The sequence below is a fragment of the Lynx rufus genome, unplaced genomic scaffold (genome assembly GCF_022079265.1).
Source record: "Lynx rufus isolate CCGP_SWC_20201006 ecotype Redwood Valley unplaced genomic scaffold, mLynRuf1.p SCAF_6, whole genome shotgun sequence".
Lineage (NCBI taxonomy): Eukaryota > Metazoa > Chordata > Mammalia > Carnivora > Felidae > Lynx > Lynx rufus.
In genome coordinates, this window is record NW_025814878.1 from 146,299,974 (window position 1) to 146,367,587 (window position 67,614).

Sequence of the window (67,614 nt, forward strand, 5' to 3'; positions counted from 1 at the left end):
CTGGACCTGAGGGTCTTGGAAGCTGTGCAAATGGCCAGTGAGCAGGGAGCAGGGAGGGGAGGAGACCCTGGTTCAGTGACCTACGGTGTGCCTGGCCCCTGAAAGGCAGCAAATCCATTTCCTCCCCCTCACGATTGCTCCCTTTAGGCCCGCAGACACCTGGAGTCCCTCATCCGCACACAAAGCCTTTAATCCAGAATTCAAGATCCAAAGTCAACAACAGTAACATCTGAGTTAACACGCTGGTATGATCTAGATGAAGTACAAGGGTAAATATTGAGCTGGTGGGGCTACAGTGCGGGAAGTGTGCCCACAGCCTGAGAGGGGGGAGAACACAGGGGCTGGGGGCCCAGGCCGGCGTCCCCTTTGTCATTCATTCTTTCAACACGATCCCTCTACTGCGAAGCCTGCACTTGCACCTGGAAGGGAGCAGGGCAAACAAGAGAAACCCCGCCCTCCCGGCCCAACTTCCCGGGCACAGGCCCTGCACAGCGGTGCTGTTGTGGTCCTAACGGCGCCAGACACAGGCCAAGCACCTCACGGCCCTGTGTCATTTACTCCTCACAGCAGGCCATGAGGTGGGCCGGATAATCCCCAGTCCCGGATAAAGACACTGAGGCTGGACTTTGCACCTGACCGCTCAGATGCGAGCTTCCGCCCATCTTCCTCTAGGTGAAGACGCTGGAAGGGGACCCCCTGGGCCAGAGCCCCACCCCCCACCCCCGAATGCCGACTGCCCTTCCATCCAGGTTCCTCTGCTGGGAAAGCCTGTGATGGCCAGGCAGCGAGGTGACGGGCAGAACGACAGGTGCCCCGTTCCAGACGCCCAGCAGCGCGTTTGCCCAGCGTCGGGGAGGCACGTGGGGACCAGCGGGCCCTGGGCATCTGGGTGCGGCCGGGCCGGTGCACTACCTGCCGGCCCGACCGCAACGGGGAGACCAGCGCGCCGCTGCACCTGCGCCGGGCCCCGCCTCCTCTGCCCCGCCCCCAGAGACCCGGCAACCAATTGTTGGCGGCGGCTTCGTGACGTCCCTGTTGCCCTGCAAACCGGGGGGCGCGTCCGGGCCTTCCCCTGCGGATCCTGCAGGGATGCGGGAGAAAAGGGAGGGGCCGGGGGAGCTGAAAGAAGCCAAGGCCGGGGGGGGGGGGGGCCGAGATCGGTACAAACGGTGCGTATATTCTTGCAGGACCACAGGTTACCTGGGCTTGGCCGTCCGGCGGCGGGAAGGACGGGAGCTGGCCCCAGCGCCCCGGGGCAGAGAAGATTCCTCGTGGTCCTGAGCCGCAGTCCGCCTTCGAGGCCTTGCACCGGCTGTGCTGCCCCGCGAGGACGCACGACACGGCTCCGTGCCGCCTGCACGGACCGCGCACGACCGTTTGGTCAAACCCGAGCTGCATGCGTGCCCGCCGCACCCAAGTGCCTCCCCCGGTTGGTAACGAGCTGGACGCCTTTCTGCACGAAAGAGGGGAATATCGCTGCGTTCCAGAGTGGTAGCGGGGAAGACACAGACGTGGAGAAACGACGTGGATGGTTACAACGTAACCCCCCGGCAGAAGACTGCTGTCCGCGTCTTCCTCCGCCTTTTCAGCACTCAGGTGAACACACCTGGCCGCACCACAGCGCGCGTGCGCACAGGCTCCCGGCGCGCGCTCCCGGATGAGCTGCGCCGGGGCCAGTGCTTTCCTGCCCCCAGCCTGCCTGTGACACACCTGGTTTCATGGGCCCAAGTGAGACCTGGGTCTGTCAGTCACCGAGTCTCCGGGGACTGTGCAGACCAACTTCAACACAAATACCATGGAAGCTGGGCCACAAGGGTGGAAAAGAAAATGTCAAATTCCTCTTGGTATTTACAGCACTAGAGGGTCGCAGAAGGAAGGTCGCCGCAGGGTGAACACAGCGCCGTTCACAGGGAGGTGCACGTAACTCCCAGCGCTCCTGGGTGGACGTGGTCATGCCCCCACTGACAACGGAGAAGCTGAGACACAGTGGGTACCCTGGGACAACAGACGCATTGCGTGCAATTTCCCAGTGTTTATTAAAATGGCAAACGCACAGGCTCCACTCTGAGGAAGGCACTGAAGTCCGTGGGCACATGGCCGGGACGCTCACACCGCCCCGTGCTTAGCAGGGACCCCTCCGGCTCCTCGTGCTCTGTGTCATCACCTTGAAGTTCCTAACGGTCTTATCTCTCAATCTGTGTTTTGTAAGTGAAGTCCGAGGAGACTGCGCTGGGGGCCCGGAGCCCAGGCTCCAGGTTGTTCTTGCCCTTCAGTTGTCCCCGCATCCGCAGGACAGCCTCCCAGGCCCCCAGGAGACACCCTCTGTGCTGCGCTTTCCCAGGAGGGGCCGGGCAAAGAGGAAAGGAAGGGTCAGGCAGGCACACCCGTCAGGGCAAGTCTGAGGTGGGGCCTCAGGACGTGTGAAGGGCTGCCCTCAGCCCCTAAGTATCTGTTCCCTGAAAGAATGTGACGTTAAATAACAAAAACAGAAACATGCCACCAAGACGCATCAGGGGTGAACCCACACAACAAAGGGAGTCCTTCCCTGGTGTTTGGACAAGGTGCCTCAGAGTTCCACTTTGTATGGGGACTCTCACATTACGTCGCTGGCCCTGGCAGACCAATATCCAAATTATACGTCAGAGCACAATGAAAACGGAGTCGCGATACTCACTGACTTGTGCTCCCTGGTGACATATGACCAGAATATAGCCTCAGGGTGATTGGAACGTGACACACATGAAAGCAAGAGCCTTGTCTGTCTTGCTGAAACTTGTGTTATGAGACCCTAATATGAAGCGTGACACAGAGGGTTTTTCCTATGAAATATTTGTTCGTTTATATTAGCTGAATACATAGACACTTAAAAAGCGGAAATAACCTGAATGTTCTGGGAAAGGTAAGTTTGATACATCCATGCAATTGAATACTGTGTAGCTGTAGGGCATGAGTTTGTTCTTCAGGCACTTGTATGGAAAGATCTCTGAGATAAATTGTTACCATTCATGGAGCACCTGGCTGCCTAGTTGGTAGAGCATGGGGCTCTTGATCTTGGGGTAGTGAGTTCAAGCCCCATGTTGGGCATGTGGCGAAGGGGAACAAGGTGGTTCTGGATGGCTGGGGGCGGGGGGAGGTTTTCAAGGTATGTTATTTTGTACCTTTGGATTTTGACACAAACGCTGTGAATAACCAAATAAGCAAGAATTAATACTTGGAAGACCCGAGAGAGCTCGGGTATTCATTAATGTGGGATTACACGTTGCTCAGCAAACACAAGACGCAGAGCAGTGCCTCTAGGGTCCTTCGTGTAGGATACATGTTTACATACTTCGCACGTGGTCCGGAGGGCTTTACAGCGCACGGCGTTCCTAGACATCCACGTAGCGAGTGCTGCGTGTTTCGCCTGCAGACAGCAGCTTGCCTGACACACACAGATGCTGTGTTTAGGGTGTGTTTCTGCACACGTGACCCTGGACCTGGCCTGTTAGCAAACATGGGGAGAGGTGTAGACTGAATGGAAGTACTGCAGAGAGATGCATACAAAAACAACCCGAGGATGCCTGTGAGGTCACATAATGTGTGCTGCGCAAACTCAGGGAAGGTGACAGTTAAGTGCTGAGAGGAATGCCCGGCTCTGACCAACACAGGGCGGCTTCACCTCACGGGCCTGATGCCCCCACACCCACACTTCTGCAAATGGCGATACTACTGGCCTCCTTTCCGCCGGTGGCCCCTCCCCTTGTTGAGGTCACCTCCGCCCCAAGACCCCATCGTCCACGGGATAGCTGCCCAGCTCCAGGACCTCAGGTAGTCGAGGGCTCGCAGGTGAGTGAGGTGACGTGACTGGCTTTGGGAGAGAACACCCGGCTCGACGCCAGCCCGAGGTGCGTGACCCTGAGCGCCTCACTTAACTTGGGTGCTTCCATTTCCTCATCTGTGAAGACGAGTGATAATAATCTAACATTGTGTTACTGTTGTAAGGGTCGGATGCATTAACACATAGAAACCACTTAGGGCATCACCACGTGGAGGCATTCGGTAAGGGTCTTGTGGTGTTTGCTGTTAGTTCTCCAAAGTGGCTTCGATGGCCTGGCTTCTCTGCTCTCCAGAACCTGCAGCCCACCTGATCTCCCACCCAGCTTTGACAGCGGGTGATTTCAGGCACCCCATGACCCCAAGCTCCGCCCTGGGAATGAGCTTGGGCTCAGCTCTCCCTCCCGGATGTGCAGGAGGAAGAGCATTGTTGCAGGATACTTTGGTTTCAGAAAGGGAGAACCCCACTGAGGAGGCAGTGGGGCAAGCACAGAGGCTCCTCTTCCCATCTGACTCACCCCTGCAACCCTGGACTCTCACGCCCCCCCCCCAGCCCCAGAGCAGCCCAATCCAGCCGCCTTGCAGTGGGAAGGGACCCAGCCTCCCCCACCCCCTACCAGTCTGTTCTCCCAGCTCCTGGGGCTCACCTCCCACAAAACCAGAAAGCGGTGCTGCCCAATATAACTTTTTTTTTAATTTTTTTAACGTTTATTTATTTTTGAGACAGAGAGAGACAAAGCATGAACAAGGGAGGGGCAGAGAGAGAGGGAGACACAGAATCGGAAGCAGGCTCCAGGCTCTGAGCCGTCAGCCCAGAGCCCGACGCGGGGCTCGAACTCACGGGCCGCGGGATCGTGACCTGAGCTGAAGTCGGACGCCCAACTGACTGAGCCACCCAGGCGCCCCCAATATAACTTTTTGTGATGATGGAAATAGTCCCTATTTGTGCTGTCCGATGTGTTAGCCACTAGCTGCATGTTTGAAACAAAGCTAGTGAATCAGGGAATTGAATTTTAAATTTTATTTCATTTTAATTCGAATGACCACTTGTGGCTAGTGATTACTGTATTGGACAACATGGCTTTGAACTGTCCCTCCTGACCTTGTTTTCTTATTGGTGAGCCAGCCTTGCTTCAAGATTGGCAAATATGTTTTTCAAATTTGGTGACTGATGTGGAAATGTTGGGGTGAGGAGTGAACAGTCCAGAAAGAAAAAAAGAAGATGGTTTCATGAAAGCACGAGGACAGGACCCGTGGGCGGTTGGGGGGTTGTTAGGAGTGACAGGTTACATACCCTCAGGTTGGGAGGGGGTCAGGGACAGCGTAAGTCTGTAAGGAATTTGGGAGCAAGGTTCCCAGGGCCTTGAGGGGCTAGCTGCTGTTAGGTCACTGACTACAGTGGAGCGAAACCTGGGTCCTGAGACCCTCCCGCTGTGTATCAGCGGCCATAAGCCTGGAGGATGATTGCAGGCATGTACCTTGGGGGGGGGGTGGAGGTAAAGGAGGTTCGCAGAGGGATTTTATACGGCAAAGTGGATGTTGGCTGATGTCCAGCTAAGGTTGCCTTTTGCCTCCAGCAAAGTAGGAACCTGGGGGCCGCTGAGCTTCCAGAGGAAGGTGGCTGTTCCAAGTACTTGCCGATGGGCTGCAATTGTGAGGAAGTTTAATTTTTTTCCTCTTGTTTTTGTTCTCCAATCAGTGATGATACTAGTTTCACTCTTCAGTGAGCAGCTGCTTCTGAGGGTAAGGAGAAAGGTGTATTTCCATTCAACGTCTCCCCTGTCCCCAGTGGCACAGAGGCCATCAGAGCATGATGCCAAGCCTGGGGGACGGGTCCTGGGCGGCTACGCTGACTGCCGGCCACCGACCTCCGCGAACTTCCTTCTTCCACGTCGGCCTCTCTGAGCTCAGGCCACCTTCATGGCGCTCGTTCATGACCTTCTAAAACATATTCTCTGGGAATGGGTCGGGCACACACCTGAGAGTGAGGCAGGAGCTTGGGTTTGTGTCGGAGAGAGGAGCTGAGAGGGCAGGGAGAGAGGCCTGGCCATGACCTCATGAGGCAGCAGAAATGTCCTTCCTTTTCCAAAAGCCAATGATAACCCTCTGCCCCTGCTGGCCAGGAAGAGGAGGCTTGCAGGAGCCTCACCGGCCTGCGGACAAGCCTTTGTGGCGGGAGGGGCGGGCAGAGGCCCAGTACCAGGCAGCCTCTGCTCCGCGGCTCGGAGGGGGTGGGGAAGGCTGACCCTGGCGTCCCCTGGTCAGTAGCCCTTTTGTGTAAGTGCCTGGCAGGGGCGACTCCGGGGCTGCTCCGGGCCGCCCGGGTCCTCCCCTCGGGCTCTGTCAGAGGAAGGGGACACCTCTCTGCAGGGGCTCTCTGTCCCCAGTCACAGTGCAGATGGCAAGCGCATGGAGCTCCCCTCCACCCAGCCTTCCCTCCCTCCTCCTCCTCCTCCTCCAGCTGTCCTTCAGCTATGCAGGTAAGAGTTCTCTTTATTTCTGGGGAGGCCCAGGGAGACCAACAGCAGAACATCTGCTTTCCCGGGGCTCACCTCCTTCAGTCGTCCTCACGTTGTCCAGCGCGGCCGTGCTGACCCGGCCCCCTCCCTGGAAAGCCTCGCTGGCCGGCTGCAGCTTCAGAAGAGACCCCAGAGCCCAGAGCGCGGCCTTCACTCGGGCCTTCCTTGACCTCCTTCTGACCCAACTTTCCAGCTGGGGTCTCTTGCCAACCGAATGGGCAGACACTGGTAACAGCTCCTGGGTTGCTGTCCAGGCACGATGAGGTATATCACACAGTAGTTCCCGTCCCCTGAGAAATCTTTGCCGGTGTCCAGAGGCATGCCGTTGTGCTCGAGAACCCTCCTGCACACATCTGAGCGCTGGCCGGGGTTAACAGCGGAGCCTGGCCGTCCTGTGCTGACAGAAATAGAGAGACAGAAGACAGACGCGTGACCTCAGGGAGCCGCCAACGGGGAGGCCCAGTCCTGCTCTCCCTGGCCAAGTCCTTGCGTGTGTCGTGGAGGAAGCAGCAGCTGGGAGGCTGGCTGACACCTTCCAAGGGGAGAGGTTTGGGAGCGTGGGCTGAGGCACAGACCGGAGGGAGGCCGTGGAAGCAGCTCTGGGCACAGGGTGTGGACAAGGACGCAGGACCGAGAGGCAGTGGGTGGGGGGGAGGCAAACCCTCCAGGGGAGAGTGGGGACAGCTTGGTTTGGTTCAAACAGGGGGCTCCCCACCCCCCTCCTGGGAGGGAAACCGCCAGGTGCTGGGCCACTGCCCGCGACGGGACCCACAGGCCAGGCTGGAGGGTGACCACACGCCAGAACGTCCCTCCCGCCCGGGGCCCCTCTGGCTCCTCTGTAGGCCGCGGCTCCCTGCTTCCAGGATCCCACGTAAAAGCCGGCGTCTCCCCTCAGTGCTGCAGAGGGGCCCCCCGAGACTGGCCCGTGCATCACGGTTCCCTCTGACACCCACTCTCTTCTCTTGGGTGTCTTGGACAGGACAGTTCAGGGTCATAGGACCCGGCCACCCCATCCGGGCTCTGGTGGGGGACGAAGCAGAGCTGCCGTGCCGCATGCACCCGGGGAAGAACGCCACGGGCATGGAGGTGGGGTGGTACCGGCCCCCCTTCTCCAGGGTGGTCCATCTCTACCGCAACGGCCGGGATCAGGACGCGGAGCAGGCCCCCGAGTACCGGGGGCGGACGGAGCTGCTGAAGGACAACATGGGCGAGGGCAAGGTGACCCTCAGGATCCGGAAGGTCAGGTTCTCAGATGAAGGAGGCTTCACCTGCTTCTTCCGGGACCATTCCTACCAGGAGGAGGCCGCGATGGAGCTCAAAGTGGAGGGTGAGTGGTGTCCCAACCGCCGGGGCGGGGACTCCAGTCCTCCTCGCAGCTGACGTGAGATCCCCCAACCAAGCACCTCAGTCCCGGGAGAGGCATCACGTGCCTGGGAGGCTCAGTCGGATACGCGTCAGACTCTTGACTTGGGCTCAGGTCACGATCTCACGGTTTGTGAGTTCAAGCCCCAAGTCGGGCTCTCCGCTGACAGCACGGAGCCTGCTTGGGACTCTGTCTCTCTCTTTCTGTTCCTCCCCCTCTCACTCTATCTCTGTGTCTCTCAAAATAATAACTGAATAAACCTAAAAGAAAGGAAAAGAAAATACTGTTTCAGGACCACGCTGCTGGCTTTGAGGCCATTACGCACTGCTGAATGATACAAGCAAGCTACGAAATGTAGGAAACAAACGCAGGACCTCATGGTTTGAGTGTAGATGTAGATACAGATGTTTTGCAGTAAGATATGAGAGAAAACCCATAAGAAAGTTCAGGGAATGTGGTTCACTTTGGGGGATGAGGGGAGAGGAGGGAGAACACAGTGAGATCCAAGCAAAGGGGAGACCATAATTTTCCACGTGATCATATTTATGCACCCGTATAAAAGAGCTTCTAGTATGTGGGTATGTAGAGAGAAAATTTAAGAAGTTTTTTTTAAGTTTATTTATTTATTTTGGGAGAGACAGAGACAGCACAAGCTGGCGAGGGGCAGAGAGAGAGAGAGAGAGAGAGAGAGAGAGAGAGAATCCCAAGCAGGCTCCACGCTGTCAGCACAGAGCCCAACCTGGGGTTTCATCCCGCAAACTGTGAGTTCACGACCTGAGCCAAAATCATGAGTTGGATGCTTAACCAACCAAACCACTCAGGCACCCCTAAAGAAAAGTTTTTTAAAGGCCCTTTTGAAAACTTTTTTTAATGTTTATTTTTGAGAGGGACAGAGACAGAGTGTGAGCAGGGGAGGGGCAGAGAGAGAGGGAGACACAGAGTCTGAAGCAGGCTCCAGGCTCCCAGCTGTCAGCACAGAGCCCGACGCAGAGCTTGAACTCACAAACCATGAGATCATGACCTGAGCCGAAGTCAGACGTTTAAGCAACTGAGCCACCCAGGCGCCCCTAAAGAAAAGTTTTTTAGATAAAGAAAACCCAAAATAAAAAAACCTGAGAAATAGAGGCAGCAAAATCCAAAATAATTCATTTCTGATTATTTCGTGCCACCAAATGGGATTGTGAATAATCTGGAAGTTGGTCCGAGTGTTTGGAATGTTTTCCTGCATTTGTTATAAACAAAGGTGTCATTCCTAACGAGTCAAAATGACCAAACCCCACTATAATGAAGCCCTCAGTGGATGTGTTTGTGGTGTTTCCTCAGACAAGAAACATCACTGAAAACCCCAGGCTTGGCAAACGTGGTCCAGGTGGATAAGCAAACGAAGTGAGTGCGACTCCAGGAAGTGACAGGCGTGCCTTGAGCGCGACCCCTCATAGCCTCCTCTCCCGTTTGTATGACGGGTGACTCGGCATTTGTTCTCTGGCATTATCACAGGCTGGTGAAGACGTGGACAGGGTGAGGCAGAGAGAGAGGGGGCTTTCCTGTTGAAGAACAAAAATGTTTCAAGGGCCCGCGCTTCAGGCCCTTCCCCTCCTCCCCACCAGCTCTTCAGACAATCGTTTACTTTTGTGTGCTGTGCCGGGACCAGGAGGTGGCATTGTATGCACGATAACAAAGCACTGTTTCTGGAGGAGAGGCAGGGATGTGAAGATGGCTTTGTGAGCCACAGATTGTTGTGCACACAGCTGGTCTACTGGGGGGTTGTACCTGCAGGGAAGGGGAGTCTGCTGCCTTCCATCCTTCCCCCTCCTGTCTGCCTCCCCCACAGGAAAGGAAGGATGAAAACAAGAGAGAGAATGGGGGTGAGAAAGGAAAGGAGGAAGGGAGGGAGGGAGAAAGAAACAAAGACAGAAGAAAAGAAAGAGAGAGAGAGATGGGGGGTGAGAAAGGAAGGGAGGGAGGGAGGAAGAAAGAAGAGAAAGAAAGGGAAAAAAGAGAAAGAAGAAAGAAGGGAAAGAAAGGGAAGGAAGAGAAAGAAAGAGAGAAAGACAGAAAAGAAAGAAAGAAAGAAAGAAAGAAAGAAAGAAAGAAAGAAAGAAAGAAAAAAGAAAGAAAAAAGAAGGGAAAGGAGAGAAACCAAAACCGCCTCGGGGGAGAAAGTTTTCCTTTGATCCTCTCATTCCAGCCCCCTCTCCCAGCCCAGAGTCCGCAGGCCTCAGAGTCTAAAAAAAGACTGATTTACAAGTAAATGCGGGCCGCCTGCCTCGCCTGGGGAGCCAGGAACCTGAGAACCTAGGACTGAAAGGAAACCCCCTCCTTCTCCAGCCTTTTATCTCTCTTTCCAGCTTTATTTTTTTCTTGTCATTTTTGGTGGTTTAACTACTTGTCTCTGACCCTGTCTTTGAACTCTCCAGTGTTGAAAGTCGGGGGCACACGAAGCAGACAAATACTGCAGTGACCGCACCACCTTTCGGCAAGAATCAGCCGGCTTCACACGACCCCACTCAGCCCCCCTCCCCAGGCGGATCCTAGGCGGTTCCTAGGCGGCATTCTCCTCCCGTGGCTAAAGGCTTGGGAATGTAGGAGAATGGAGTAGGGGAGCAGCACGTGACGTGACTCGGGTCATGAGCCCCACGTGCAGGTGGAGTTCACCTGGGGAAAACTATCACTCGAATGAGAGATAAATCAACACTCGTATCATATCTTCTAAAATTAACAAAAATTCCTTAACATCATCAATACCCACTCTGTGTTCGGATTCCCCCGACTGCCTCACAAACATATCTTCATGTTGCTTAGTTTGAGTCCGACCCCAACCGACCCACCGCTCGCCTGTGTCCTGTGGGGTCTCCCACACCGTTCATCACGTGGTCTGCCTGCACTTTTCTTGTGAACCAGGGGAGTTCACTCCGATTCCGGTTTAATTTTTCAGGCATTCATAGAGTCCTTACTGCTTCACTTCAGAAAGGCTGGTATCACTCCCTTTCTTGTCTGTGGTTCTAACCCTGTGGGAAGGGACAGAGGTGGGCAAAGCACGAGCTGTGCAAGTGGCTGCTGGTGAGAACTTTGAGAGAGGGACTGGCACTTCCTTCTGGTCAGCGTAGCAATTCGCGCAGCCTAACCTGCAGCTCCAAGGGTTTTCTTCCTAAGAAGCCTCCTGGACCAGCTGCCTGCAGTGACTTAGCCCCCACCTTTGACAGCGGGGTCTTTATCTGGCCCCCCAGAGGGGGTAGCAAGAAGAAAAGGGCTGGACCCCAGCCGGGCACGCTGAGATCAGCCCGGCCCAAAGGGTCCCAGGGAACAAGATCCCAGGAAGGAAATGGTAGGTGGGAGCCAGAGGCCGGCCCTCCTACGGTCCTACCACATCCCTACTCATAAACCCTGTGGGTGCTACTTTCTCAAACCCTCCACAAGACGGGTTCTTAACCTTTCTCTATGTCACCCCCGCGGCCTCGAGGCCCAGCCCCCGAGTCTTAGCTGGTTCTCAGAACTCTGCGACTGGCCTAGGGAATAGCCCTGCCAATAACCAGCCCTTCCTGGAAGCAAACCTGCCTTTCCTTTGAGGCCAAGCTCAGCTCTTCCATCTTCTTTGACCCCGGGAGACGCTTGTTCCTGGCCCGCTGGACGCACGCAGGCGCTGTGCTGGTGTTGGGCGTGCAGCCTGGTTCTGCCTTTCAGATCCCTTCTACTGGATCAACCCCGGGGTGCTGGTCCTGATGGCTGTCCTCCCCGTGCTCCTCCTGCAGATCTCGCTGGGCCTCGTCTACCTCTGCCTGCAGCACAGACTGAGAGGTACAGGCTGCACGGTGGGCTGTTGGGACCCTTCCCTGAACCCAGCTGGCCTCTAGAGCTTGGTTGGCTGCTGTGTGGTTTTGAGTGAGTTCTGGGTTCAAAACTCCACGATGACAAGTTTTACGTCTTGCCCGGTGCTTTCGTTTGTGTAACAGGACCTTGCATTTCCTTCTGAGGTAGGCCCGATGTAGGACGGCCCATTTTACAGAGGACGCACTGAATAAATACCGGACAGCTTCGGTATTTACTGAGGCTGACCGCCTTGTAGGGGGCAGAGCTAGTCTCACCCGAACCACACCGGGAGACTGAGCTGCAGGGTTGGACGGGTCTGTGTCTGGAGGAGGGTTAGTAAGGACCCGCCACGTACTAGGTGCTCAAAACACTTCCTCCTTCTTCTCCGTCCAACACTGTCCGAGAAGTCCCTTTGTGCCCCGAGTGTCCGTGCAGAGCCTTCTCTTCCAGGTGTCCTCAAAGCCAACACACAGGACCCTGTCCCCCATCCCACCCCTGGGGAGGGCACGCTGGCAGGAGCAATGAAGGGGTCCTCTGTCCCCTTGAATTCACCTGGGTACCCGGTGACCTCCATTCACGTGGCGGAGCAGGAACAGCCTGGGGTGGAAGCCGCCCGTCCGCCCCAGGGGATATTGTGATGCAAAGCGTCCAGTTGGGACCCCGCCTCTAAGTACCAGTCCTCCTGAAGGTTTCCTTCCTCCCGTCCCCATTCAGACAGGAAGAGGCTTTAGATTTACAAAGTGACAGCCCTGAGGGGCCAAGGGGCCTCGGAACGGAGAACCTTCCGGGGGAGGGTCGACAGTAAAGCCAGGGCCCCCCGGCTGCCAGGGGCCAAAGGGGCCCCGTCCAATGCCAGCGCCGGCACTAAAAATGCTGCCTTTCTCTGTTTTAGGAAAACTTCGGGCAGAGATAGGTGAGTTTCAGTCTCGCTCCATCTGCCACCCCTCCCTTTGGTTTTGGCCATTTTCTCTGATACCCTCCCGGTGCCCCCTTCCCACGGAAAGGCTGTGGCATTTAAATTGCGCCAACTTGGCTTCCCCAACCTGCTGTCAGCCGGGGTGGAGGCAGTCCCTCCCTGTATCACTAGAAACAGTTTTCAGTAACACAGGCTCATGTGTTCCCTTTCAGAGAATCTCCACCGGACTTTCGGTAAGTGCTGGGGCCCCGGTTCCCCGGGTCACCCGGGTGGTAAGAGGCCTGGCTCCTGGCTGGCCTCCTGTCCGCCCTCTGCCTCTCCTTCTCTCTCTGCGTAAGTCACATCTGTCTGCATGTAGGATTGGTGCTGACAGCAAATTCTTCTGTTACATTTCTGTCCCAAACGTGCTAATAGCCTTCCGTGCTAACCCGTTCTGTAGGAATCGCAGGGACTTTCTGCACATCACTTCCCTTTTCAGACATTACAGAGGGGAGGTAAGCCGATCTTTTGTACATACACTTGACGTCTAGTCGGGGAGGCGACAGAATTGACTGGAGAACAAAGTACTTATGTGTCACCGCCTGAGCTCACATGGTGGAAACGAGCTTTCCAGAGCACAGAACAAGCAACCGTACCTGCCGGCTTCGGGAGACAGAAGCCACCAAGGCCTGACAGAACGCTGGCCCCTCAAGAACAGTCTCTGTCCTTTCTGTCCACTGCAGGCTGCCCAGGGCCTCAGGAGAGCGCCTGCAACACAAGGGCCCAAACAGTAGTTGCGTGGACGTTGCAGAAATCGGCAGATGCCATAAGCAAAGCACGGGGCCCTGCTCTGAGCAGCCTTCCCGGCCGCGAGCGGGCGATCCGAGCGTCCAGGGCATCGCATGAGCGTGCAGGCCACACGCACACGTGCACACACAGACACGTCTTTGCAACCCAGACAGGGAGGACCAAGATCTTTGTTTTGTAGGATTCATGCAGATTCTTTGTCCCGTGAATCTCCTCGGCATTCTGGCAAAGTCTAACGGACCCTTTTCCAGAAAAATGTTTTTAAACGTACACATAAACCATAACACAGAGGACTGCAAAGAGAACCACTGAATTGAAATACAGGTATCAAAATATAAACACATTTGCATTTAGTAACATGTGATCTGTAATATAGTAATGAATGTTTCTTTAAATTACAAAAATGCTTTAAATAAGAATGTAGCAGCAGGTCTAATAAGTTACAATTTCAAAACATTGACAAACATTTTGAGAATTCAGCAACAACCCCAATGGGAATGAAAGTCATCTATGGTTTCCACCGGCGATAAAGGCACAGGCACTGCTGATGACATACTGCTTTTCTCCCCCAAGTTCACCAACGCCCTGAGCTCTCTGCAGACCCCTGTGGGTTCCTGGAGCCCAGGTTGAGAATGCCGACAATGAAAGGAGTGCGGGTGGGTGGGGCTCAAAGGACACACAGTCGTTAATCCCGTTTGTTCTGTGACCCACCCAGACCCGCACTTCCTGAGGGTGCCCTGCTGGAAGATCACCCTGTTCACGCTGGTGCCGGTGCTCGGACCCCTGCTTGCCCTGGTCATCTGCTACAACTGGCTGCATCGGAGACTGGCAGGTGCACAGGGCCACAGGGTGACCAGAGCAATGGGGCACCAGGTCATCCCCGAACAGGGAAAGAGTGGGACCAGGGCTTAAGATGCAGGGAACCGGATTTTGTCGCCCCTGTGTCCCCAAGGCCAACCCCAGACTCCTCAGGGACTATGTGGGGAGGGGGCCCGTCATCTTCCACCGGTCACCCATTTCTCTCTCTCTTTTTTCAGGGCAATTTCTTGAAGAGCTAAGTAAGTTTTCTTCCTTTCTTCCTTTTGTAAGCTGAGAACCAAAGGCCAGGAAGGCAGAAAAAGGAAGTGGGGGCAGCTGGGCGACCCCAAGGGGGAGGCAGGGGCCTCTCCCACGCGCTGCCCAATTCCCACACTGTCCAGCAGCCACCTGGCACCTCAAATCCAAGACCAACCATGGAGGAGAGAGGCTTCGCCAGGGCTTTCCCTGTCCTCGGGTTTAATGGGTTGGTGATTGTAACCACTGACAGATTTTCAAGTCACTGTCTCCTCTTTCCAGGAAACCCCTTCTGAGCTGGACTGGCCCATGGACCGGCCCTCAGGATGCGGATCCCCCATGTTGAACACTCATTGGCCTCCTCGCTGCAGGGACTTTCCAATCTGCGTTTCCAGGAATGCTCGGAGTTGCCAATGGGATTGCGTTTCCTTCTGTCGTGGCCTTTCTGTCCCCTCGTCTCTCCTGTCCTGTCTTCCGTCTGGAAGCCCCCTCTGGCCACAGCCAGGCGGGCGCTCCTCTCCCCGATGAGGTCACCTGAGCTGGACAGCGACACAGGCAGCAGGCTCTCAGCCTCGGACTGTGACCAGGACCCCCCCCTGTTGCACATTCCAGTGCTCTAACCTCGAAAATGGTGGTTGTTTCTTCCAAGATGCCAGTCCTGAGGGGCAGGGCAGAGAGGTGGAGGGCTGCGGGAAGGGGCAGGAAGGGTCCAAACCATGAGAGCTGAGTGAGCGAGCTGCTGGAGACCCTGGGGAGCCCGGACGTGGCCCGCAGCCCCCTTCCCTCCTGTCCATCAGAGCCTCCACTGTTTTCTGCAACAATTACTACTTGATGGTCTGTCAGACACAAAGAAACAAGCAGGTGCTAAGTAATGATAATACAGGTTTCCGTGAACCACTGCTCACCCCTGTTCCTTTCTGCATTTCCCTCATGACCCCTCACCCCTTCCTGTGCCTGGAGGTCAGGACTAGGAAACGCAGGCGCACAGAAGGGCTGCTTCTTCATGTCCCGAGACCCTCACGGCCTCACTTGCTTTCTCGGCTCTGCACCCCCTCTCCCCTCCTCCCTGCCCTCTCCTGGGGGCCCAGGGCCCAGATCCCGGGGCACAATCGGCTCCTTTCCTGCCAAAGGGGAGGTGTCTCGGAAGAAGCCAAGCCACTGGGCCAGGATCGCCCGGCACGCGTGGGGGCTGCCCAGACACGGGTCCTTGCCTTTGGAAGCCCCCCAGTGGCCCACGAGGCCCTCCTTGTCCCCGAAGCAGACGTCACAGGCGGGGCAGCGGTACACCTGCTGCCTCCAGTGCGTGTGCTGGTGTCTGGCCAGCCCCGACAGGGACCCGAAGGCCTTGCCACAGCGGAAGCAGCAGCGTGGCTCGGTGACGTGGGCCTTGTGGTGGCTGGACGGACAGGCTCTCCCGCTCAGTGTCGGGGCGCAGCGAGGGCCAGAGGAGACCTGGAGTCCTGAAGGCTTCGCTGGGGGACTGGTGTCCAGGCAGGGGGCTCTGGTGTCAGGCTCCTGGGTCCCGGTCTCACGCCCCGGGGTTGCCGTGGCCGGTGCCCGAGGCTTCACAGCGATCGCCTGCTTCCTGTCTGCAGGTGGCTGGGTCTGAGCTACAGGACCCTTGGTTCCAAATACAGGTTTTCGGGTCCCGGCCGCGGGCTCCCGGCTGCTCGCCTGGCTCCTGTCCAGGGGCTCCCAAGACACAGCGCTGGAGCCTGGAGGGCTCACAACATGCTTCCAGTCCCTGGCCACCGGCTTCCGGTTTTGGTGGGTCTTCTGGTGGCGTTTGAGCTCAGACTGGTCCCGGAAGCCCTTTCCACAGAGGGCGCAGGAGTGGGGCCGGTAGCCCAGGTGCGCACGGCGGTGACGGCTCAGCCCTGAGGCGTCGCAGTAGGTCTTGTCACAGAGCGGGCAGCAGAAGGGCCTCTCCCCCAGGTGCATGCGCCTGTGGTAGCTGAGGTCCCTGGGGTTCCGGAACGACCTCCCACACTGGCCGCAGCTGTTAGTCTTGTGGGGATTGTGCACAAACTGGTGGCTGTGCAGGTTGGAGCGCTTCCTGAAAGTCCTGCCACACACGTGGCAGGTGAACGGTGGCCCGGCCTGGGGGGCTGAACACTCAGCGGCCCTGGGCCCGGAACCCACGGGGGCACAGGGTCGTCCTGAGCCTTTGCAAGCAAGGGGGACCTCCTCATCTCTGCCCCTGCTGCTTGGACTCCCTTCTGGAAGCTCCTGCTTCCTGCTTCCTGCAGTGGGCGGGGGGGGGGGGGGGGGGCAGGTTAACAAGACCCACTCACCAGAGGGCCCCTGGCCCGCCCTCCCTCCCTCTCCTACTCCGGGCCTCACAGGCCAGAGCCAGAGCAGACGTCTGGGTTTCCAAATTCAAAGCAAATAAAAATTTTAAAGTGTAATCTTCCAGTAAGATCAGAGATCAGAACTTTGGGCTACACCTACATTTCTGGAAATCCACTTTCCAGAAGCTCCCACTGAATCCTATAGGTGACCTCATGTGTCATATAAACGGGGACACCAAAGTGAAGGGTGGTGCCCTCACTACTCAAGCTGGGATGAGAGGCGCGAGCCGGAGCATGCGGTCAGCACAAGTGTCCCCTGCGTGAGCTCAGCACTGAGCTCATGTCCCTTCGTGTCTGCTCTCTCGGAAGGAGCGTAAGCAGTCTATGTATGGCCCAATCCTAGAGACTCCAGATGCTCGCTTGTCCCAGTTTAGGTATTCCTCTGGAGCCACGGGCGTGAGCGAATGGCCCCAGCTCTCCTGGAAGGATGCGGGCTGGGGGAGGGTGCCTGAGCCCTGGCGCCCTGGGTCAGCTTCCCAGCCACCCAGGGCATGTCCTGGCCCCTACCTTCCTCCCGCCTTCACCTTCGCCACACTTACCTGAAGGGAGGCCTTCTCCATTTGGGGGTTGGAGCTGGAGCTCGGTCCTCCACTGTTCTTCTTCTTCAAGCTTTGTGACCAGATCTGGGTTAGACAGAAAGATGCCGACTCGGGGGTGGGAAGGAGAGAAGGTTGAGGCCCCAGGCCTGGCCCTTTCCTATCCAATGGGAACAACAGGCTACCTCCTTCCATATCCTTGGTTTAAGGACCACAATGTGGGACACTTAGGTGAGGAGGAGACCCCTAGCAAAGTCCCCGGCACACGATAGGAGCAACTCAGTCAACACTGCTCAGATAAATGGGTACATTTTCCAACTGTCATCAAGTTACAAGTATTATCTTTGCCTTCATAAAGGCTTTTATTTCTTCTTTTACCCCAAGCTTAGTGACCTACACCTTTCACACCTGTAAGGTAAGGAAGATACGGGGTCAGTAAAGCCAACTGGGAGCTGCCTGCTGAGGGAAACCAGATGTCCCAAGAGCCCTGTGAGCCCCAGGCTCTCACCTACAGACATCAGGTTTCTGACGGTCTCTGACATAACGTCCTGGTACAGGGCCCTCTGACTGGCATCTAGATACATCCACTCCTCCTGGGTGAAGTTCACTGCCACGTCCTCAAAGGTGACTGGCTTCTGGAAGAGCAGGAGAGACTCAGGGAGTCTGTAATGAGACAGGCATCCAAGGACGAGGCTTAAAAACTGAGGGAAGGGGAGTGCCCGCTGGCTCAGTCAGGAGAGTGGGTGACGCTTGATTTTGGGGTTCTGGGTTTGCACCACACACTGGGTGCAGAGATATCTTAAAAAAAAAAAAAAAGAAAGAAAGAAAACCATGGAAGGGGGGCAGAAATAGGAAAAGACCAATGCAAAGCCAGCAACATTGATCTAACAGAAAGGAAGGCGGGGCCCCTGGGTGGCTCAGTGGGTTGTGTGTCTGACTCTTGATTTTGGCCCAGGTCATGATCTTATAGTTGGTGAGATCAGTCCCCACATCAGGCTCTGCACTGACAGTGAGGAGCCTGCTTGGGATTCTCTCTCTCCTCTCTTTCTGCCCCTCCTCTGCTCAGGTGCACATGCTCTCTTATGCTCTCTCTCAAATTAAATATATATATATATAGACAGAGAGAGAGAGAGAGAGAGAGAGAGAGAGGGAGAGAATAGAGAGGAGGGAAGAAAAGATGTGTGTGTGGGGGGGGTAGGGGGCACATACGCTGAATATACAAAAATAGCGAACGTAGACAAAAAGGGCCGTCACTCCCCGAATTCTAGGAAGGGCTCCTGGGTGGGGTGGAGGCTCAGACAGTCCTGGCAGCCCCGTGTCCTGGAGTTGTTGAGCTTGGGACAGTCGGAAACTCCGCTGGACCACAGATGGGGACCACAGATGGAGACCACAGACTGGGGACAGACAGAAGTGCTCCAGGGTCCAGGACAGCCCCGCCCTCCCCAGCTGGGGGTCCTCACCTGCACCCACGCCCTCCACCTGCACTCTCTCCGTGCGGCTTCCTGCTGGGCATCTTCCTCCACCCGAGGGAGCAGTTTCTGCACACGCTGGACGGGCTTCTCCATGGTGTCTGTTTCCGGCTCTCTCCCCTCCTGGCCCGGCCCCCCAGGCTGGCCGCACTCCTTCCCGGGGCTTTTGGTCTCCGGGAAACGCAGCAGATGGAGGGGCTCTGCAGACGCCTCAGGCTTCGGCATGGCTTCTCCAAGGCCAAGGTCTCTGCCCCGAGGGGCTGTCGTCCGGTGTGAAGTCCCCTCTTTCACAACGCAGCGCACCTTTGGTTCAGGCTTCAGAGGCCGGTCACCAGGGCTCAGCCACCAGCGTCCGGGGACACCAGGCTGAGGCTCCGAAGACACCGGCCCTCGGTTCCTGCTCTGAGTCACTGGCTGGCGCCCACCTCTAGGAACCTGCAGTCAGAGGGAAAGAAGACGAGGCAGCAAGAGGGGAACTGAGTGACCACAGTGTCTTCTCTGGACCACAGGACCCTCTCCACACGGCCGGGATGTGACAATCACCCACGCTAAGGAACCTGAATCCCAGAGGTGCCTGCAAGCTTGGCCCCAGCACAGTTGTGTTGGAAGCCTCTGCACCACTGAGGAAATGGTTCCTGGGCAGCACAAGCTCTGGATGGGTCACAAACCCCTTGTGCAAGCCCCCGGCCCCCAGTTCCCCCCCACCCACCCCCCCGACTGCACCCTTGGCCCAGCAGAGCCCACCGGCAAGGCCTGGCTTCCCTGCGCTGCACGAGCGGTGGGAACAGCATCTGCTGGGGTTCAGGGAAGAGGCCCCCGGATCGGCCCAGCACTGACCACATCCACACCCTCGGAGGGGAAAGAGGCCGTCTGGGGGAGGCTCAGCACACCTCGCGGCCCGGGTCCTGCCCTCCCAGGAGGCAGATCCACCGAGGGAAGTGTCGCCAGCTCCCTATTCCCAGGCTGCACCCTGTCTCTCTCTCGACCCCCAAACCGTTGTCTGTCCCACAGCAATTCTGCCAGCGACCCAAACCCGGACTCACCCGCCAAGCTACAGCTGGTGAGCTTTGGGCCTTTGAGGCCTCGAGGCGGGCAGAGCCCCTGCACGCCCCCCCCCCCCGCAACTGCACTCGTCCCCCCACCGCCCGCCCCTGCATGCGCCCCCAGCTCAGCCCTCCAGAACCCTTTCCGGCCTTTGCCCAGCCCTGCGACCTCGGGGTGAAGCCTCCCACCAGCAGGGAACAACACAGAAGGCTCAGCACCATGTGGCACAGCGTGTCCCCTTAACTCCCCCCGGCAGGGGCTGAGGAGGTCCCCCTATCCACCCAGACCACACTGAGCAGGCCCTGATGCCCCAGCACCGCAGGCCACACCCGGACACCCAGGTTTCCCCTGGGGTCCCTGTGGTGCGGAGCTCCTCCAGGGTGAGGGGCGCGATGCCCGCCTGCCCGCCGAGGTCTGGGCAGACGAGTGAGGGACAGAGACCCCACATGTGCCTCTATCCACGCGGGCTCCACACTCCCCCGCCCCACTCACCCACCGCGCTCTGGGGACGGGGACTCCGGGGCGTGGGGCGCCTCCGAGCCCGCCGCCCCGCTCCCCCAGCCAGGCTGCACAAGCCCACCGCCCGGTGGCCCAGCCAAGGTCAAGGGTTCACCGTCTGAGAAGCCAGAAAGGAAGAGAGCCCGCCCCCTCAGCAGCCCACCCTCCCACCCGCAGTCACCGTTGGTCCCACCCACACCGGGACCTCGCCTCATTCCCAACCTTCCTTTGCTCTTGAAAAAAGAGGATTAAATGATCTCTGATTAAAACTCACAACCTCCCACCACCATCTAGAGCCCAAAGGAGAAAAACAAGACCCACAGGCCCCCAGAAGGAGAGGTGCAAACACAGGTAAACAGCATCATAGAAAAATGAAGGCCAGGTGCCTGGAGGATCAGTGGGGCTGAACATCTGATCTGGGCTCAGGTTGTGATCTCCAGCCCGTGAGTTCAAGCCCCCAGTAGTGCTCTGAGCCGACAGCTCGGAGCCCAGAGCCTGCTTCGGATTCTGTGTCTCCCTCTCTCTCTGTCCCTCTCCTGCTGGCACTCTGAATCTCTCTCTCTCAAAAATAAATGAACATTAAAAAGATTTTTAAATAATAAAATAAAAAGAACAATGATGGCAAAGGGCAGATCACACACGGGGACTTCAACGCTGGAGCCCGGGGAGCAGAGGACCCTGTGGGGTGGGACTCTGCTGGCCTGGGCCACTTACCCTGACTCAGTTCAACCTTCTCAAGTGGTATCTCTCTTTTTTGCAATCAGTCCAACAGATACCACATTTATTTTCTCCACTCGATTGGCACTTTTTCCATTTTGTATTACTATCATCTTTTATGTTTCACATCGGCACGGGCTTTACAAAGTACTTTTGTAAACATGGCCTCCTCCACTGAATCCTTGAAGCATCCCCTTAGGTAGACTAGTTACTCTGGCTGTACAGGTGAGAAAGGGTCCCAAAGCCCGCCTGCCGCTGCATGGGGCCTGAAAGCAGACGCCTTGCTCCCGGTCTCCAGGGCCAGCACTGTGTGGCTGGCAGGCGCCCAGCCTTAAATCTCTTCCAGGAGCCCCTGGGCACACACCATCCCAGTCTGCCTGCAGAGTCAGATAGGCTGCTGGGGGTGGGGGCTGGGCAGGAGGGAAAGTGGGAGGGGCTCCTGCGGACTTGCGGCCTTCCTGAGGCCAGGGGAAGGGCTGCCTAGGGTGCTTTCCATTAAGCCTGAGAAAACAAAAGCAGCCTTTCAATAGACAGGATCTGAGCCTGCACGTGCACAGACATGCCTCTCTTTCCTTGCTCGAATCCCAGCCCTGGTTACACGTCACCTCATTTGGAAAACAAGGCAGCTGGACCCCAGACCATAGTTTGCCACTTTGATCTGATCCTCAAGTCTTGAGGGTCAGCAAGGAGACAAGGGAACGAACGAATAGGGAGTTTGTGCCGTGCGTGTATTCAACACGCACTGGACCACAGGTTTGGGGAGGGGGTTGGGAGAGCCCTAGTCTTGGTCACCAGCAGCACTCAGTGCTGTGGACGCTCAATTGAGTAGCAGGAGTGTATAACCTGGACAGAGAGCAGCACCGGATGCACCATGATGAGAAGAAACCAGGTAGGGGAAACCAAGTTAGCTCTGCTGACAGAGGCAGAGGAACATTCTGAAATGTGGGGAGGGGTGGGACAGGGGCAACAGCAATGTGGAACAAGATAGGACGCAGATACTGAGGTTCAACAGGTGTGGAGAGAAGGACTGGGAGGAGGACTGGAATTGGGGCCACCTCTGTGCATGGAGCCTGGGGCCTGGGTTTGGTACAACTGAAGGCTGACGAGAAGGGGACAAGGGAGAAACCCTTCTGCTTCTCATCTGTGTGGTTCCAAACACCGACACAAACCCTTGAGCTGAGCACCAGCCTGGTGACGCAGACCCTGGTCTGGAATCTAGCAACAACCAGGACGCCATTTTGGTAGCCGCCTTTGAGGATTTAGTGGAGGCCATGTTTACAAACAGATTTTGCAAACTGTAAAAGCCCGTGCCGACTTCCTGGTTCTCGGTCTATAACCACTGCCCGACCTCCTCGTTCACACACAGGCAATAAAGTGAAAGACCTCTGCACCGATCTAGCAAGCTGTGGCAAGCACTCTGCCAATGGAGCCACTGTTGGAGAAGCTCATCCAGAGGACGTGACCAATGGCTGACCAGAGAGCAGGCCCTGGGCAATCGGAGGGTCCTCACTTGCTCTCTGTCCTTGGGATGCACTCACAAGGGGGGCTGTTTCAGGGACACAGTCTTGAGGGAGCAGGTGGTGTTGACACCACGTGGATTGAATACATGACCAAACCCAGTCAAGGTCTCTATATAAACTTTTAGATTCTGGTGGACAGGTGTGTGGCCACCCAATACTAAGTTCATATGTGAGTCCCTTGCTTATTAAAACTGCCACCTACCAACCTGGAGTGGCCTGCCTTTTTCTTCAGTCACTCCTTGCCCTCCATGTATGGTGGCCTGTTTCAGATCCCACTCCCCACCCCCACCCCCACCCCACCGAGGAAAATTCCTGAGGTTTCAAACCAACAGCAACAAGTCTCTGTGACTGAAGATCTTGCTGACAAAGGCTCTAACCCAACAGTGGCACCCTCAGTTTTGGACCCACCACCTTCCTGACATGGTCACTGGATACATTCCTTTTGAAAGGAAGATGCACTTTGTTATCGGGCTCCTGTTAAAACTAAACACCTGACCCAAGGAAGCTTGGACATTTTGGCTTCATAGTCACATTTGCGGGTTGGTCAACTTGGACTCAACTTCTCACCAAGTGGGAGGGATCTGATAAGCCCTGCTTGTCACAGGGGGATGGTACATTTAGGGGTGCAGCTGGCCTGGCCCAAATGTCTCAGTTCTACGTGGAAAAGTGGCAGATGTCCCTTTGGGGAGGATTTATCCCCCAGTCTGCCGTCTGAAGCAAAGTGCTGGCTCAGCAGCGCTCTCAGGTCACCGGACCTGGACCACTGGGGTTCAGTGAAGCTAGAACCCAGTGCTGTCTCTGGCTGATGCAGACACTCAGCCTCAGAGCCAATTACTCACAGCCGGACATGGAGGCTGTCATTCTACTTGGGGGGCAGAACTCAGGGCCATTGTCATGGCTCTCACCAACAGATCAGCCTTCCTGTAATTCTACTGACCCTTGGGCTGTGCCAATGGCCTATTTGGTCAGGCACTTGGAAAGCTACGCTGGTTACAAATCTCTCCTTGGAGAGAGAAATAAAGCCAACTGCTGACCTAACATCTGAGGAGCCTGCTGTCTGATGAGACGGGCCTGGAATCAATGTGCTGAGGGAGAATCACCCCCATTGCTGCCTGGATCCATCATCATCCCGGATGCAGCAAGACGTGCACCATCATCGACTGGGCACGAAGTAAAGGGTCAGGATCTGATTTGGGTTTGTGACTGTTCCATTTGTCTCGCAAGGAGGGAGGCCACATAGCAAGGGGCATTTTCCCCACCTGCTCCTGGCAGATGGACTTGATTGGATCTCTGACCTTCTCTGAGAGCAGCGGTGCCTCACCACTGCTGACGCTTTTTTAGGGTACATGTTTCTTTTCTGGTCCAATCAACCTACTCCAGCAATAGCACTATGGCCCTTGAAACTAATCTGCTTCATGTTTTGGCTTTTCATACCATTTTTAGTCTGACAATGGTGTGCTTTTTATTGTAAAGCCTCTTGACAGTGGGCTGATACTCAAGGTAGTTAGTAGATCTTTCATGCTTCCTACCACACCATTCACAGGCTGAACAGCCTTGTCAAAAGTTGACTGAAAGGGATGTTTTTTAGTCTTTTCCCCTCACCTCCTCCTAGTCTGCCTTAGTAAGGCAGCTTTGGTCGCCCTGTGCTCCTATCCCCCTAAAAGCATAATCTCGTCTTGGCTACTTCCTGAGTAATGATCCGGACAGGTTATATAGACCTGTTTTGGAAATTCCTGGACACGATGCTTCTTTCTTTTCCCTCACAGCCTAATGACACCCCCAGGCTGGCCAGGCTGGTACCTCCCCTTGGGAGCAGCCCAGCCAAAAGAGGGAGGGGAGGCGCTAAGAGATTCAAACTTATTCTGGCTCAGTACTAAACTAGGATTCTGGGATTTACTTGGTCCTAGATTATAAGGGTAATGACCGCTTGATTGAATACATTGCTAAGTCCCAAGGCCACACACACATAATGGATTTCCATACATTTTATAAAAATGTTCTTGTTTTGGGGCGCCTGGGTGGCTCAGGCAGTTGAGTGTCCAACTTCAGCTCAGGTCATATCTCACAGCTTGTGGGTTTCAGCTCCGCATTGGGCTCTATGCTGACCGGTCAGAGGCTGGAGCCTGCTTCAGAGTCTGTGTGTCTCTCTCTGCCCCTCCCCTGCTCATGCTCTCTCTCTCTCTCTCTCAAAAATAAATAAACACTAAAAAAAAAATGTTCTTGTTTCTCCTGTTGAAACAGGAAAGGATTCTGATTGGTGCCATTCAGGTCACATGCCAACCACTGTAGCCTACCACTGGCTACACTGATGTCAATCACTATTCCAAGAGAGTAGGGTGGTACAGTTGGCTGGGACTGGGGGGAAGCAACTGTGTAAGACAAGGAGGGTGGGATTTCGCTTACCAGAAAAAGAGAGCTTGGACAAGCAAAAAGGGACAGACCCCCACACTTACAGAACACAACTTTACATGTATAAAATATGTATATAAACATAAAGGAATATCTGGATATGTTACATGTGCACCCCAGAAAGTTTGAGAAATATCTATTGGCTAAATTTCTTCTTCCTGTCAACAAAATTCTATGTCAATATGGGAGACTTTAGATAGTTCATTCTTAACTAAGTCAGGATATATTAATCACCCTGGGTTCAAGAAGTGTTCATGATTAAATGAAAAAATTGTTTGATGCATGGCAGACCCTTAATAAGTGTTATATCTCCCCTGCACCACTATCCTTCTAGTCTCTATGATGTTACCAACAAAAACATGATTTTTGATAGGTGAGGTACAGCTTACTCACTATTTGAATTGGCAGTAGGTAACAGGTAAATTTTATCAACTTTTTTTTTTTTTTTTTTGGGACAGAGAGAGACAGAGCATGAATGGGGGAGGGGCAGAGAGAGAGGGAGACACAGAATCGGAAACAGGCTCCAGGCTCCGAGCCATCCGCCCAGAGCCTGACGCGGGGCTCGAACTCACGGACCTCGAGATCGTGACCTGGCTGAAGTCGGACGCTTAACCGACTGCGCCACCCAGGTGCCCCAACAGGTAAATTTTAGAAAGCCTATGCTAGCACGGCATTGCTGACCTACTTACCATCCTCCTCGAGGGGTAAGATGTACCCTTGTTCGGCCTTACTCTGATTTGTGATGCTAACGCAATGGAAGGCTTTATAATTAGACCCACATAAAACAACATGCCAATCTTGTAAACCTTACATCCTGAAGCACTTTAACCTCATGGCTAAAGTCACTATCAGACATGCTTCAATGAGTTCAAAGTCTTATTTCATATACCTGACTCAGTAGGAGGGTTATTGTAATTGTCTGCTTTGTCTTCTGCCCCTGTAACCTTACAACCTGTTTCTGTTTTGGGCTTCCTTAACTCTCAACTGTTGGTTGCCCATCCCTGGTGGAATCCAAGATGGCAGTTCAGTTTTGTCAACCTTTCTACTTAGTCTGGTCTCTTATCCTGAGTATTCCAACTGTCCACTTATCTGGTTCCTTTGGCCCCAACTCTGGTTCCTTGAATGGGCTCCCCTGGTTCCCTGCCCATCTCCTACTCCTCAGGATTATTGATTTCCTTGCCCTCCTGTTTCCTAAGGACAGGATTCCAGCACTCAAGGTGTCGATGCTCCTTCCATGCTGTCTTTGCTGCCAATGCCTGTCAGGTCTTGTGTCTGTTGTTGGCACCTTCCCTTTTTTCCACTCCACCCTTAAATGTCCATTGAATTTAGCTGCATGGAGCTCTTTGATGACTCAGTGAAAGGGGGCCTGGTGAAGTGATGGGCAGAGAGGCCAGAATGAAGGCAGCTGATACAGACTTTTTAAGGGATGTGGCTTTGAAGGACTGCAAAGGACCAGCACAGCTGACTTAGATGGGAGAGAGCTGAGGGTACCTATAGGTCACTCACTCAGAGTGATCCAGTTGGGAGGGAGCAGTCGGATATAGAGGAGAGAGAAAGAAGAGGTGATAGCCTGAGGTTGTGGGGACGCAGAGATGCCATTTTCCACTGTGAGAACAGAAAGAGAGAGCGAGCAACAGTGAGCGGAAAAAGAGAATGAGCACATACACGAAAAGATGCAGAAACAAGAGTTGGCAGGTATGCTTACTGCCTTGCCTCTAGTCTCTTGTAAGGCCCAGTGGCTTGAGAGACTTTAAAAATTTAAGATACTTTCTACTGACTTTTTTTTCTTTATACTCACCCAAGTAAGTTTCTAAGGCTTGCAAGCAAGAAAATTTGACCATGACATTGCTGATTTCAACTCATCAAAATTTTCAGCATTATTTTTTTAAAGTTTCTATTTACTTATTTTGAGGGGGGTAAAGGGCAGAGAGAGGGAGAGAGAGAGAATCCCAAGCAGGCTCCTCACTGTCAGCACAGAGCCCGATGTGGGGCTTAATCCCATGAACTGTGAGATAATGACCTGAGCCGAAATCAAGAGGTGGACGCTTAACCAACTGAGCCACCCAGGTGCCTCCAGCATTATTTTTTAAAGTGTGAGTATGGATGACACACGATGGTACATTAGTTTCAGATGTACAACACATGATTCAACAACCCTATGCCTTCTGCTGTGCTCACCACAAACGCAGCCACCATTGGTCACCACACAATGCTATTACCATTGTCTTGACCATATTCCCTGTGCTTTCATCCCTGTGACCAACATTATTTCTACAGGGCAGACTCTTGACCTGAGCTTATTATAAGAAACTCCAGAGTCCCTAGTATACTTGGAACCCACCACTCTTGTTTTTTCTGTCTCTAAACAGCTCACCTGGCCTCCTGCTACACACAGAAAATAAGCCATGTGAAGGAAACACCTTTCTTCACATATGTGTATTTTTTCCCTGTGCCTTACCTCCTTGGAATTTCTGCCACATCTGCATGGGGAAAACTTGGGGGGAAAACAGTATCAGCTGGGTGTACTCCTCCAGTAACAAGTTTCCTGGTTTTCTTATCTTCTTGAGATACAACTTATCAATCCATCTGATGTATTTGTCGGGCGTCTTTGGTTTTGGAGAGAAATTATCACTGTAAAAACGTAATCACGTGGAGAACCCTAACAGTTTGCAACTACACCGTTTGCACACAGCCACCAAGTCTGCTGCTTGGGCTAAACTTACCCAAGTATTGGAAAATACCAACATTCACAAACTATTTAGTGGCCCTCTCTTGGCAACTGCTTGTCAACTTAGAAACCATGAGGGTACGGTGATCAAAGGCCACCTCCCCAAGATCTGACTCCACCGGTCTTCCTTGTTCTCCCAACAAAATGCATGCTTCTGCCACTTTCTGAAGGCTTGCATCAGGCTGCTTCACTGTTAGCAAAGACCTGTAAGTACAAGTAGTGACTGTTTTCATAAAGGCCAAAATCCTCTTCAGGTTTTTTTCAGTTAGGGAGAACAAGTGCTCACGCAGGTCTTTTGTAAAAACCAAGTGGTGTGACAGGAGCATTAGGAAAACAGGGCTTACTCTTTGTTTATGTCATGTCAGCTGATGTAGGTTCCATAGCAATGCTCCCGGCTGGGAGGGGACACCTGCATCCTTTGTGCAAGGGATCACCCCATAATGACAGTGGCATGGGGCACATGTGCAAGGGACTGGGGAGGCTTCTCAACCAGCTGCACTTTAGATCCATGTGGGGCTGGTTACCATCAGAGATGTACCAGTACACATCCCTATCAACTTTTTTTTTTTTTTCCTGGCTCCAGCCTGTTTTCTGGCGACTTCTCCTTTGAATAGTTCTGGCTGGATGAGAACTGTACGCTCATGCCTTTTTGTGCCAACAGCTATATTCTTTGTGGCACTTCCTGATCCATTTTCATCTTGTTAAAACTCAACTCTCCCCCTCAATTTCCAAGCCCATTTTTTAAATGTTTATTTATTTTGGGGGCGGGGGAGAGGCAGAGAGACACAGAATCTGAATCAGGCTTTAGGCTCTGAGCTGTCAACACAGAGCCCGACACGGGGCTTGAACTCACAAACTGTGAGATCATGACCTGAGCATGACTCATGCTTAACTAATGACTGAGCCACCCAGGTGCCCCTCCAAGCCTATTTTAATGAAGTGTGGATGCCAGTGATATCAGCACAAACACTGAATGGCAGATTCTTAATGCTATTGTATTAATTCAGTAATCTCCATGTTCTTTTGCCCATCCTTGTTCTTCTGCACGTCCCAACTGAGCCAGACTGCTGCTGCACAATCCCCACCTGTCCAGACAGGGAAGCTCTTCCTGGCTGCAGGCACCGCCCTAGCCTTCACCCAGATCCACTCACGTGTGGGTCCTGTGCACCTGCTGTTCCCTGGGCCCACGTGCTCTTTCCCATCTGCTTATCAAACTTCTCCCCTTCAGCACGGGCATCCACCTATTCCATAAAGCTGTAAACCTTCACGAAGGGGCTCTTTAGCTCTAGTCCAAAGGGCCAGTCCTTCTCCAGTTTCTGAGGCACTTAGATGTTTCTATTAGCTTTATTACTTCTGTACTAGGATTATCGATCCCCATCTGGACCATGAGATTGCAAGCTCACACGATGAGGAGGACCCTGCCCTACCCACCCTTCCATCAGTCAGTCAGCACAGTGTGGACTGACAAGATTCAGTACGTGTGGAATGAATCAGTCAATGGGCCTCCAGTGTCTCGCATCTCCTCTGAAGCCACGGAGTGCTCAGGGCTGGAAAGCTGGACTCCTGTCCCACAGACAACAGAGAACTGCTAGAGGTCCTGACCAGTGTCTCCAGGGATGTGAGCTCCCTGTCCTCCTCCTCTGGGAACCCTTTTATCCAGACTTCAGTGAAACTTTATGATGATGCCAGGTGCCTTGAGAAGAGAAAATGGGGGTGACCTTGTCTGGAAGGCATCAAAGATAGTTCTGGAAAGGGGATAAATAAAATCATGAATGTTACTGAAGGGTATTAAAAAACAAATTAAGGTATTTTAGTACCTCAAATAAAATGTAAGAACAAAGAAAGACTATGTTAACGCACGGACAGGACCTAAGAAGGTAGAGTGGCACATCATCACCTGTTCCTGTATTTGGGGGCTTGGCCCTCTTCGCCACAGCTGTTTCCAGCAGTTAACAAATGTCCTTCCTTCTTTCAACACATATTTGAACAGACTCTACAGAACAGGCCTGCGGGCACAAAACCAGTGGAATGAAAACAAGCCCCAGGAACAGGCTTGTCATGTGAAGGTCCCACAACCTAGATGCCCTGGAGACTCCTGCACACTGTGCCCCAGAAACACGCTTAAACAAAAATGTTTACAGAAGTACTATTTGTAGAATAAAAAACACAAAAACAGGGGCGCCTGGGTGGCTCACTTGGTTGAGCGTCCGACTCTTGATTTCAGCTCAAGTCATGATCTCTTGGTTCATGGAACTGAGCCCAGGTCGGGCTCCACACTGACCTTGGGGAGGCTGCTTGGGCTTCTCTCTCTGCCCCTCCCCCACTCACTCTCTCTCAAATAAACGTGAAAAACCCCCACAAAACCAAAAATTGGAAATGACCTCAACAATACAGCAGGTAATTAAGATGTGGTATATTCATGTCATGGAATGAACTACCCAAGAAGTACACACTTAGATGGTGGAGATTCAGGGAACAGACCGTGTAGAGCTCGTGAGGCTCGTGGAGATGAGTCACTCTGACGCACCCCCAGCACCAGGAGACTGGGGAGGGGAGGAGGACAACCAAGGAGCCTCAGAAGGGAAACCAGTGAGGCTGGAGAAAACCCAGGAGAACATGTTATCCGGGAAGTCATGCAAATCAGAGGCGCCTGGGGGCTCAGTCCGTCGGGTATCTGACTTCTGCTCAGGTCATGATCTCGCAGTTGGTGAGTCTGAGCACCACGTGGGACACTGTGCTGATAGCTCGGAGCCTGGCGCCTGCTTGGGATTCTGTGTCTCCCTCTCTCTCTGCCTCTTCCCTGTTCATGCTCTGTCTCTTTCAAAAATAAATAAACGTTAAAAATTTTTAAAAGACGTGCTTCAAAGAGGAAAAAAAGGAAATGAAATAGTGTTTCACATCAACATGGGTGAATTAAAAAATATTAATGAACAAAAGTAAATTATATAATTTTCATCTATATACATGCCATAAACAGGTAACTATGCACAATTATGTCACTTAGGAATACATACGTAGATGACGAAAACTACAGAAAGGTGTTAATTACCACAAAATTCAGGCCAGTGACTGCCTCTAGGGATGAGGGAGGGGTGTAAATGTGAGCACAGGGGGTTCCAGGTCTCAGCCTCAGCAGTGGGTGCCTGGACATAGACATTTTCATTTGTATATTCACTTTGTACTGAGAAGACGAAAGAATACAAAAGAAAAGCATTAAGTGTGACTCATGATTCATGGTTGCTTGGGGTAAAGATGGTTGTTCACACACCGTTCAAGGAGATAAAAGGTGAGCTATGAGGTAGACATGACGGAGTCAGGTCTGGCCAAACTGAGCCCTCTTACCAGACTTTTACTCTGAGATGGATGAGCTGTGAAAGTACCTTGCAATCACCAGCTGCTTTTACACTAGATTTGGAGGAGAAAGAGGGAGGCCGACCTCACCGTGTCTAGCACTGAAAACCTTCATGGTAAACAATCCCTTACAGTTATGTATTTCTTTAAATGTTTATTTATTTTGAGAGAGAGAGAGAGAGAGAGAGAGAACGGGGAGGGGCAGAGAGAAAATCCCAAGCAGTCTCCACGCTGTCAGCGCAGAGCCCAATGTGGGGCTCAATCCTATGAACTGTGAGATCCTGACCTGAACTGAAAACAAGAGTTGGACACTCAAGCAACCAACTGAGCCACCAGGTGTCCCTGGATTTTTTTTTTTTTTTTAAGTAATCTGTACACCCAACGGGGGGCTCGAACTCATGACCCTGAGATCAAGAGTCACCTGCTCCACCGACTGAGCCAGCCAGGAGCCCCTACAGTTGTGTACCAGGTTGCTTTTCAGTCCCACTCAACTCAAAGGGCTTACCCTAGCCCTACTGATTGGGGTTTCTAAGTTGGACAATACACCCTGTTACAAGGCTGAGGGTCCGCCACTGGGACATGGTGACGCAAGGCCAGAAAAGGCGAGGGCAGTGTGCAGGAGGCACAGGTGGGAGGTGGCTATCGTGCTGAGGAGCAGCAGTGCAGGACAGCCCCATCACTGGGGGATGCAAGCAGCAGGCCCAGGAGGGGGGCATCAGGACCCCCACAGCCGAAGGGTGACACTCCCCACGGTGTGCATTTTCCATGTCTCTGATTCTCTACTCACCACCTCTGAACGCCTACTTTCCCAACTTTTAGGTATCTGGGAAGAAAATGAACTGAAAATGAAATCAATAAATTTCATTCTGCTTGGCTACTGAAATTCCCACTAAATGCATAAATTTGTTTTCTGAGTTATCAATGAGTGTTAGAGGACATCTGTTTGAGAGAGAGTTTGCTTTACCTCTGAGTGGATCCAATGCTGGGAAGATGTTGCTTTCATGGCCACGTGTGGAGCTGGAGGCAACCTGAGAAACCACTCCCCTCCCATGGGCTCCCTCCTTGCTCAGCTGGGCTTGGCCAGGTGCCCTCCTTTGCACAGGGCCTGTGCACGCCTCCAGCATCACCCAGGCCACGTTGTGAGTGGGGAGTGGTCTATGCCATTACTCGTGAACCAATCAAGGGCAGGGACCTCTTTTCATTCACTCCCAGTAACTAATAATACCTGGCATATAGGAGGCTGTCAGAATTAAGTTCCTCAAACAAACAAAACTGTAGGGTCCCATTAGTGGCTCCCTGATAAAATTATGAATGTGAAATCAAAGACCCAACACTGACCTTCAGCAGTCTCATCAGGACACCCGTCCTGGGTGGGCTGGGGCAGGGGCAAGGTGGGAGGTGTCTGAGAACAACCCCTCACTCAGATCATTGACCAACCACCCAACACAGGAGAAAAACAACATCAGAGGATTAGCAACCTGAGCAGAGAGGCCAACTAAAAACAGCCAGGTTTCAAGTCCAGAACCATGTGATACAGATGCGACCTCACCCAACTCTGGGGAGAGATGGGAAATAGTTCAAAAAACAAAGTCCACTTCGGAGACATGATTTTATTCTAAAAGCGCTGAAACTTGACTAGTCTTTTATTTTTCCCACTTGGCTTCTCAAAAAGGGCGGCATAGTTAGGAATTCTCTTTGATGTGGTTTTACGGCAGTATTCCCTTCTTCTCTATTCTTTTCCACGAGAACATTCACTTTGATCCGACTTCTACTGCATGGCTGCAGGAGTGGATATGCAGTGATGCTTTCAAACTCCTTCACCTCTCTCTTTGCTCTCCTGTGCCTCCCATGGGTCAGCGGCGTGTTCTGGCCTTTTCTCAAGACTCCCTCCTTGAGTCTCTGTTTTCCCAGCTCTCTGCCCCGCAGCATGCGTTCCTGGTGACCTTTAATTTGTACCTGTTCCCTCTGGCTCACTTGCTTTCTCCTCTGTGCGCTCAGGATGCTGTGCTCCTCTGGCACAATTCTGGGGAAGGTGGTTTCACCAGGAGCCTGTAGTAATGGCCTACATGTCTTATTCTTAACCTCTCTGACCTGACCTGCTCTCTGGATGTGACTTTCTATGTGTCCCCCCTCCCTCGCAGGAACCAAATAATACCGTTTTTGTCTCTCCACGCTTTGGGTTGTTTCCCCCTTCAATTTCTTCTCCATTTCACACCCTGTCTCTTGTTCCCTCAACTCCACTATTCTTTTATTATAGTAAGACTCTGTTTTGGCAAGCCAGTAGTCATGAGAAAGAGCCTGCTCCCTACACAGTGTCTCGTACTCCTCCTGGTATTTCTGAGTTATCAGTTGTCTTGTCGCTGTTGCATGCACACCACCCAGACTCTGTCAAAGTGAGGTAGAGGATTTCATAATGGGACCATCTTTTCACTCTGAACACATTTAAACAGGAGCATACCCTCATTACTGACAGCCAGAAAAGATATGTGGGTGTAATAATTGTGATTTCTACTCCATCACTCCTAGGTGAACCCATGAGCTCTGAAAGTTAAATTACCCCACCAAAATCAATAACTAGTGCTTTAAAAATATAGTATTGGGTGCTTTCAACATAGCGTTTTGTTTTGCAAGCATAGATATAGTGAAACACATCTCCAGTGTAGACAGGGGTCACCTGGGCAGGGTTTTAAACCCAAGGCTCCTTCTCCTAGTAGTTCCAAACCATATGACATGAAGATTACTTACCAAGATTTTCTTCTCCAGTGGGGACAGCTGACCTGTAGCAATCCTGGGGTCTGTAGACATTTTAGCCCAGGACAATCTGGAAGATAAAAAGGCAGAGGTAGATTGGCACATAAGCAGTGTCAGAACACATCTACTCACTTACTGACTGAACCAAAAAACCGAAGTGTTTTGGTCAAGGCCAAGGGCATGTCCCCCCAGAAAGAGAAAACCTGCTAAGAGGCAGGGCTACTCCAGGGCCATGTCCTCCATGGGAAACCACTGCATCCCTGTGATGGAGAATTTAATAAGAGCATAAAATCTTCTCATAGAAACAAAAGGCACACATGTCCCGTGGATTCCACGTGAGCCACTCTGAGTCTCGAATCTGGGACTGGGAGGGGGAAGAGACCCGCTCCTTGGTGAGGCGCTGCACAGGCACATCTCCGCTGGACGGCTCAGTGTCCCAGCCGCCCTCTCTGGGGACACTCCCACACCGCAGGGTCAGGAGTCTGTTCTCTTTCTGCAGTTTCTTGGTCCGGGCCCTCTCCGCCTCTATCAGCACATACAGCATCTCTGCCTTCCAACCTTTTGTTCTGAAACTCTGTTCTCATCTGATTGCCCAACCCTCCACCTGCCGGCCTTACACTGCCACTCATCCTTCACCCCAGATCCATTATGAGACCATTCCCCATTGAACCCCCTTAGGATAGGAATTTGGGGTGACTTTTTGTAATTGGTCAGGCTGATGGCTACACAAGGCTGCCAATGTTTCATGTGTCATTCCTGGTCTGAGTCACTATGAGGTCGTAGTGGAGCCACTGGGGGTGTCTGGCACATCACCTCTGTGCCTCTGTTTGTGCTATTTATGGTAAAGAGCATGGGCTCTGAAGCCTGCCCAAGCTGTTTGAGCCCTAATTCCACGGCTTCTGAGGTGTGTGACTCAGGGCAAGTAGCCATCTCTAAGTCAGGTTCCTCATCTATAAAATGGAGATGTAAGACAAAAACCTGCTTCTCAGGGGTCATAAAGAACAAAGGTGGTTGAGATGGAAGAGCCTCGCACAATGCTTGACATATGGTAAGTCCCTATAAGATGGCAGTCATCTCTCTTCCACAGGTCAAGCCCTGGCTCTCTATAAAGTCTTTCTGGATGATTCTATGTAACAGTGATTTTGCCTTCTGAACACTTAACACTTTCTACTTCTACGATTCATTTGAAAACCAATCGGGGTTTACACCGTGACACCCATATTCCTGTATCATTTTTAACATTTTCATGCTGAAATTTAGACTCTTAAAGGGTGGTAACTACAATTTATATCTACAAACACAATGTGGTTATATTATTGTAATGAATCTGGTATCAAACATTGGATCTCCCTGACCTCTTAGGCACATTCCTGTTTGCCTATAAATACCTTTTTATATTGTTTTAATTTAACTTTTAGGTAACATACACTGCAATGACCCATGTTGATATTTTAAAAATATGACCACCTTATTTATTTCTCCATACACAGAATCTAGCACAGCATCTAACATGAGTATGTGATCCCAAGTGCTCAAAATGATCTGTTGATTGATCATCCCTATCACATGACATCATCCCTCTCTTACATTCCCTGTACTGCCGTATCTCCCTTTTCACTGGGACACTTGCTAGTCTCCCTTAAGGTGTACAAGCACTTCCGTGTCCTGTGCTGGTCCTTGACTCTCACTCTGCCCTCCCAGTACTCGGACTGCATTCTAATCGTTTGTGCTCCTGATGGTCAGATAATAGTCTGCAACTTTGCAGCCCAGCCTTGGCCTAAAGACTGGGCATAAGTGCCTCATCAGTGAGGTTGTGTTGGGAAAGGGCCACGCCTCACAACGCTGGCACATGAGGACAGTATTCAGCTCACGGTGGTTGGGCACTGAATACTGGTCAAAGTGAAAAGGGAGGGAGAGAGGGGAAGAGCTCATTTCGATGTCCATTTCCAAAGGACACACATAGAAACTGCCTACACAATGGGCTCAGCACCAGACCCCCTTAAGACCACGTGACAGCCAGGTAAGTGAAATTATGGGGCCTGTCTTGCTCAGTAGCTTGCTCCGAGTTTCAATCCCTTCACTACTGTGTGTTTCCATTACTGCAGAAAACGGTGGAGCGGGGTGCCTCCCGAGGAGGGAACCACAGCTCGTCTCCTCCAGAAGGTACAGTGGTGGCTCCACCACTCCATATGTAAAGGACTCGGCACCAGCTTGGCTGGGCTGGTGGGGCTGGGAGGGAAGTAGGACCGCCAACGAGAAGCCGTCCCTTCAGGATCACGAGTTTCTACTTTAGACTGTAGATTACAGACGAATGAAAACAGGTCGGTCTTGTGTGTTTTAACTCACGTATTACGGAAATGTCTACTGTCTACCCAGTGGACGCCGGCAATTCGCAGTTGGCTGGACAGGATTCGGAGGCCCCGGTGGAGGTGGGTCCCAGACCCGAAGTCAGCCTACGGCATGGGGAAACGCTACCCACGGCCGTGGCCTCACCAGGAGGCGTGTCAGGACCTGTCCCGCTTCCCCAGGTCCACCCGCAGCACCTCCTGCGCCTCAAGAAGCCCGCTCACTCCTCTTCGGGCCCAGGGCAGCCCCCGAGGCGGGCGTGCGGGGCAGGAGGCCCCGGGAGCGCAGGAACCTGACGGTCCGGACTCCGAGCTGAGCTTTCATCCTCAGCGCAGCCGCAAGAGGGAAATTCCGGCTCTAGGGCCGCACAGTCCCCAGAAATCAGTATTCGGGAAGGCTCCTTCGTTTTTCAGAGGCAGCACCCCAAAGATTGATCCAAGAAACAACTATCCCAGGACTGGATCCTCAGGGGGGGAGCGACCGGAGGCGCAATGCTCATTACCCAGTTTCCCGAACCCGCAGAACCAGGGGGAAGGCAGCGCCCCTGCGTCCTCCGCAGACGTCCTGATCCGGCTCCGGGAACCTCCGGCCACAGCCGCGCTCACTTATGACGTCACAGCAAATGGTGCCTGCAGCTGGGTCGCGGGGACAGGCCGGTCGCGGTCGCGCTCACGTATGACGTCACAACCAATGGCGCTCGCCTCGCGTTGCGCGACACGCTTTGCGCAGTCGCGGTCGGGCGGAGAGGAGGAGGGCTCGGTGGAGGGCACCGGCGAGGCCCGCCCACGTCCAGGGACCGACAGGGAGACCGGCGGGGAGACCGGCCGCTAGCTCGCGCACAGACCCCTACCTCGTGTGGCTCATGGACTCTGGGCGCTCCCGCTCCCACTTCCAGTCGGACCTGGACTTCTGTCCGGACTGCGGCTCCATCCTGCCCCTGCCCGGGGTTGAGGACACGGTCACCTGTATCCGCTGTGGCTTTTCCGTCGACGTGCGAGGTGAGGGGCTGGCGCGGCGGCCGGAGCCTGCGGGCGCGGGGAGTGGGGTCAGCGCCCCCTCCCCGCCCATGTCCATAACCTGTTCTCACTGCGCGCAGACTTCGAGCAGAAGGTGGTCAGGACCACGTTTGTGTTCCACAAGGTGGGGACGGCGGTGCCCGTGGCGGCGGACGAGGGCCCTGAGTTCCAGGGGCCCGTGGTAAGTAACCGACGTCGCGGACTGGCCCCATCAGGGAGCGCGGGGAGGAAATGCAGGCGTCAGCGCAGAGATCGGGACCCAGATCCCGGAGAGGGAAGCGGGGTGTCTGCAGCAGCAGCGTGTGGTGTGAGGACCGTGGGCTCTGGTTCCGGGTGGGCCCCCCAGGACACCCTGACACGCCCGTGCTGACCCGCCAGGTGGACCGGCGCTGCTCGCGATGCGGCCACGAGGGAATGGCCTACCACACCCGGCAGATGCGCTCAGCCGACGAAGGGCAGACCGTCTTCTACACCTGCACCAGCTGCAGGTGCGTGTCCTGCTGCCTTCTGCCCCTTCTCTGTTCACTAACCACATTGATGCGCTGATTTGCTCCCTGTGCGGGATAAACCGTTAGTTTCTCTGTTCCCATCCCTTATTTCTGTTCAGTTCAGGTAATAGGGGGATTTGTGGGGTTTTATTTTTGAAAATTACATTTCTCTTAGCCTTTTTATAGCCACTGAACTAACCCTTTTGAGATATGCAAAAGCAAAAGGAAAACTGGAAGGCGAGTATTGCTCGCATGTTATGTTGGAATTTCCTCTACACTCGAGTTAGTTTTCCTTTTCTGAGCATTAATCGCGTGTGCCTTCAGTCCTTCGTCTTTGGTGTTCTGTAGTTTCACCAGAGTATATCAGGATGTGCTTTCTTTTCTTGATCCTGTGCTGGACTTTCTAAAACAGGATTATTTTCCTCCGTCATCCTTGGAAAATTATCAGCCATTATGTCACTAAATATCGCTTTTACCCCATGTTCTCAACTTTCACATTCTAGAGCTCTAATCAGTTTATTAAGCCCCCTTCTGTGTTTCATTTTTTCCCATCCCTTTTCTCATCATGCTGCCTCTGCCTCCTACAGTTCACTAATTCTGTCTTCAGTTTATTCCAATTATTGTTACTTAAAAATTTTTTTTGAATTCTACTTCATTATTTTTCAAATATCTTCTGTCATAATTAATAATTCCCAATTTCTAAGTCATACTTTATTTATTTTTAAAATTTTATTTTAGAGCACAAGTGGGAGAGAGAGGGGCAGAGGGACAGAGGGAATGTCAAGCAGGCTCCATGCTCAGCGCAGAGCCCAATACAGGGCTTGATCCCATGACCCTGAGATCATGCCCTCAGCCGAAATCAAGAGTCAGATGCTCCAGTTAATACGTCCCGCTTTTGATTTCGGCTTAGGTTGTGATCTCAGGGTTCCAGACTTCCAGCCCCACGTTGGGATCTGTGTGCAGAGCCTGCTTATGATTCTCTCTGTCTGCCCCTCCCCCGCCTTGCTCTCTCTCAAACTAAACAAATAAACTTAAAAGAAGAGATGCTCCACTGATTGAACCACCCAACCTTAGGAAGTGCTCCTAAGATTTTATTTTTAAGTGAGCTCTACACCCAATATGGGGCTCAAACTCAGAACCCTGAGATCAAGAGTGACATGCACCTGGAATCAGCCAGCCAGGTGCCCCATTTGTTAACTTTTTTTTTTTTTAGTTGTTTATTTTTGAAAGAGAGAGTGTGAGCAGAGGAGGGGCAGAGAGAGAGGGAGACAGAGTCCCAAGCAGGCTCCACACTGTCAACTGAGCCTGATGCTCAACCGACTGAGCCACCCAGGTGTCCCTCCTCCTTTGATCTTTTAATTGAATGTCTTGTCTTATGCTGGAGCCTCTTCTTTTGCTCAAATATAATGACTCGTTTCTTTCTCCATAGGTTTCAGGAGAAAGAAGACTCTTGATTTTTTTTTCTGGGCAACTCAGCGATCCCTCCCTCTTCTCTTCCTTTGAAGGTGAAGGATATTGGGTTCTTAGATCCCTTGTCCATCCTAGGTGCAATGGTTTGCTCCCATAGGACATTATTATGTGTCATTGTCCCCAGAGTACACTTACTCTATTTTTCCTTATTAAAGTTATATTTTTTTATATAAGCCAGACATCTGTATGTTATTTATATGTCTTGTTCTGACAGGAATTTAAATGAACTTACAGAGATATATTTGTTCTTTCAGTGAGTATATGAGCTACAAAAAATAATATAAATTAGAACAAGAAAGAAAAAAAAAAGAGCCAAGAATGGGACTAATATAAAAAAGTAATTATAAGTCTTCCATCACTAAATGTATTTGGTTCCTGAGTTTAGGGAAACAAACGAGGAGTTGGGAGAGTGGGATACTCAACAGGTAACTTAACCAGATCTCTTGACATGTGAATTTGGACAACAAAACATCTGTTACCAAGGGATACCAGTATGTACTTGGTACCAATTGACACTTTGAAAATTGTTTTGCTATTGCCCTTGAGATAAATGTAATACATATTCATCGTAATCATATATAGAGAGGCAAAAAGAAAAGAGTATTTTTTTGTGAATCCCACTGCACAGAGATACTGTCTTTTTTAATGGGCTTTACTATACATGCTGAGTTGTATCTTGATTTTTATCAGTTTGAACCAAAAACTTGTAGTTCAAACACAACATATTCAGATTTACTCTGGAAATCTGTATTTTTGCATTCCTTGGCTTAAATGGTGATCAAAGGGTGATAGTAACCATGATTACCTTGTAATTGTGTGGCCTTTATATGTTCAGGGCTCTCAAACTTACCGTCTTGTTGTTTGTTTTTAATTTTTTTTTTTTAAGTTTATTTTTGAGAGAGAAACAGTGTGACTAGGGGAGGGGCAGAGAGAGGGAGACACAGAATCAGAAGCAGGCTCCAGGCTCCGAGCTATCAGCACAGAGCCCGATTTGGGGCTCAAACTCACCAACCATGAGATCATGACCTGCACCGAAGTCAGACACTTAGCCGACTGAGCTACCCAGGTGCCCCTACCCTGTCTTGTTTGACCCCCATAGCAACTTGGAGGGATGCGCAGGGCAGACTTTACTGTGCATCTGAACTTTCCCACCCCACTTCTGAAATCTGAAACAAATCTGTTTTATCTACCCCATTTTAAGCCTCCCCTGGCCCATAACACCGACTGGGTAAGGTCCAAGTTTCTGAGCAACATACAGGACCTCCTGCATAAACGCACCTACCTGCCAAGCCTCACCTGATACTCCTCTTACATCCCAAGCAACGCAAAACTGCATTTTCTTCAGTGCACACACTGAATTTGTAAACAGCTCTCTACCAAACAAAAAGCCATTTGCTGCCTTCCAGTTCCTTTTACCCCTCTTTGCTTCCTTAGAAACATGCACCTGTTTCTATCATCACACAAACTTACGACCATTTCTGTGCTTGATCGTACTCCCCTCCACCCCAGAGAGCGTGCTGGCAAGAAGTAAGTAAATTCAGTTTCACAGAAGAGATTAGTATCTTTCAGTGTCTAAGATGTTAGTCCTACAGCTTCCCCTTCAGGGCTTCCCCATCAGGCTGGGAGCTGTAAGGCCGAACACAGAGCCAGCAACAATCCCGGTTGAAGGCCCCATTAAGGACCTTGCCCCAACACCTGCACACACACAGGGCGACCGCCAGAACCCATCCTTTTATTTACTTTATTTTTTAAGGTTTATTTATATTGAGAGACAAAGAAGTTCACACAAGGTCTGCGCTGTGAGTGCGGAGCCCCACGAAGGACTCCATCCCACGATCCTGGGATCATGACCCAACTGGTAATCAAGGGTCTGGCGCTCCAGGACTGAGCCACTCAGGTGCCCCCCACCCCACAACCCATTCGTGATCGAGTGCTTCTCCCTGCTCCTGGGGCCCAATTCTCCATTCCCAGAGGCAAGGAAACGGAAGACCCGCTCAGGCGGGGTGGTTACTACCGCCAGGACAGATGTTCTCCCCTGCACCTGCACCCCCATCCCGTACCCCCAACCCCACTGCACCGGGCAGCATCCGCATCCGCTCCCACTGCACCGGGGGCCGCACCCCTATCCCGCATCCCCACACCCGCGCTGCGGCGCCCCACGGGATCTGCCCTTCCGGACCGCCCCTCCTGGCGCTACTCTGCAGCGCTTGCGCCCCGCCGCCCACGCGCCACACCCGCAGTGACGCCTCTTCCGCCAAGTCAGTGGCTCCTGCTGGCGGCGCCTGCGCACTGTCACGTTACGGCGGAACTAATCCGGCGACGCCTGCGCTTAGACGCGTGCAGTGCCGTGGAAGGGAGAAGGGGAACTACGGAGTGCGTCACACCCGGAAGCAGCGGGCCGGAAGTGGGGTTGGACAGGTTCTCCCCAGGGGTGGGGAAACGGAGGCCCAGGAGGAGGGGGAAAAAAGAAGGTGGAGGATCCTGGCTGCCACCCTGAGTCCGGCCCGGCCCGCTTAGAACCCTGAGACACAGAGAAAAGGAAGGGCGTGTCGTCCCCCTTCCTCCCCTCCTCCCTGTCCTCAGCCTTAGCCATGGCCGAGGCAGGGGCCGGGCTGAGTGAGACCGTCACTGAGACAACGGTTACCGTGACAACCGAGCCCGTGAGAAAGGCGGGGGGGGGCGGTGATACCGGGAGGGAGGGGATAGGGCTGTGGGCCGAGTGGGGTCGGATACCTGGGCCGGGGACAGTCGCCAGTACTGGGGCTTTGGGCAGCGGTAGAGATGCTGCCGGAGGCTACTCAGGCGACACGTGACAGAGAGTTAGAGTCGGGGCGCAGGAGCTGCTGCGCGCGGGCGGGGCTGGAGACCCAGGGACCGGAGCTCGGGGTGTTGGGGTGGGGGGGGGCGGGGGGATCGAAGGGCTCCATGCGAAGGCTTGGCTGCAGGCAGGCTGGCCGCCAGCACAGCTGCCAGCACGTGTTTGTGCAAGGGGTGGGCGTGAAGGGAGGTGCAGGGGTCGCGGGAAGGAGAAGGGCGAGATGGGAGAACTGTTGAGAAATAGAGACACAAGTAGCCTGCCTGCAAGAACGGGTTGAGTTGCTTTCAGAAAGAGGGTGTAGTCGTTACCCCCGGGTTATGGGGGGACGCGTGGGTGCGAGGGGGTAGGTAGGTAAGAAGAGGGGAGCGCCGGGCTTGAGGATGGGAGAGATCAGGACGTGGTTCTTTCTCTATGGGAGTCAAGGGTTAGGTACTGGGGACTGAGGAGATCGTGCTCAGGTACTAATACCACCGAGGAGGATTTGGGGAGGAAGACGGAGAAACAGCGAGGATTATGTTTTCCTTTGAAGACTTGCTGGGACCTTCCCTAGGTTAGGAACTGTGTCTTCCCCATGTCCTAGCAGTTGTCACAACCCCCCAAGGGTCTCCTTGAGGTCAGAGACCTGCTCCAGTTGCCCTTTCCCTGCACTCGGCTCCTCTGTTGGTCTGTCTGGGGCACTAACTGAACCGGGCCCTCGGGAGGGAGCTGGGCAGGTCAGGAGGAGGGAGCTAGCTGTGTCTGTCTGTCCTTCTTAACCTTCCAGGAGAACCGGAGCCTGACCATCAAACTACGGAAGCGGAAGCCAGAGAAGAAGGTAGAATGGACGAGTGACACTGTGGACAACGAGCACATGGGACGCCGCTCATCAAAGTGTGAGTGTTTCCCTCTTCCATCTGCTCACACCTGCCCACAGGCCTGTCTGCCACCTGCTCACACCGGCTCCCAGGCCTCTTTTCACCTGCTCACACCTGCTCACACCTGCCCACAGACCTGTCTGCCACCTGCTCACACCTGCCCAGGGGCCTGTCGCTGCCACCTGCTCACACCTGCCCCCAGGCCTGTCTGCCACCTGCTCACACCTGCTCACACCTGCCCACAGGTCTGTCTGCCACCTGCTCACACCTGCCCAGGGGCCTGTCACTGCCACCTGCTCACACATGCCCACAGGTCTGTCTGCCATCTGCTCACACCTGCCCACAGGCCTGTTGCTGCCACCTTCTCACACCTGCCCCAGGCCCATCTGCCACCTGCTCACACCTGCCCCCAGGCCTGTTGCTGCCACCTGCTCACACCTGCTCACACCTACCCACAGGCCCATCTGCCACCTGCTCACACCTGCCCCCAGGCCTGTTGCTGCCACCTGCTCACACCTGCTCACACCTACCCACAGGCCCATCTGCCACCTGCTCACACCTGCCCCCAGGCCTGTCTGCCACCTGCTCACACCTGCCCACAGGTCTGTCTGCCACCTGCTCACACCTGCCCAGGGGCCTGTCACTGCCACCTGCTCACACCTGCCCCAGGCCTGTCTGCCACCTGCTCACACCTGCCCAGGGGCCTGTCACTGCCACCTGCTCACACCTGCCCCCAGGCCTGTCTGCCACCTGCTCACACCTGCTCACACCTGCCCACAGGTCTGTCTGCCACCTGCTCACACCTGCCCAGGGGCCAGTCACTGCCACCTGCTCACACCTGCCCCAGGCCTGTCTGCCACCTGCTCACACCTGCTCACACCTGCTCACAGGTCTATCTGCCACCTGCTCATACCTGCCCCAGGCCTGTCTGCCACCTGCTCACACCTGCTCACACATGCCCACAGGCCCGTCTGCCACCTCTCACACCTGCCCACAGCCTGTCACTGTCTACTTGTCACACCTGTTCACACCTGCCCAGGGGCCTGTCACTGCCTCGGTGATTCCAGGCATCGGGGACATGAGGCTAAGACTGGAGGAAAAGGGAGGGAGGGCTTGTCCTGGGACAGACCAGGGCCTGAAATCAGGAGGCATCAGCGGGCAGAAGCGAGGCTTTAGACCCTGGCCAACAGGAGGAGGGTTTGGGGGCCTGAGTCCCCGGGGGGTGGGCCTGGGGAAGCTGGGTCTTGCACGGTGGAAGCAGTTGTTACTGAGATCTGGTGGGTGAGGAACTGACTGTATCTTAACTTTTGTCCCTTTTTTACTGGGCTCCTCCCTCCAACTCCAGGCTGCTGTATTTATGAGAAACCTCGGGCCTTTGGCGAGAGCTCCACTGAGAGCGATGAGGAAGAAGAAGAGGGCTGTGGTCATACACACTGTGTACGGGGCCACCGCAAGGGACGGCGTCGTGCGACCCCAGGACCGAGCCCCAGCACCCCTCCCCAGCCTCCTGACCCCTCCCAGCCTCCTCCAGGGCCAATGCAGCACTAAATTCCTCTCTGCCCCACCATTCCTGTGTCTGTCTGGCCCTGAATGTATTCATGTGGCTACTTGGGGACTAAACCCATGGTTTGACCCCTTCTCCAGCCCCCTCCTGCCCTCTCCTCTGCCTGACGGAGGGAGGAGGAGAGGAGGGTGAACAGAGATCCTGGAATTCTGACTTGCTGCTATTCCAGAACCCAGGCTTCTGGGTTCTCCCAGCCCTCATTTCTCCTTCCGGTCCTCATCCTCTGCTCTCCTGGGATCCAGGCGTCTTGGTTCCAGTCTCTTCCCTTTGTTCTCACTGCCAAACTGCCTGTCCTGGGATCCAGTCTCTTGGCCCCTTGCATTCTCTATTTGAGTCCCAAACACTTAAATTGGGTTTTCAGCAGTCCCAGCTTTCACTGCCAGGGTCCCAGTTAGATTCCGGGCAATCTTGCCCTAGCTATGCTTGTTAATCCTGGCTTGGAGCTCTTCCAGTAATGTATTTATATAAGCCTGTGGGATGTGTGGGCTCCCAACCCTACCCCCTCATGCCCTCCAGAGGGGCTGGGAGAGAGAGAGGTCTTTGCTTTATCACCTTTAATGGAAAAGGACATAGTGATGGCCTCTCCTCACCCTTCTCACGTGATACAGGATCTGACAAAGCTGGCTTGGGGATTGGACACCTAGAGCCAGCCTTCTCCTGCATCTTGTGGCTTCAGAGACAGATCCAGCTTTGTCCCATGGACCTGGGTCCCTGGGAGAGGAAGCGAAAGGGAGGGAGCAAAGAGATGGGGATACGTCCCCTACACTACACTCTTACCCCTTCCTTCCTAGGCTTTGATGTTTCTGCCAGCCCAGATGCCCAGCTCCCAGCCCTCCCCACTCCTTACTGGGATCTTGAGATCATTTCCTAGGCCTCTTGCCATGCACAGTTGCAGAGATGAGTCAAATCATACCACCACTGAGATCTCATTTATTGCCACAGATGCACAAAATAAATAACCCAACATCTCAAAAAGTGTTAAATATGGGCCCATTTATACATATGGGGAGAGATGAGATGCTGTGTACAGGGATGGTTTTGGGGTGTTTGGGCCAACCCCCCCTGCTGAGGAGAGGAAAGGGAGGTAGCAGCCTTGGCTTACTGTGTGTGCAGGGGGGAGTCAGGAAGGTTCCTAACGGGACAAGGCTGTGAGCAAAGGAAGCAGTCACCATGGAGTAGAGCTGGCCTGCCCCCTCCCCAGAACGGCATTGAGCTCCATGGAGGACTCTGAGACCCAGGCCAGAGTCTGGTGAATAAACCCCAGATTGGGCAGGGAAGTCGGAACCGTGGCCCGAGGAGAAGGCACTGGGCCCTCTGAGACCAGCAGAGGCCGGGGTGGGAGGGGAACGCTTGGCTAGTGGGGCCTCTGCGTAGTGGACACCACTGTTGCCCAGTATTGGGGGGCAGGGCCTGTTCCCCAGCTCAGGTCCAGGGTAGCAGGCAGCCGTGGAGAGGCAGGTGGCAAGCGTCCCAGAGGGAGGGGCAGGAAGCGGGAGGCCAGCCAAGATCTTCCTGCTTGGGAGAAAAGAGACTGTGGCTGGGTGGGGGTGTGTGTGGACGAGGCGGCCCCCGGCACAGGCGGGGCGAGGCGGCTCAGCCCTCTGCCGGCACGATGCGCAGCGGGGCGCGGGCGTCACGCGTGCAGAGCAGCGGGAAGACGCGCTGCCCCAGCGTCCCGGGCGCCTGGAAGGCGAAGAGCAGGTCGAGCGAGCGCCCGTCGTAGAAGGCCACTCGGCCGCGCTCCCAGTCCACGTCCACGCGGATGCGCCGCGGCGGGGGCCCCGTGCCGCCCACCGGGGTGGGCTCGGGCTCCGTGAGCGCCCACAGGCGGCCGGCGCGGCCCTCCACGGCCCACACGGCCCCCGCCGGGCACAGCCCCACGCGGCCCTTGCGCCGCACCGACTCGCCGGCCGCGCCCACGGCGTAGCGGGCTTCGCCGCTGTCCTGGTCCCCGTCCTCCTGGTCCCCGGCGGCGGCCGCGGTCTCCACCTCCCAGCAGTGCCGGCCAGCCCCGAAGCCCTGCGCGCCCAGCACCGCCGGGAGCTGGTCGAAGCGCGCGGGGCCGTCGGGGGGCGCGGGCGTCCCCGGCGGGGCCAGCCGGACGCTGCGGCGGTCCGCTGAGATGAGCAGCTGGCGGTGTGCGGTGCCTGGGTCCAGGGTCAGGTCGGCTGCGGAGGGGAAGAGGGGGGCCGGGTCAGGGTCAGCGGGGGGATCTGCGCAGCAGAGGGCACCAAAGAGGCCTCCCAACTGCTCCAGAGGCAGCTGTGGGGCCAGAGCGGGAGGAGACAACCGCCGCAGGGACGGGCGGCTTCCGTAGAACCGTCCTGGAGAAGCCCTGGCCGGCCTGGCGAAGGCGGCACAGGGCGAAGATCATGGAGAGGCTGCTTGGGTTGGGGGTTGGGAGAAGAGTGGGGCTGATCCAACTTCCAGGGAGGAGTGAGGACCGATACCGCATCTACTGTGATGGTGGTGGGGCGTGGGAACTGGGTCAGCAGGATGCGGAAGGAAGGTGGCCCTGAGGAGGAGGACTGGCAGGGGGTGCTGGGACCCCAGGCAAAAGTGGGAGTGGCCTGGGGCAGAGGAGGAGAGAGAAACAATCCCGGCCCTGTGTGTGTGGTTTGCTTTTGAGGAAAGGTTTCTGGATTGGGGTGCTAGAAGTATCCTGGGTTATGGGGTATGGTAGGTAACAGGAGGGTGGGGCACCTTTCCTGGCAGGCTTTTTTTTTTTTTTTTTTAAAGAGTTCTTTTGTAGGTAATGTCTAGACCCTATGTGGGGCTAGAGCTCAAAACCCGAAGATCAAGAGTTGCATGCTCAAAAAAAAGAGGGGGAGGGGGCGCCTGGGTGATGGCTCAGTCAGTTGAGTGGCTGACTCTTGATTTCAGCTTAGGTCATGATCCCAGGGTCGTGGGATCACGCCCTGAATCCGTCAGGCTCTGCACTGAATGTGGAGCCTGCTTGAGATTTATTCTCTCTCTCTTCCCCTCTACCCCTCCCCCCCAAAACTGAAAACAAAACAAAACAAAAGCGTTGCATGCTCTGTCGACTGAGCCAGACAGGTTCCTCTTTGGCTGGCAGCTTTGGTAGCAAGCCAGGAGCCCCACCCCCACCCCCCTGGGGGCTGCAGAGAAGGTCCAGAGCCCCAGGGGCAGAGACAGAGCAAGAGTGGTGGAAGCAGCTGACCTTCCAGGGTCGCGACAGATAAGAGGGGGGAATTGCTGGAATATGAAGAACTGAGGATTGACGTTGAGGGTCGAATTATGTTCCTCCCGAAAAGAAATGTTGTAGACTCTCAGGACCTCAGAATGTGAACTTAGTTGGAAACAGAGTCTTTACAGAGGTAATTAAGTTAAAACGAGGTCATTAGGGCAGGCCCTGGCCCAATGTGACTGGTGTCTTTACAAAAAGAGCAAGTTTGGACCCAGAGATGGATGAGCACAGAAGGAAAACAATGAGAAGACAACAGAGAGGACATCTGAGGGGGAAGGCTGGGAGAGAGGCAGGGCCGTGGAAGGAGCCCATCCCACCAACACCAGCCTCGACTCCCAGAGCTGACACGGTGGGTTTCTGTGGTCCAGCCCCTCAGCGTGTGCTGCTTAGTGCTGCCTCAGGGAAGTCCCACAGACCCCAGAAGAGACTCGATCTTGTCTGAGAGGGAAGACTGTCACTCAGTGCATCCCTCCCTCCCCCCTTACCGGTCAGTCTGTGCAGCATGTTTTTGACCACTGGATAATCTTCGGGGACGTCGTCGTCTGAGTTAGATGACTTGGGTGTTGGGGCGTCAAGTCTGGACAGGTGAGGGAGAAGGGTCAGGAAGTCCGTAGACACCCTCTGCCCTCTGACGCCCCCACCCCGACCTCACTGACATCTCTGGGGCCCGGAAAAGCTGTGTGTGAGTGAGGACAGAGAGGTGAGCCCACGGAAAAGGTGACGGATGTGGCAGCTGGTGGTAGAAAGGAAGGAGCAGTAAAGCGGAACTCACCTCCTCCATGTCTTCCTCGTGTCCTGGGATGGGCAGAAGAGAACATGGATGTGAGCTCTGGGCTTTGTCCTTGGGCAGCCCTCCTGTCCTCCCCTCCCTCAGGTAGCTGGGACTCGGTTGGTGAGCCCCGGCACCTCTCACAGTGACCTCTTCACCCCTGGGCTCCCCCTTTCCTCAGTCTTCCCTTGTCCTTTCATGGCCCTCCTTCCCCTCCATCACCGTCCACCGCCCTCCTCCCCTTCCCCAGCTTCATCCACACCTGGGACTTGCCCCCTTCACCCTTCAGAGTCCCCCGGCCTCATTCTGTGTCTCCTAATCTGCCTTCCTGAGGGTGTCCCTCTCCTCCATCACTCTGACCAAACCCCCGAGCCCTGGGGCTAAGAGTTGGTGTATAAAAGCCTTGTAATAAAGCTGCTTCCCCTGTTGCCATAAAAGCCCAGTGGCGTTTATTGGGCCCTTGGCTTTGTGTCTCTACCCTGGCCTAGGCGGCAGCTGGACTCCAATGTGTCCCAGGAGGCCCAGCAGCTCGGGACACCGCGCTGGATGCCCTCCAAACACCAGGAACTCCCCTCCCCCCTCACTGTCCAGTGGGGATGACTGGAGCGGCCCAGTGTGGTGGCGAAGGGAGGGGCAATTTGCCTAATCACGCCAATTACACCTGGACTAATTAGGTCTATGTAGACTTCAAAGTGTGGAAGCAAGACCTGAGACCGGCTAGGCTGCTGGGGAGAAGCCAGTCAGGAGTCCCGGACGCCTGGGGGTCGGGCAGGGAGTAGGGGCAGGGAAGGTTAGGGTTAGGGCTAGGGTTAGGGTTAGAGGAGGGGCCCGGCCAGAGGCCGGGCTGCAGGCTCACGGGCCCCGCCTCCGCCGTCGCCTCTCCCGGCCAGGGGCCCTGGGAGGAGTGGAGCAGGACGCTCACCAACAGCACGGCGAACGCTGCCCTCCTCCACTGATGGCCCCAGGCCGCCCTTCTCTCCGCTCCGGCTTCTCGCGCCCCGCCCCCCCACCAGAGCCCGCCTTCCCCCCCCCCGCCTCCTCCCCCAGGTTGGTTCCGACACCCACCGTCCCCCTCCCAAGACCCCGCCGTCCCCCTCGCGCCCTCCCCCAGGCTGTTTCCCACCCCCGCCATCCCTCCCCCCAGACCCCACCGTCCTCCTTCCCCTGAGACCCCGCCGTCCCCCTCCCAAGACCCCGCCGTCCCCCTCGCGCCCTCCCCCAGGCTGTTTCCCACCCCCGCGGTCCCCCCAGACCTCACAGTCCCCCTCCCCTCAGACCCCGCCCCTCCGCATTTCCCGCGCTCCGCGTCCCGTCTCCTTTCCTCTGCGCGCCTGAGACCCGCTCCCCTCTTGCTTCCCCACGTACTGCTGTCACCCCGCCCCGTTCCTCGGCCCCCACAGCCCCAACGCGCCCCCGGCCCCGCCTCACCTCTCCGCGCGGGTCCAGGCAGCCCATGGTGGGGATGCGGCCCCCCCTGCGCCTCCCCGCGCGGGCGCCCGCCTCGGCCAGCTTGTCGCGCAGTCCCCGGCTGATGCGCACCTCCACCGCCAGCCGCACGTTAGACCTCAGGCTGCGGCGGGGGCACGGCTGGCCGCAGCGGGGGCAGGCGGGGACGGGCGCCGGGTCGCCGGCGGCCGGAGGGGCGCCCCAGCGGCGGGCCAGGCACGCGCGGCAGAAGCTGTGCTCGCACGCCAGCAGCACCGGGTCCTCGAAGGGGCCCCCGCACAGCGGGCACGTCGCCAGCTGCTCCAGACGCTGCACCAGCCCCGGGCCCAGCTCGGGCGCCTCCATGGGAAGCGCGACCCCCGCCCGCGGGCCGCGCCTGCTGCGAGCCGAGCGCGGGGCCCTGTCCCCGCCCGGCGCATGAACCTTCGGGCGCGCTGTGGCCCCTCTCCGAGCAGTGGCGGCCTCCGCCGCCCTCCCCGCCGCGCCAGGCTTTATAGGGAGGAGGAGGCCCCCGCGGCAGGTAAACACCGGGCCTTGCGCAACAGCTCACCTGGTTCTCCAGCTTCCCAGCTCGGGTCTGGGGGAGGAGGGCGGGGGACGCGCGCGCCCGGGTCCTCGGGGCGAGCAGGTGCTCGGGAGGGGGCGCTCTGGGGGCAAGGCCGCACCGTGGGGGCGGGGGTCGCCTCCTTGTCACCCCTCCGGCGCCCCAATCTCATCTCCGCCCCGGGCCTGTGCTGAGCCGGTGGGCAGAGCGCCCGGGCTCGCTTTCGGCGTGTGCGCCCACATCGCCGGGGTGTGAGTCACTCCAGGCGGCCGGCACACCCACTTCCCCGGAGTTGGAGGCGGGAGCGAGGATCCAGGCCTCGGTCTGGTGTGTGCTGTCACTGCTGGTGAGTCTTTCCTTTCCTCCCTGCTTGCTGCCTTACCTATTAAGGGCTTAAGAACTCTCTGAAGCTGTGGGGTAAGGGAGGGGGGAGCAGGCGCCCCCGCTCAGGTCTCTGGGAGTCAGTTCTACGTCTGGCTGGGCCTCCCCTACTTCTACTCTCTCCCCACCTGTCTCTAGTTCTTTCTCTCAGTTTTTCCCCGTGTGGGTTTTTATTTCCACTTTTCACCCTTCTTTGGGGTGTACCTAGGGTTCATCTATTTCAAGTCTCTTGGTAAACAGTGGCCCAGAGAGCTGGCCTTGCCAAGGTCACAAAGGCCGGGAATAAGCAGAAGCGGGGCCGTAGCCAGCCCTGATCTGTGCCCTAGCTGTGACGCCCCGCTGCCTCTGTTTCATTTGAGATCCCCAAAACCTCCCCTCTGCTTTCCAAAATCTTCCCTCTGATCTTTCCTCTCCCTCCCCTCTCATCCATCTCCTGGCTCTTCCCTCCTCTCCTCTCTTCCCACGCCCTCCACCTGCTAGTTCCTCTGCGGCTCTCACGGGAGGCCTGTCTGTCTGCCTGCCCTGCAGGGTTTGTGGGGAAGTAAACATCTGTCCACGAGTGTGCTCGCACACACTGTTGTACAGACCTGTCTGCTCACCCATCACGTCCAAATTCCCCACGGACAGAGGCGTTCACATAATGCAGAGGCCACAGATGTACCCAGTCTCAGACACACTGAATACCACTGGGGTGGACAGCGAGGGTTTCTCAGGGACACAGAGACGTACTCCAAGAAAACACGCAAAGAGACGCTGTCATTAGTTTTATTGTCAATAAGAACAATGCGGCAGCCGTAGGTCTTTGGGGAGCAGCAGCTCAAAGACAAACATAATAAAGATCGGGCAGCCCTTGAGGCACCCTTCTCCCCACCTCTGCTCCACACTTACCGGGGAGACACTCAAATTGGACACCGTGATAAACCCTCACAAATAAACACATGTGTATTTATCTTGGAACAAAGCTCTCAGCTCAGTGCTCATAAGACCTACAGCTACAGATACGACCCAAACCTGTTTTGTAAAACGGGCTTTCGTGCTGTGGAAGATGGAGTCACTGTCCCCCAAGATGTCCACGTCTTAATTCCTGGAACCTGTAAATCTGTTACCTTCCAGGGCAAAGGGGAATTAAGTTTGCAGATGGACTTAGGGTTGCTGATCACTTGGGTTCGAAACAGGGAGATTTCTCTAGATTATCCACAGGGGTTCAAGGTCCACAACATCCTTAAAGGCAGAGGACAGAAGCAGGAGAGAACAACCAGCGAGAGACGTGTGAGAAGCACTCAGCCTAACACTGTTGACTTTGAACACTGAGGAAAGGGCTGCGTGCAGAGGAAGCAGACGGCCCCTCGGAGCCGGAAAAGGAAGGCAATGGACTCCAGGAGGCCTCCAGTCCTGCGGATGGCTTGATTTTCACCCAGTAGGACCCACTTTCGACTTCTGAACTGCAGGACTGTGAGGTAAGGGTGCGCGATTTGCGTTTGTGATCATTTGTTACGGCAGGCTCTGCTTCCCCTGTCCCACAAATCTCTGACCCTTGGGGACTCTCTGCACCTGTTTTTTTCGCCCCTTCAATCTGTCACATGTTCTGGAGTTCCCTGTGTCTCTTGGTGTTCTTGCCCATTCTCTTTCTGTCTTCCTTCGGATCGCTTCATCTTCTTGGTTCCATCCCCTCCTCAGGGCCTTTCAGACATTGGGTCCTTTCCAGATCTGGGCCTGGAGAGGTGGGGAAATGGCACGCGAGTGTGTTCAGAGAGCTGGCGTTCACAGCACAAGTGTCTGCTGCGGCCTGCAAGGTCTGCTCTGCAGTTCCGTTCATGTTCACGTGAGAATGACCTGGGCAGCTTTTAGGTTCCTGATGTCCAGGAGACACCGCAGGTCAACTGTACAGAATCTCTGTGGATGGGGGGGAGGAGGTAGGCATCAGGAGTTTTGAAAGCTTTCCAGGAGATCCCAATGTTTAGGCACGTGGTGACCCCACAGTGTGACGTGATGAGGGTGAAGTGTGCAGATGGACCTACCCTCCCCAAATCAGCCCCCATTTCGCTGTGCTAGACGCAGGGCTCACATTGTTTGCTCCCTGAGCATACGCGGGCTGATCTCCCCGCCAGGTGTGTGCACTTGCTCGGGCCCCGCTTCCTCCAGAGCTGGACGAGGCTGTGTCCGTCTTGTCATCCAGGGCTCAAGCCACATGGAACACTTCAAGAGAGGATGTCTTTCCCCATTGTATCTCAAGTTGCTTTCCTCATCTTTACCCAGATGTACTGTCTTTGTGGTATTTATCACTATCTGAAATGGTCTGCTTATCTGTTTCGAGCTGTTTCTGTCCAATAGAAGGTAGTTTTATAGGAACAGGAACCTAGCCTTTATTATGTTCACCTTGCTTTCCCTGAACCTGGAACGGTGCCTGGCACTCAGCAGGTCTCAATAAATAGACAGTAGAACCTTGACTGCGAGTATCTTGTTCTGCAAGACAAGCAAACATTTCTGATAAGTTTTAACTTGATAAACGAGTGATGTCTTGCAATACAAGTAGTACGAGATGTGGAATGTCACATGATCAACACTGAGCCAATGTTCTCTCTCTCTCTCTCCCTCTCCGCGCCCCCCCCCCCCCGGGGTTGTGGGTGATCGTCTCCCATGCTCGGATGCTCAGTCTCAGGCCGAAGTGTTTGGCAGAAATCAGTGACTTTTCAGCACGTTGGAAGGTGCTCGTAACTGGCACTAGTGTATTTTTTGTTACTTCCAAGCACCTGTGGACAGTCCTTTGCTTTTCCAGAAAAGTGAGCTTAGGAACGCTTTGCTTCATTCTAGGTCAGGCTGCCTGCAGATATAGACCCTTTCCTCTGCTCCTCGTCGCCAGTTACATTAAATACAGTATATGACAAGAGTTTATCGACACTGCGCTGTAGTCAACATCCGTGCGAGCGTATACAAGGGCCCCCATGCAGAGAAAGATTCCGTGGAGCCAACAGGTGGCAGTGATTCTGTCAGTGATAGTGAAAGTCTTTCTACACAAGAACCCTCCTCTCTTGCCTCCCTCACACCAGCCGTGAAAGTTTTCAAAGGGAAGTGCAGGTTAATTTGTTTATTTTTCTTTATATTTTCTTGATTTTTTTGTATTATATTACAATATTGTAATCATTTTTATATGAATGATGGGTTGTGGAACGAATCACCTGAGTTTCCATTATTTCTTATGGGGAAATTCACTTTGATATGCAAGTGTTTGGATTACAAGCATAATTGTGAACAAATTATACTCGCAAACCAAGGTTTTACTGTACACCCAGCCATTGAACTGCCTGCCGACTCTTGGGCAAACTGAAGTGTCTTCTGGCAAACTCTCTTAGACCTTCTAAATGTGCACAATATTCTTCTCCTCAGTCAGCAATCATTGCACACTGGCAGAGGCCAGGCATGGTGCTGGGGGACACCCACATAGTATGTGGCATGGCATTCAGCCTGTGCTCCGGAAGCTCATGGTCTAGTCATCACATGCCTTCTAGAAACAAACGTCAGGGACTCCTGCTAACAGTGCTTCTGCTCAGCCTCTACCCGGTGCTCCCCATGAGCCCACACCTAGTGGCTCCCAGACACATAGTGCAGGGGTGGACATTTGGAGACGGGCACTGCCGGGAAATGTCTCACTTCTCAAGGCTTTCTCCCTCTCCTGCCAGAATCCCTAACAACTCTGCCTGAACCCTCTGATCCCTGTTCTGGGCTCATTCTACCTCCAGAGAGCTACATGGGTGGAGGTGACCCTTGGTATGTGCTGGGTTGGCTTTGTGGGCCGACTGACCGCGACTGGATCCCGCCTCCCTCATACCAGTCCCCACCCCTTTCCAGCTGCTTCCAGGAGGTCTCCCCTCTCACTGTGGAAAGGGAGGTGGTGGAGGTGGGGCAGGCCTTAGCCCATCTGCTACTTTCTTTCTTTCTCTTCTGCTTCTTTCTCATTTCGTTTATTCTTCAGCCTGGCTCTCCTCCATGTCCATGACATCCCCATCCGGTCAAAGAGTTCACAAGTCTTCAGGGGGTGTTAAGGTGGAGAGAGGTGTTTGGGAGATTGAGGACCAGACAGTCCAGGTCTTTGCCCTCAGGGAATGTGACAAGGAGATGAAGCTTTGTCCCTCATCCACCAGAATCCACCACTGCCGAGTTAGGGAGTGTGACGGTGCACAAAGGTGTACCCATCATCCACCCAGAGCTGTCATTACTGAGTTGTAAAGGTGGACTGAGGATTATGTTGACAGATTGTAGGATGAGTGGGAATGATTTCAGGAAGGCCTCCTGGAGGCCGTGACTTGTAAACAAAGGGCAGGTTGGGTTGAGTGGGAAAGAAATGGAAAAGCCTGAACCAAAATCGTGAAGCGTCTTTGGGGAGAAAACTGGAGAAAGAGATCTCAGGGGATAAGAAGCCTAATTAAGGAAGCGCAGTTCTTTCTCAGGCCTCACTCACTGTGCCCTGTTGCCCAAGACTTTCTTCAATGTCGGTTGCTTCTGTAAGGACTTGTGTTTTTTGTTTTTTTTAAAGACTCTGCTGTTTACAATGTGCAGCCGTCCCAGGAATTGCTGCACATACTCTGGGGAGACAGCCCTGATGGGAAGGGGGCTCGAGGCAGACAGAGGATGAAGTTTCCAGCAGATCAACCTGATACTCATGGACATGACCCCGGTTGCAAGCCCGGCACCCTCCCAGCCCGCGCTCTGTAGCTCTGTAGCAGCTCTGAGCTGAGAGGATGACTCAGATTCCTGGGGTTAAGGATTTGCTTTCAGGTAGAGCTGCTGAAATTCAGACCCACTGCCTCCACCCCTGTGTTCTCTCCCTGAGGCGTTATGTCCTGTCTTCTGAGACTTGATTTTCTCTTTCCTGTCCCCCTCCTTGAAGCCCCTGCTCAGGGCTAATGGTGCCTGTGGGGGGGTGGTTCCTCCCTCACCTTTATCCTGGATGCTCATTTGTTCTCTGTCCTTCTGACCACCACCCCCCCCCACACACACACACAGCAATGTCACTTTATCCACCCTTTAAGCTGCCCTACAACATTCCATACTCATTCTTCCCTCCAGTGTGTCCCCAGACCTCCTCATCCCGCCTCCCCCCCCCCGCCCCCTTAGGGGCCATGCATTTGCTCCTGCATTCAGGTGGGCTCCCAGCAAGCACTTGCTGAGTCCAGCACTGTGCTGGGAACTCTGGTACAGGGTGAGCAGGCCAGCCATGGTCCCTTGTCCTCTGGCAAATTAGATTCTGTTGGGAAAGACTAACCATAAGCAAGTAAACAAATAAATGAACAAGATAATTATAGATGTGATAAGTGCTTTGAAGAACATAAAGCGGGTAATATAAGAGGAATTAAGTGGAGGAGGTGTGCACGACTTTGACAGGGTGTTAGAAAACGCTTCTCTGAGGGGTGATGTGTGAGCCAAGCTCTGGGTGGTGAGAGGGAGCCCCCAGGCTGGGGGGCAGGGGGGCAGTTCTTAATGCTCTGAGTGTGACCAGTGGTGAGGTAGGAGGTGCACAGGCCCTGACAGGTGACAGGCGCTGGGCTGTGTTCTAAGAGCCAGGATTACAGGGTCGGTCTGTGCATTCACAGACCCAGCAGCCTTCACCTCCCTTCCTGCTGTAAGTCTGGTCCTCCTCTGCCCCCTCACATTCGGGATGAGAATCCGTTTCCATGTCCACCCCCCGCAGCGAGAACAAGCCTTCCAAACAGACGATTTCCTATGCTGTGCCGGGCACCAGATGCAGCTAACTGGCTTCTGTTCTCACACTTTGAGGTCACGGAATCCCAGATGGGTAGAGCGTTAGAACTGACAGGGACGTTATCACCACGTAGCCTAATGCTTACATTGCAGATGAGAAAACTGGGGTCCACAGGAGTGACTGTGCTCATCCAGGGTAGCTGGGGTGCGAGCAGGCCAGCCCTTCTAGTCCCCATCCCTCAAGAGTGCAGGAAGGTTGCTGCCTGTCTCTTCTACACTCATTTCAAATAAAGAGGTGCTCACTGACCACTCTTGTATGTTCAGGGTGAGGCCCTGCTTGACCAGGAGTAGAAGGAGCGAATGATGAGGTCCAGGCACACTAACACTGATGTATGACAATCAGCATGATGGCCACAGCCTGTGGACAGCAAGAGAGACACCAGACAGTCATGTGCATGTCCACACAGTGCCGTGAAGGGAGCTGCAGGTGCTGAGGACCAGGTCAGGGAGCAGAAACTACTCTCTGTCTGGTCTGGTCGGCGGCAAGGGATTCAATACAAGGAACCACGTGATAAGAGAATCATGGAAAGGCCTGGAAGGTCACAAGGCTCTAGCTGGACTCTTGGTTTCAAGGTCAGTCAGTCAGAAGCACTCCCAGAAGCACTGCCCCCACTCCCACGTGTCTGCTGGAGCTCGGCCACCTCATCTGCTGTAGGAGGGGGGCCTCCCTCACTCTTGCCTCTTGAATGTCATACAACTACATCCAACTGGGGAAACCCTAGCTGCAAAAGTTCCTGAGAAGTAGAGTTTGTTTTACTTTCCAACCTCTCCAAATAGAAGGGGAGGGACATCATTCCACATATCTAGAGTTGCCAGATAAAATATGGGACGTCCAGGGGCGCCTGGGTGACTCAGTTAAGCGTCCGACTTCAGCTCAAGTCATGATCTCGCAGTCCCTAAGTTTGAGCCCTGTATCAGGCTCTGTGCTGACAGCTCAGAGTCTGGAGCCTGCTTTGGATTCTGTGTCTCCCTCTCTCTGCCCCTCCCCTGCTCATGCTCTGTCTCTCTCTGTCTCAAAAATAAATAAAAACATTAATATATATATATATATGTGTGTATATATATGTGTGTGTGTATATATATATATATATATATATATATATGGGGTGTCCAGCTAAATATGAATTTCAGATAAACAATGAATTCTCTTAGCATCAATATCTCCCAAATACTGTATGGGGAATACTTATACTAAAAAATGATTGATTATTTATCTGGGATTTAGATTTAAATAGATGTCTTATGTTTCTGTTTGCTGAATCTGGTGAGCCCACAAAGACCTGGCACAGGGCTCTGGTTTAGATGGGGGTGTTGAGGAAGGCCCCTCTGGGGAGCCAACGTTCAAGAGGAGACCGGAGAGATGAATAGAAGTTCGTCAGGCACAGAGAGGAGGGAAGGGCATTCCAGGGGCAGAGAACAGCTTTACAAAGACTCTGAGGAAAGGGCCAATGGGGGCCGATTTAAGGAAAGCTGGTATATGGTGAGCTGCAGGTGAAGGTAGTGCCCGTAGATGAAGACTCAGGAAGAGACCAGACCACACAGGGTCTCCAGTTAGAAGGAGCTGAACGAGACAGGTGTGGAATAAGAGTGACCCAGGGCCTCTGCAAGCCGGTGGTGGCCCCCAGAGTCTTGTGGGTTGGTTGTCCTGAAGAAAGAACGTGCTCCAATGATCTAGGTGACAGGCGGTGACCCGGAAAGGAGCAGGCCAGCTTCAAGTGTTTTGTTGATGGAAGCACCATCCTGGTCACTGGGGTTCAGGGGAATCAAGGTTGAGTTCCTGGCTCTGGGAATGGACTAGGTTCATGCAAAGTGAGCTTTGGGTGTTGACATGGGACTGCAGAAGAGGAGGCCAGGACAGAGGGACACCAGGGCACCTCCTCTGGGTCTCTCTATAGAGCACCCCCTCCCCTGCACTTACCTGCTTGGTCCTTCTCTCCCTCCCTACGTGTCCGCCTCCACCTTATCTGCTTTCCTATTCTTGCTCTCCCTCTGCTTGTCCTCATCCCATTTCCTGGACAGAATCAAGCTCCGTCAGTGCGGTGGATGGAGTGTAGAAGCCAGAAACGGAAAGCTTTCCCATGGCCCTGTGGTCCACAGTCTCCCAGCGGACCGGTAAGCCATTAAATCTCTTCCTGGTTCCAGGAAGGACTAAGGTTGGACTCAGGCAGCCAGGGAGGTTGGAGACATCCTCTAGCAGATGGGAAACCCATCAGTCCAGACCCCTCATTTTGGATCTTTGCCCATTGTGACTAAACTAGGTAAGATCCTGCCCAGTGTGGAGGAATGCACACCCTATGCAGAAACAGTGGGATTTCCAAGATTTGACTCACTTCTTGTCAGTTTTGTGATTATAGAGTGGAGACATTTATATTGATGTCAGAGACTTGTTTTAATGATCAAAGGAAATCATTTGTATTCATTTATTCAACAGATATTTATGAAGCCTCGACAATGTTTCAGAGACTGTGTTGGGAGCTGGAGCCTCAGAGAGGATGAGGCAGACAAGAATGTGCCCTCATGGGGATTCCATTCTGGTGGGGAAGACAGGTCGATAAAAATGGGAAATGCCTGACAGGAAGCTGGGAAGGAAGGGAGGGAGTAGTGTGTAGATGGGTCTGGGTTACAGTTTCAGCGGGTGGTATTTGAGCAAGGTGAAGGGATTGGCCAGGCACTAGGAGAAAAGTGGTGCCGATTGAGGGAGAGGTGGGGCAGAGGCCCTGAGGCAACACTGTCGTGGGTGGGATGTAGCCTGAAGGCCTGGTGGCTGGAGCTGGAAGGAGGATCCCTGGGGCGGGGGGGGGGGGGGGGGGGGGGGGCCGGGCAGGGTCTCGAGGACTCTGGCTCCAGGGGAGGCGAGCCTGGCTCAGGAGACAGATGGCAGGAAGAGGCGCTGGTGTGGGTGGAGGCAGAGGGGCAGGAGGTGGGATGTGGGAGCAGGGAAGGGCCCCTCGACTGAGGGCACTGCCGGGGCTGCGTGGTGGGTCGTCAGGGGTCAAGTGTGAACTGTCAGCGCCCAGTAAACACGTGCCATCGTGAGCCAAGGAAGACCAGTCTTCACCGCCTCTTCATTCTTGGGTCCCACTAACCACTCCCGAAGCGTGTGTGACAGTGTCACAAGGAAGAGACTGGGCCAGAGGGTGGGGCCTCAGTGCTTCTGCCCCCAGCTGACCCCCAGGGACATGGAGGCACAGAGAGTAGGGGCAGGGGCCATGAGTCAGAGACACCAGGCGGAACTGGCAGGGGAAACCGGGAGGGAGGCAGCCGCAGAGGGTGACCCAGAAAAGCCAACCGAGCCGGAGGGGCCCCACGTGACACGCTGTCCCTCCTCTTCCCGGGTGACCCGTCACCAAAACATCACTGGCATGCTGCTGGCACCCGGCCTACCAATTAGTGCAGGCGCCTCTCCCTCTGACTTCCTGAGGAGCCTCGACGCACCCCGCAGCCTTCCACCCGGCTCTGCACGCACCACCCGCCCGCGGGTCTGGGGGCAGCTGGCCCGGTCCTGCGGCCCCTCCCGGAGCCCCTCCCGGAGCCCCTCCCGGGTGCTGAGCGTCCTCGAAACCCAAACTCGGGCTGCGAAGAGGACGCACCTGCACCGCCACGTCCCGCGCCCGGCTGGGGGGGGGGGTGGAGGGAGGGGGGACTCAGGAGGGGTTTTAACCAGGCGTGCAGGTTCACCCCACCTAAGAGGGCGGGAGCTGCAGACAAGTGGGCCCTGAATCAGGGCGCGGCAGGGCTCACCAGACTGGATGGACAGACCCGGACCGCCTGTACAGGGACGGTGGGGGACGGGGTGGAGACAGGGACCTCGGACCGCCTGCACCGGGACGGTGGGGGAGAGTGGGGGACCCTGGACCGCCAGCACGGGGGACAGTGGGGGATGGGGTGCAGACAGGGACCCTAGACCACCTACACTGGGGACAGTGGGGGACCGTGTTGGACCGGGTGGAGGCAGGGACCCCCGACCACCTGGACCGGGACGGTGGGGGATGGGGTGGAGGCAGGGACCCCGGACCACCTGGACCACCTACACTGGGGACGTGTTGGACAGGGTGGAGACAGGGATCCCGGACACCTGCTCCAGGCCACTGGGGGCCCAAGGGGTTGCCCAGGGTTCTGTGCTGCAAGGGTGGGGGCAGCATTCCCGCAGGAAGTGACGAGTCTGGTCCTGGAGGGACATATTCCCCCAGTGGGTGGCAGGACAGGGTGTGAGAGGGCTTCAGGGTGAGACCCAGCAGGGAGGGTGTGTGCGAGAGCTCCAGGGAGCCGGGTGTGTGAACTGGGATGTGAAGCTGTGATGGACTCAGTGAGGGGGGAGGGGGCCTTAGGACTAGCGTCTGTCCTGGGTGTCTGTCCTTTGTGCTGGAGGAATAGGAACTCGAGGGAAGGAAGCAGACATTCCCTGCGTGTCCCCACGTGCCGGGAAGCATGCAGAGTGCTTTTGCATACGTTACCGAATCTAATTCATGCAGCAGTTAAACACAAGGAAGACCTATTTGACACGAGATAATTTCTAAGACCCATGTTTAAAAGACGAGCAAGTGCAGAATTGTTTTGTGCTCTGAGCTGCGATCCGCATAAAAGACACATGCACACGGGGAGGATTTTGTTGAGGGAGCAGGGAGCATGGAGTTGGGAAGGTCCAGGAGGTGAGCAGCCCTCGGGCAGCTCAGCAAGCTGAGTTCCAGGGTGTAGTGAGGCCGGGGGGGGGGGGGGGGTCCTGCCCCCTGCCCTGGGCTGCAGCTCAGACGAATGCTGAGCTGGTCCTTCTAAACTTAATGTTGGCCTGGCTCTCCTGGGTGAGGCTTAGAGGTGGTCTGGCTGCAGGGGTAGTGTGGGAGGGGGGAGAGAGGCAGGGAGGTGGGGGGCTGCACCCGCTGGGCTGTGGGAATGGACTGGAGGAAGGGGGAGGAAGGGAGGGTGTGGTACGCTCTGAGGGAGGGGTGGGCAGCGGGTCTCCATGGGGCTGGTGGGAAAAACAGGAACACAGAACACCAGTTATTTTTCAGGATGTGAATCAAAGTTACACATGCACATAGAAAGTCCACTAACCAGAGGGGCCAGGGAGAAAAACTAGCAGCCCACCCCCATCTCCACCACTGTAGCTCTTAGTTGATTTTGCTTTGTGGGGTTTGCCTGTGTGTCTGTAAACGCTGTAAATGGTCTTGCAATTGTAGCATTATCTATTGATTAGTTTTAATAAAAACGACAGCCTTTATTGTTAACCACCAACCTCTCTCGGACCTCTCTTGGGTCCACAAACAGACCTCTTCATCATCTCCACCATACTCATTTTATAGCTATTTCAGTAATACACATATGTATACTCACACATATTTCCATCATATCTCCATATGTACACAGATAGCTATGTAAATGCACAAATATCCTGAGGGACCACATCAAACGCGGATTCAGGGAGACAGTGGCTGAAAGAGACTTTCATTCTACATGTCTGGTCTAAATTCTTTATAAATGAATGTATACATTAATTGCTTGTTCAGTAAAGAAACAAAACCAGAAAAAGAATCCATACAGCATAGTAAAAAGTAATTATCATTACCCACAGTTTACAGATGCAAAAACAGAAGCCCAGAGACTTAAGTCATTTGTTCAAGATCTTAAAGCAAGTGCAACTGGCAGAACCCAGATCTAACCCTCCAGGAAGAGGAGGAGGAGAACAAGGTCTGGGGCAGGAGAGCCCTGGTGCTGGGAGTGCAGGAGAACCCCAGTGCTGGGGTGGGGGGGGGAGGGGGCAGGAGAGCCCTGGCACTGAGGGGGGGACGGCTAGGGGGGCAGGAGAACCCTGGCACTGGGGGGGGGGCAGGGGAGGGGGACAGGAGAGCCCTGGCGCTGGGGGGAGCAGGGGAGGGGGGCAGGAGAGCCCTGGCACTGGGGGGTGGCAGGGGAGGGGGGCAGGGGAGGGGGGCAGGAGAGCCCTGGCGCTGGGAGGAGCAGGGGAGGGGGATGGGAGAGCCCTGGCGCTGGAGCAGGGAGAGGGGGGTACTAGAGAGCCCTGGCACTGGGGCGGGCAGGGGAGGGGGGCAGGAGAGCCCTGGCACTGGGGGGAGCAGGGGAGGGGGGCAGGAGAGCCCTGGCTCTGGGGGGAGCAGGGGAGGGGGGCAGGAGAGCCCTGGCGCTGGGGGGAGCAGGGGAGGGGGGCAGGAGAGCCCTGGCACTGGTGGGGGGCAGGAACCCGAACTGAAGAGACCCCAGCTCTGGCAGAGAGGGAGAGTGCAGGAGGCAGTCACCAGAAGTGCTGATCTGAAGGAGGCGGGAATGCTCCCAGATAGAGAAGAATCGCTAACAGGGAGAAGCTCTGGACTGGAGGACGAAAGGTCACGGTCCGTGTCCTTAGACAGCATCCCCAGAGACCTCAGGTGCCGGGCATCTGCAGTGAGTCACTGGATCCCAGAAACTGATGGCAAGGGTGAGGTCATCACCCCAAAAGGCAGGGAGCAGAGACAACAAGGCTCTTGGGGGCCGGGGAGCTGAGCCTGTCTGGTCAGAGGCCACTGTCACAAAACCAACAAAGAATTCATATCTAATAGGTTTTCCTCGGGGCTCAAATGAGTAGCTGTGGGAGTCATTTGGGAGGCTGTGATACCAGGCAGGATGACAAAGAAAGCATTCTGGCCAAGAGGACCGGCTGCCTGCAGAGTTTCTGCCCTGGGAGAATGGGAGACGTCTGCAGAGCAAAAATCCTGCCCAGGCTGCAGCCAAGGCAGCTGGCCTCCCTGCTCACGGCCTCCCCTGTCCCCTGTCCCCTCCCATGGCTGTGGTGGTGCTGACCAAGACGGCTGAATGCAGAGGGTCTGGGTTGGGGGTCAGACACTTTGCAGATTCACTTGAGACTTGCTCTACTGGAAAGGTATTTTACCTTGAAAGGAACTCCTCATGGACACGCACACACCCCAGCCGCCCCGTATTCATCCTTTCCCTGCTCCCCACTGAGGAGGAACAGAGGAGCCCAGCCTGACAAGTCCCAACAAAGCCTGGATCCCACAGCCCTGTTGAGGAGGAAGACTCTTCTGTGCCCTTGAAGGTCCTCTGGCTGGACTGAGTCAAACTGACCTGAGACAGATTAACAGGAGAAAACGAAATTCAATCGTGTGCAATGGGCTTCCACACAGGCATTCAAACTCCAACGACAATGAGGCAACATGGAGCTTCTGTGAGCTAAGTTGGGGGTCAGGGTCTGAGGATACAAGGTGGGGAAGGACCTCACAGGAAGGTGGTAGATATTTGGAAAACCAAAGTTTGCCTTCTCAAGCAGATAAGTTTCTGAGATAAAGGGAAGTCTCAAGCTCTCCTTTCCCATGTAGATTTAGGCAGGTGAGGACAGGAAGAGAGTTTTTCCTGCATTTTGCTGTGTTTTGATGACTTTTAACTCAAGATAACGTTCGTGCCTCAGCAGCCCACCTAGTGGCGGCCTGCCCTTGGCCCCTGCACTGGAGAGATGCTGGCCAGTTGCCTGTGCTGTGTGTTCTGTCTTGCCGCTAGGAAAAATAAGCCCAGCTTGTTTAACTACGGGTGTGTTTCTGGAGGTCTTTGGCGAGAGGACATTGGTAACGTCCTGGGTTCTGTTCTTCATTCTTGCCCTCTGGGATCCACGTTGAGAGTCTGGACCTAGGCCATGTGGGCGAAGATGGCCAGAAGTGCTGTCACAAGGGACAGAACCAGTTATGCATTCACTCAACAAGTATTTATGGGCCACCCACACACACCACAGATGGTTCCAGGTGCCAAGGACAAGAGGCAAATAAAGTGGGAGTCCTGATTTTGGGGGAACCTCTCAGATGGTTGTGATTCATGGAGATAGTGTGGTGATTGAGGTAAGGCCTGGGGGCTGCTACATGCTCACGAGGAGGTGCCCCTGAGCCGGTCCAGTCAACAACCCTAGCGGGATGTCAGGAAAGGCTTTCTGGGGACAATCTTGTGAGAAGGGACAAGAGCTGGTCAAGGAGACAGCACACAGCATGGGGAGCGGGCACTGTCACATACAGTCGATCTTTTTTGTTTTGTTTTGTTTTTAAAATTATTTTATTTATTTTTTTAGAGAGACAGAAAGAGTGAGTAGGGGAGGGGCAGAGGGGTGGGTGGAGAAAGAATCCCAAGCAGACTCCACACTGTTAGTGTGAAACCTGGTGCGGGGCTTGAACTCACGATCCATGAGATCATGACCTGAGCCAAAACCAAGAGTCGGACGCTTAACCGACTGAGCCACCCAGGCACCCAACAGTCAATTTTACTTGAGTGAAATCTAGGAGGCCAGTTGGGGGGGAGGTCCAAAGTCAAATGCACAAGACAAGGCACATACGGAAAAGACCGACTTTCATCTCTTCCACCTGCCCTTTCCTCCCCCCACAGGTAACTGTTAGCCTTTCGATTATATTTCCACATATAAAAAAATAAGTGATGAGGGATCGTGGAGAGAGCTGAGGGCAGAGGGCAGGCTAACAGCACCCCCCCCCAAGGTGGGACATATGTGATATTCCTTGGACACTCCCAGCTACCCAAGAACAGGAAAGGACACACACACACACACACACACACACACAAATGATTAAACTGATAAGAGTCTCCACCAGTTTACCAGGAAAAGGCAGTCCCATCACAGCCTGAAGTCCAGGAACCCCCTACTATCTTAATGTTGATGCTTTGCTAGAGGGAGAAACAGCCTTAGCTTGACCATAGCTAGGCCTCTGGTAAGTCTTGAGCTTGTGAAAGTCTCTTTGGAAACTTCCCTTTTGACTTTACCTCCCCCAAGTCCATGGCGTATAACCAGCCCTTCTACACGACCCCAGTGCACCTCTCCCTGCCCGCGGGTCCTGGCCCGCGCTTTAATAAAATCACCTTTTTGCAGTAAAGACGTTTTCAACAATTCTTTCTTGGCTGTCGGCTCCAAACCCCACGAACCCTCCATCAACCCAAAACCTCATCAATAAGTATAAGCAAACAAATATGTATATTTACATCTACCTAGGGATCTTCCCCCCTCCCCCCCTGCCTAGTTTGTTTCTTTTTCCACTTAATATATCCTGGGGGTCATCCTAGAATAAAGCATAGATACTCTTCATTTGCAAACTGGATAGACGGTGAGGGGCAGCTCAGCCGATTGGCCTGGAGAGATCTTGTTCAGCGTCAGATCCTCAGGAAGGTGGAGATCCAGGTGGGCCAAAGCTGCGTTCAGTGTGGCATGGGGACCTGGGGAAATGAGGTGGAGGAGGAGAGAGCGAGGCCCGGGTCTGCTGTCCAGTCCTCTGCCTGCCAATCAACCAGAATGAGGCAGGATGCTCTCTCTGGGGCGGTGTCTTCACCCGTAACCCTGATTTCCATTTGGGTGGCGTCCAGCCTGCGCAGTCCTATTACAAGACATGCTGCAATGAACGGCCTTGTGCGGAGTCTTCGCGCATTTCAGGCTTTCCTGTCGACACAGGCATCGTGGGGAAAAGGGGATCGGAAGGACGAAGGAAAATTTAAGGCCGGTCAGAGACGTCAGGCCTGGCCGGGGAAGCGGGAAGAGTGTAACCTCCCTTAAGGGGCTCCCGGAAGCCTGGCTTCCACCCTGCCAGCGATGGCACATCCGGAAGTGAGGGGACCGCGGGGAGGAGGCGGGGAAATAACCCTAAGGCTCAGGACTTGGGGACACCGCGAAACAGGAGCCCGCGAACGGGAAGGAGCAGGTGCAAGGCCGCCTCCTCGCGCGGGTGATCCGCCCGGACGCCCCGGGAGATCCCCGGAGGGCAGGCCAGGGCGGGAACCTGCGACCCCCGGGCTCCAGCACCAGGAAGCCCCGCCCAGAGCCAGCCAGAGACCACGCCCACCATGCGGGTCCCGCCCCCGGCCCTCGGAGCTCCGCCTCCCCGTCTTGGGGCGGGAGAGCAGGGGCGGGCCTCGCGCGGGGTCGGCAGGTGCATCCGAGACGCGCGAGGACCGAGGTCCTGAGCCACTGTCTTCAGACCCTGGGAACTGACGCGGTCCGGGCGAGCCGAGGTCGCTCCCAGAGTTCTGGGGGCCGCGGCATGAGGAGGGGGAGAACTGGGGAAGCCCTGGGTCCAGTGGTCCAGCCCCCTGCCTCCGAGCTGCAGCCGGGAGGGGCTCTCCCTTCCCAGTCACGCCCCTCCCCCTCCTTGACATCAGTCCCTAAATTCACCACGGACTGGGGGAGCTGGTGGGGGGTTCGTTCCAGCGCCCAGAGCTGACCTGTCTCCTGTCTTCTGTTCCTTCCCTTTTCCGGGGATCCCTGATTCGCACATGTAACACGGTATCTGGGGCTCAGACTTCCTGAACTCCAGTACTTTTCCAAGGTGGAGCCCCTCAGAGACAGGGACGCGTGCAGGGCGGTGGGTCCGCCACTCGGCCGCGCGCGCGGAGTCCGCGTCTACACGTCCACCTTCCTCAGGGCTTGAGTGGCGGGGCTGCAGCCTGGGTTAGGGCGTAGGAATGGGGCCTCATCGTGCCTCCTGCAACGACCTCACGCCTTCTCGCTGCAGCATTAATACTCCTCTGCTGGCTGTGAGGGGCGGGGTGGGGGACGCAGGGTGTGACCCGGGCCGTAGGGTTTATGGCCCCAGGCCCGGCTCCACTGCCGCTCGGTAAATCACTGTTTGAACAGGAGTGAGGATTTGGCTAAGCCACCGGGGCGCACCACCGCCCAAGCAGGGGGGGAGAGCCGGCGTCGTCTTTCCCCGCTGCGCTCAGGCCCACCCGGGTCCCTGCTCCCTCCGGGCTCCGCAGCCCGGGCTAGTCCCCACCCCTGCACACCCGGGTCCCCGCTCCGAGTCCTCACGCCCGCCCGGGCTCGGCAGCCTCGGCTTGTTCCTCCCCTCTACCCCCCACGCTCCCTGAGCCCGAGCCCCCTCCCCGAAGGAGCAGGGCTGGAGGGGTGGTCTTCCCAGCAAGGGAGGCCCACGGGAGAGGACGGAACGGGGACTTGAGAGGTGGGGTTTGGTGAGAAGGAAAGGAGGAAAGAGAGGTCGGTGGGAGCAAAGCAGTAGAAATGCTCCAGTGCGGGGAAAGTGCCGCTGAGCTGCACACACAGCGCGAGGGACGGAGGTTTCCCGTCTCCGGTGGCGGGACTGTCTCCGATGGTTCGGCAAAAGCTGCTGTTCCGGTGGGTCTCCGTGCCCTGAGCTGTCCTGACTTCACACCCGGAGGGCCTTGTCCAGAAACCCGGCACGTGCCTGACAGCCACTAATTCTACCGACTCGGAGCTGCCCGCCCCTCCTCCTTGTCCCGCCTTCTCCTCTCTTATCCCAGAGTGAAGGAGTACATTTATAATTTTCTCGTAAAGTTTGGGATTAGTCACTGTTTGGGGAG

The 67,614-nt window shown here is 54.8% G+C and overlaps 5 protein-coding genes and 1 long non-coding RNA gene across 8 annotated transcripts; 4 read left to right on the forward strand and 2 right to left on the reverse strand.

Moving 5' to 3' along the window:
• The first annotated feature begins 6,211 nt into the window (after positions 1-6,211).
• On the forward strand, positions 6,212-14,297 carry MOG (myelin oligodendrocyte glycoprotein). Its single transcript, XM_047103086.1, has 7 exons — positions 6,212-6,293; positions 7,312-7,659; positions 11,377-11,490; positions 12,395-12,415; positions 12,631-12,651; positions 13,920-14,036; positions 14,242-14,297. The coding sequence occupies exons 1-7, from the start codon at positions 6,212-6,214 to the stop codon at positions 14,295-14,297; spliced, it is 759 nt and encodes a 252-aa protein (XP_046959042.1).
• ZFP57 (ZFP57 zinc finger protein) lies at positions 13,532-36,574 on the reverse strand. 2 transcript variants are annotated; one of them, XM_047102320.1, is made up of 6 exons: positions 36,480-36,574; positions 33,626-33,701; positions 18,605-19,048; positions 17,653-17,779; positions 17,148-17,231; positions 13,532-16,500 (listed from the first exon to the last, which is right to left on the reverse strand). In XM_047102320.1, exons 2-6 carry the CDS (start codon positions 33,683-33,685, stop codon positions 15,275-15,277), a joined length of 1,941 nt encoding a protein of 646 aa, XP_046958276.1. In that variant the 5' UTR covers positions 33,686-33,701; positions 36,480-36,574; the 3' UTR covers positions 13,532-15,274. The 2 variants fall into 2 exon arrangements, with proteins under 2 accessions (XP_046958276.1, XP_046958277.1); XM_047102321.1 differs by lacking the exon at positions 36,480-36,574 and adding an exon at positions 35,978-36,472.
• Positions 36,575-36,722: 148 nt separating this feature from the next.
• POLR1H (RNA polymerase I subunit H) lies at positions 36,723-39,124 on the forward strand. The gene is made up of 4 exons (XM_047102164.1): positions 36,723-36,975; positions 37,074-37,174; positions 37,372-37,481; positions 38,911-39,124. Exons 1-4 carry the CDS (start codon positions 36,840-36,842, stop codon positions 38,933-38,935), a joined length of 372 nt encoding a protein of 123 aa, XP_046958120.1. The 5' UTR covers positions 36,723-36,839; the 3' UTR covers positions 38,936-39,124.
• A 2,251-nt stretch (positions 39,125-41,375) lies between these two features.
• PPP1R11 (protein phosphatase 1 regulatory inhibitor subunit 11) lies at positions 41,376-45,162 on the forward strand. Its single transcript, XM_047102516.1, has 3 exons — positions 41,376-41,611; positions 42,533-42,641; positions 43,969-45,162. Exons 1-3 carry the CDS (start codon positions 41,543-41,545, stop codon positions 44,169-44,171), a joined length of 381 nt encoding a protein of 126 aa, XP_046958472.1. The 5' UTR covers positions 41,376-41,542; the 3' UTR covers positions 44,172-45,162.
• Positions 45,163-45,232: 70 nt separating this feature from the next.
• Positions 45,233-49,955, reverse strand: RNF39 (ring finger protein 39). 2 transcript variants are annotated; one of them, XM_047102515.1, is made up of 5 exons: positions 49,593-49,955; positions 48,168-48,190; positions 47,881-47,972; positions 46,069-46,355; positions 45,233-45,870 (listed from the first exon to the last, which is right to left on the reverse strand). In XM_047102515.1, the coding sequence occupies exons 1-5, from the start codon at positions 49,953-49,955 to the stop codon at positions 45,781-45,783; spliced, it is 855 nt and encodes a 284-aa protein (XP_046958471.1). In that variant the 3' UTR covers positions 45,233-45,780. The 2 variants fall into 2 exon arrangements, with proteins under 2 accessions (XP_046958471.1, XP_046958469.1); XM_047102513.1 differs by having other exon boundaries at positions 45,233-46,355.
• Positions 49,956-50,259: 304 nt separating this feature from the next.
• On the forward strand, positions 50,260-59,067 carry LOC124528679 (uncharacterized). The gene is made up of 4 exons (XR_006966213.1): positions 50,260-51,992; positions 55,067-55,308; positions 58,312-58,404; positions 58,724-59,067. It is a non-coding gene; the product is annotated as an uncharacterized LOC124528679 (long non-coding RNA).
• Positions 59,068-67,614: the final 8,547 nt, after the last annotated feature.

Excerpts from the sequence above, each read along its gene's own strand:
- MOG (XM_047103086.1), top strand. The coding sequence starts at position 6,212 with ATGGCAAGCGCATGGAGCTCCCCTCCACCCAGCCTTCCCTCCCTCCTC. Across the intron at positions 7,660-11,376 it reads GATGGAGCTCAAAGTGGAGG|ATCCCTTCTACTGGATCAAC; the intron begins GTGAGTGGTGTC and ends TCTGCCTTTCAG. Across the intron at positions 12,652-13,919 it reads GAATCTCCACCGGACTTTCG|ACCCGCACTTCCTGAGGGTG; the intron begins GTAAGTGCTGGG and ends TGACCCACCCAG.
- ZFP57 (XM_047102320.1), bottom strand. The coding sequence starts at position 33,685 with ATGTCTACAGACCCCAGGATTGCTACAGGTCAGCTGTCCCCACTGGAG. Across the intron at positions 19,049-33,625 it reads CACTGGAGAAGAAAATCTTG|GTTCCTAGAGGTGGGCGCCA; the intron begins GTAAGTAATCTT and ends CTCTGACTGCAG. Across the intron at positions 16,501-17,147 it reads TGGAGAAGGCCTCCCTTCAG|GAAGCAGGAAGCAGGAGCTT; the intron begins GTAAGTGTGGCG and ends CGCCCACTGCAG.
- POLR1H (XM_047102164.1), top strand. The coding sequence starts at position 36,840 with ATGGACTCTGGGCGCTCCCGCTCCCACTTCCAGTCGGACCTGGACTTC. Across the intron at positions 36,976-37,073 it reads CTTTTCCGTCGACGTGCGAG|ACTTCGAGCAGAAGGTGGTC; the intron begins GTGAGGGGCTGG and ends CACTGCGCGCAG. Across the intron at positions 37,175-37,371 it reads CTGAGTTCCAGGGGCCCGTG|GTGGACCGGCGCTGCTCGCG; the intron begins GTAAGTAACCGA and ends CTGACCCGCCAG.
- PPP1R11 (XM_047102516.1), top strand. The coding sequence starts at position 41,543 with ATGGCCGAGGCAGGGGCCGGGCTGAGTGAGACCGTCACTGAGACAACG. Across the intron at positions 41,612-42,532 it reads TTACCGTGACAACCGAGCCC|GAGAACCGGAGCCTGACCAT; the intron begins GTGAGAAAGGCG and ends TTAACCTTCCAG. Across the intron at positions 42,642-43,968 it reads GGGACGCCGCTCATCAAAGT|GCTGCTGTATTTATGAGAAA; the intron begins GTGAGTGTTTCC and ends CTCCAACTCCAG.
- RNF39 (XM_047102513.1), bottom strand. The coding sequence starts at position 49,955 with ATGGAGGCGCCCGAGCTGGGCCCGGGGCTGGTGCAGCGTCTGGAGCAG. Across the intron at positions 48,191-49,592 it reads GCCTGGACCCGCGCGGAGAG|GACACGAGGAAGACATGGAG; the intron begins GTGAGGCGGGGC and ends TGCCCATCCCAG. Across the intron at positions 46,356-47,880 it reads CATGCTGCACAGACTGACCG|CCGACCTGACCCTGGACCCA; the intron begins GTAAGGGGGGAG and ends TCCCCTCCGCAG.